Genomic DNA, 63074 nt, shown 5'->3' on the forward strand with positions numbered 1-63074 from the left:
AGACTGGCTAGGCCACTCCAGGACCTTGAAATGCTTCTTACGAAGCCACTCCTTCGTTGCCCGGGCGGTGTGTTTGGGATCATTGTCATGCTGAAAGACCCAGCCACGTTTCATCTTCAATGCCCTTGCTGATGGAAGGAGGTTTTCACTCAAAATCTCACGATACATGGCCCCATTCATTCTTTCCTTTACACAGATCAGTCGTCCTGGTCCCATTGCAGAAAAACAGCCCCAAAGCATGATGTTTCCACCCCCATGCTTCACAGTAGGTATGGTGTTCTTTGGATGCAACTCAGCATTCTTTGTCCTCCAAACACGACGAGTTGAGTTTTTACCAAAAAGTTCTATTTTGGTTTCATCTGACCATATGACATTCTCCCAATCCTCTTCTGGATCATACAAATGCACTCTAGCAAACTTCAGACGGGCCTGGACATGTACTGGCTTAAGCAGGGGGACACGTCTAGCACTGCAGGATTTGAGTCCCTGGCGGCGTAGTGTTTTACTGATGGTAGGCTTTGTTACTTTGGTCCCAGCTCTCTGCAGGTCATTCACTAGGTTCCCCCGTGTGGTTCTGGGATTTTTGCTCACCGTTCTTGTGATCATTTTGACCCCACGGGGTGAGATCTTGCGTGGAGCCCCGGATCGAGGGAGATTATCAGTGGTCTTGTATGTCTTCCATTTCCTAATAATTGCTCCCTCAGTTGATTTCTTCAAACCAAGCTGCTTACCTATTGCAGAATCAGTCTTCCCAGCCTAGTGCAGGTCTACAATTTTGTTTCTGGTGTCCTTTGACAGCTCTTTGGTCTTGGCCATAGTGGAGTTTGGAGTGTGACTGTTTGAGGTTGTGGACAGGTGTCTTTTATACTGATAACAAGTTCAAACAGGTGCCATTAATACAGGTAACGAGTGGAGGACAGAGGAGCCTCTTAAAGAAGAAGTTACAGGTCTGTGAGAGCCAGAAATCTTGCTTGTTTGTAGGTGACCAAATACTTATTTTCCACCATAATTTGCAAATAAATTCATAAAAAATCCTACAATGTGATTTTCTGGAGAAAAAAATGCTCAATTTGTCTGTCATAGTTGACGTGTACCTATGATGAAAATTACAGGCCTCTCTCATCTTTTTAAGTGGGAGAACTTGCACAATTGGTGGCTGACTAAATACTTTTTTCCCCCACTGTATACAGTGGGGAGAACAAGTATTTGATACACTGCCGATTTTGCCGATTTTCCTACTTACAAAGCATGTAGTCTGTAATGTTTATCATAGGTACACCTTAACTCTGAGAGACGGAATCTAAAACAAAAATCCAGAAAATCACATTGTATGATTTTTAAGTAATTAATTTGCATTTTATTGCATGACATAAGTATTTGATACATCAGAAAAGCAGAACTTAATATTTGGTACAGAAACCTTTATTTGCAATTACAGAGATCATACGTTTCCTGTAGGTCTTGACCAGGTTTGCACACACTGCAGCAGGGATTTTGGCCCACTCCTCCATACATACCTTCTCCAGATCCTTCAGGTTTCGGGGCTGTCGCTGGGCAATACGGACTTTCAGCTCCCTCCAAAAATGTTCTATTGGGTTCAGGTCTGGAGACTGGCTAGGCCACTCCAGGACCTTGAGATGCTTCTTACGGAGCCACTCCTTAGTTGCCCTGGCTGTGTGTTTGGGGTCGTTGTCATGCTGGAAGACCCAGCCACGACCCATCTTCAATGCTCTTACTGAGGGAAGGAGATTGTTGGCCAAGATCTCGCAATACATGGCCCCATCCATCCTCCCCTCAATACGATGCAGTCGTCCTGTCCCCTTTGCAGAAAAGCATCCCCAAAGAATGATGTTTCCACCTCCATGCTTCACGGTTGGGATGGTGTTCTTGGGGTTGTACTCATCCTTCTTCTTCCTCCAAACACAGCGAGTGGAGTTTAGACCAAAAAGCTAAATTTTTGTCTCATCAGAACACATGACCTTCTCCCATTCCTCCTCTGGATCATCCAGATGGTCATTGGCAAACTTCAGACGGGCCTGGACATGCGCTGGCTTGAGCAGGGGAACCTTGCGTGCGCTGCAGGATTTTAACCCATGACGGCGTAGTGTGTTACTAATGGTTTTCCGGGTCCTGCCGTGTAGTTCTGGGCTGATCCCTCACCTTCCTCATGATCATTGATGCCCCACGAGGTGAGATCTTGCATGGAGCCCCAGACCGAGGGTGATTGACCGTCATCTTGAACTTCTTCCATTTTCTAATAATTGCGCCAACAGTTGTTGCCATCTCACCAAGCTGCTTGCCTATTGTCCTGTAGCCCATCCCAGCCTTGTGCAGGTCTACAATTTTATCCCTGATGTCCTTACACAGCTCTCTGGTCTTGGCCATTGTGGAGAGGTTGGAGTCTGTTTGATTGAGTGTGTGGACAGGTGTCTTTTATACAGGTAACGAGTTCGAACAGGTGCAGTTAATACAGGTAATGAGTGGAGAACAGGAGGGCTTCTTAAAGAAAACGAACAGGTCTGTGAGAGCCGGAATTCTGACTGGTTGGTAGGTGATCAAATACTTATGTCATGCAATAAAATCCAAATTAATTACTTAAAAATCATACAATGTGATTTTCTGGATTTTTGTTTTAGATTCCGTCTCTCACAGTTGAAGTGTACCTATGATAAAAATTACAGACCTCTACATGCTTTGTAAGTAGGAAAACCTGCAAAATCGGCAGTGCATCAAATACTTGTTCTCCCCACTGTATGATGCATGGCTCTATGTAGAACCCTTCTTGCCTTCCAAAGAACCCTGCTTGCCTTCCAAAGAATCATCAAACCAACGTTTTAAACTTTCATTCATAGGCTAGGTTGTAGCAACCTCATGATGGGAACAGGGAAAATTAGAGTATCATGTAGTAGCCTAAACCTATCGAACTTACATTGAGCTAGGTGAATGGAATATGAATGACAGTCATCCAATATGCTGTAATAGAAATATGGCCATGCTCATAAAATAAAGAATCATCCTCAAACGGCACCGACCGCCACTGGGCTCTATGTAGAACCCTTCTGGCCTTCCAAAGAAACCTTCTTGCCTTCCAAAGAATCATCAAAAAACCTTACTTCCAAAAATTGTTCTTAGGATGTTAAAAGTTCTAGGTAGAACCATTTGCCTTACAAAGAACCCTTCTCTTCCAAAAAGGGTTCTTCAGATCAAAACGGTTCTTGGTAGAACCCTATCCCTCCACGTAGAACCCTTTTGGAACCCATTTTTCTAAGAGTGCAGAGAATCAACATTTGGCTAGCCTGATCCCAGATCTGTTTATGCTGTTTTGTCAAGTCCTACTGTATAAATGTTGACATGTCATGTTACCATAGGAGTTGGCTATACATAAGGAAGACTTCATATGCTCAAAATATCTCTATCTTCATTAGAATGTTGTGTAATTTGCAGTTGTTGTGGGGAAAAGCAGCGATTTTCATATAAGATACATATTTTCACAGGTGTTTTTTCTTGACTGATTACAATTTGATTGATGGGATGCTATTGTATGCCATATCATTTGAAAGAGCTCATTCTCAGCTTTCAAAATATGTATCATGTTTTCATATATAGTTTGACACCATCAAATTATACTCAGTAATGCACGCAGAGGTCATGATCCAGCCAAAAATTTAACATTCTGCTCAGACAGAAAAGGGTTGGAGACTACATTCTATAGAGTGCAAGAACCATTAGTAGGAACTGTGCTTTTCATTTGGTCACACACCAATCAAATGCAATTGACCAATCATATTTGTACAGTAATTTACAGGGCCAATCAGATTTCTACACCAATTTACCTCCAGCACATAAAGGAGAGAGTGCGAGAGATCATGAGCAGATGGGCTCCCGCATTTTTCAGCATGTTTTTACACAAAATTTTTGGACCTGATTTTGGACCTGATTTTGGACAAAATAACCTGGAAGGATTCCTACTACAAAATATTCTTATTTCCAAGGTCTATACAGCAAATGTTCTGGCAAACCAACGACCAGCAAAAGAAGCACAAGAAACCTGAAAACACCATCCAACCAGGAACTGAGTGAGTAATGTTAGTCTGAAGCTACTTTTAAAGCCAAGAAGAAAAATAAATTACAATTATATATTTTACTTTATAAGGACTGAATGCTAAGTTAAGACTACCAAGCTTGTGAGGACAGCACAGATCCAGCTGCTACTTCAATTAGCACTGAGGTGTGAAGTGAGCGGCGTCAAAGCCCTTGAGCCCAACAATGCAGAGGCCTTTGAAGCCGCCTCCATCTGTACAATAAGAAACAATATTGTTGCAATGATCACATCAGAAGATATCCTCCTCGCAATCTCCAAAATACAACAGCCACAGGACAACTTTGTTTGGACGTCGTAAAAGACCATTTGTCGAAACTGAAGAGTTATAACTAGCTAACAACCTCCTTTTCCACGTGGAAAAAAACGGTGGACAGAGGCTTGCTCGCTACATTAGCAAGCTAGCTGTGATTTTCTACAAGGAATCTGCCTCCCGAAAAAATCTTCTCCCAAGTGGGTGTGACACCTACTCCCGTTGCCTGCTGCACCGCTGCTTGGATTCCACCTGGCGATCTGTTCACCATCTACCCTGGCCTGTCTCCCCATGTCTGGTACAGGTACCCCCGCCACACTCCCCCCTCTCCCAAGCTTTCGCTCACCTCCAGCACACGCACTGTTGGGGCGAGTGACTCTGAACTTACAATGGCTAGCCCCAAGTCATTACATATTTTTCTTGTGCTTTATGCTATTTGCCTCATGACTCATGCGTGCTTTGTTGACTATGAACTTGTTTGTTCCCACACTCGGGACTCTGACTCTCTGTTAGTTACACGGACTCTTGGCCTCCCATCCTATTCTAACCACCTCTCGCCGGCCTTGTATTCATGTTACATTATGAAATTGATATACATTATGATCTAGTTGCCATTTGATGCACATTCAAATGTCATAAAAAATCAACACTGCAGAGCTCTCCCTGTCCTCTGCCGTGCCCTGATTGTATTACTGCTGAAGATATCTGGAAATGTGCATGTACACCCTGGCCCATCTACTGTTGCTAGCCCCAATTCTGACTTGTGCTCTGATATCTGCTTCACTGATTTCTGCTCTCGTAAAAGCCAGGGTTTTCTGCACGTTAACACTAGAAGCTTATTACCTAACATTTATCAACTGAAAGTGTGCGTTCACAGCTCTAATCCAGATGTGTTGGTCATTACTAAGACATGGTTAAGAACGACTGTGTCACAACTTCCTCCGAAGCTGCATCATCTACTTGTTCGGGCAGGCTTTGGTGTTCGTCGTCACCGGCCTTCTAGCCACTGCCGCATCACATCTCATCATTCCATTTGTTTTGTCTTGTCTATTACACAGACCTGGTTCATATCCCCTCATTAGTACATGTATAAGTGGTCCCTCTTCCCCCTTGTCCTTGTGGGTGATTGTTTAATGTGAGAAGAGAGTAGCTCGGTTGAGCTACGTGTATTTTTTATTTTTATTTTTATATTTTCCCCGTGTGCCTGTTTTGTTCCAGTGCGCCTGTTTTGCGCGCTGGACTGTTTGATGCTATCCTACGCAACTCTGTATTCCGGAATAAACTCTGTATTCTGTGCTTTACCCTCCTGCGCCTGACTCCTTCAAATCACCCATCACAGAATAACCCACCAACTATGGAGTCAGCGGGAGGGTGACCGGATCCAGCCACCTACACCCCAGCACCCAGAGGGATCCATGCATCCCGACCAAGGGATTTCGACGGGACAGCTGCTCTCTGCCAAGGACTCCTCCTCCAACTGGAGCTCTATTATTCCAGCATCAGCCCGGCCCCATCGGAGCGGGAGAAGGTGGCCGCCCTCGTCTCCTGCCTCTCGGGGAAAGCCCTGGAGTGGGCCAACGCGGTCTGGAATGAAGGAGGAACCGCGTTGGACAACTACGGGGAGTTTGCTCGCCTCTTTTGGGCTGTCTTCGATCACCCGCCCAAGGGTCGCGAGGCGGGCGAGCGGCTGGTCCACCTGAGGCAGGGGATGAGGACCGCGCAGGACTTCGCCCTAGAGTTTGGGTGGAATGAGTGGGCCCTCATCGACCACTTCCGGTGCCATCTGCGGGAGGACGTCCGAAGGGAGCTAGCCTGCCGGGACACCATGATGTTCTTCACTCAACTGGTGGACATGGCCATCCGCTTGGACAACCTGCTGGCGGCCAGAGGACGTCCTGGAGGAGGTCTGAACATTTCAACCCCGCCCGACTCGGATCACGAGCTTATGGAGCTGGGTGGAGTGGCGATCCGAGAGAGCGGAGAACGACAGCGCCAGTGTCACTCTGGTGGCACGAGAGGACATTTCACAGCACGATGTCGTCAGCGTTCTTTTGGGTCTGGAGGTGGCAGGCAGGGCACTCTTGCGTCACCCCAGGTATCGAACACCCACAGTCATTCAGAGCCCTCTGCTGCGCACTGTACCCTACCCATTCACTTTCCTGATCACATTGAGGGTAATGCGTACGGCCCAGTACATCACTGGGGCCAAGCTTCCTGCCATCCAGGACTTCTATACCAGGCGGTGTCAGAGGAAGGCCCTCAAAATTGTAAAAGACTCCAGCCACCCTAGTCATAGACTGTTCTCTCTGCTACCGCACGGCCAGCGGTACCGGAGTGCCAAGTCTAGGTCCAAAACACTTCTCAACAGCTTCTACCCCCAAGCCATAAGACTCCTGAACAGCTAATCATGGCTACCCAGACTATTTGCACTGCCCCCCCACCCCATCTTTTTACGCTGCTGCTACTCTGTTAATTATTTATGCATAGTCACTTTAACTCTACCCACATGTACATATTACTTCAACTACCTCAACTAGCCGGTGCCCCCGCACATTGACTCTGCACCGGTACCCCCCTGTATATATAGCCTCCCTACTGTTATTTTATTTTACTTCTGCTCTTTTTTTCTCAACACTTTTTTGTTGTTGTTTTATTTTACTTTTTTATAAAAAATAAATGAACTGTTGGTTAAGGGCTGTAAGTAAGCATTTCACTGTAATGTCTGCACCTGTTGTATTCGGCGCATGTGGCCAATAAAATTTGATTTGATTTGATTTGATTTGATTGTAGTTCGCCAGTGTAAGGCGCTAGTCGATTCAGGCGCAGCTGGGAACTTTATGGACAGGTCATTCTCACACAGTCTAGGCATTTCATTGGTTCCCCTATCCATTCCACTCCCCATCAGAGCACTTGACAGTCGACCATTAGGGTCCGGGTTTGTTAGGGAAGTTACAGCACCAGTCACTATGGTTACCCACGAGACTCATCGCAAGCAAGTCACTTTTTTTTATTATTGAGTCTTCTGCTTTCCCTGTTGTATTAGGTATTCCTTGGTTAGCACTCCACAACCCCACCTTCTCATGGCCGCAGAGGGTTCTCACGGGGTGGTCGCGAGAGTGTCAGGGTAGGTGTCTCTGTGTTTCCATTGGTGCAACCACGGTGGAAAGTCCAGACAGTACCTCCACCGTGCGCATTCCCCCCGAATACCTTGTTTTGGCGCACACATTTTCCAAAACGCAGGCGACCAAGTTACATCCTCATCGGGCGGGGGATTGCGCGATAAACCTCCGGGTAGACACTGTGCCTCCCAGGAGTCATCTGTATCCCCTGTCACAGGCTGAAACAGAGGCTATGGAGACATACGTCACCGAGTCCCTGCGCCAGGGGTTTATAAGTCCCTCCACTTCGCCCGCCTCCTCAAGTTTCTTTTTTGTGAAGAAGAAAGACGGTGGTCTTCGCCCATATATTGATTACGATTTAGTTATCCTCTCCCCCTCATTCCTTCGGTGATCGAGTCAATGCATGGGGCGCGCTTCTTTACCAAATTAGATCTCCGGAGTGCGTACAAACTGGTGCTTGTCCGAGAGGGGGACAAGTGGAAGACAGCATTCAGCACAACCACGGGGCATTATGAATACCTGGTGATGCCTTACGGTTTGATGAATGCTCCATCCATCTTCCAGTCCTTTGTGAACGAGGTGTTTCGGGACATGCTTGGTCGCGGTGTAGTGGTCTACTTCGATTACATTCTGGTGTATTCCGCTACGCGCGCCGAGCATGTGTCCCTGGTTCGCAAAGTGATGGCCCGACTGTTGGAAAATGACCTTTCTGCCAAGGCAGAAAAGTGTCTGTTTTTATCCAACAGTCCTGCTCCTTCCTCAGATACCACATTACCACCTCAGGTGTGGAGATGGGGGGAGATCACATTTCAGCCGTGCGTAATTGGCCGACTTCAACCACGGTAAAGGAGGTGCAGCGCTTTATTGGCTTTGCCAACTGCTATTGGAGGTTTATCCGGGGCTTTGGCAAGGTCGCAGCTCCCATCACATCTCTGTTGAAGGGTGGGCCGTCCCGGCTCCGCTGGTCTGCTGAGGCTGACAGGGCCTTTAGTAACCTGAGGGGTCTATTCACCTCAGCCCCGGTACAGGCCCACCCCGATCCATCACTACCGTTCGTAGTGGAGGTGGATGCGTCCGAGGTAGGGATAGGCGCTGTCCTATCTCAACGCTCGGGCACGCCACCCAAGCTTCTCCAAGAAGCTCAGCCCGGCGGAGCAGAACTACGACGTTGGTGATCGGGAGCTGTTGTCTGTTGTCCGAGCCCTAACCGTGTGGAGGCACTGGCTCGAAGTGGCGAAACACCCTTTCCTCGTCTGGACGGACCAACGTAGCCTGGAGTACATCTGGGCAGTGAGGAGGCTGAACCCTCGCCTGGCCAGGTGGGCCCTATTCTTCACCCGGTTTGATTTCACTCTATCATGCATCCCGGGTACGAAGAACGTTAAGACATACGCAATGTCACGGCTGTACGACACAGAGGAGAGGCCCATTGACAACACCCCCATATTCCTGGCCTCCTTTATTGTGGCGCCGGTAGTATGGGCGATGGACGCAGATATAGAGCAGGCATTACGCACAGAGCCATCTCCACCTCAGTGTCCAGCTGGGCTGCAGTACGTGCCTGCTCTTGTCCGTGACCGTCTGATCTACTGGGCACACATGTCCCCCTCCTCTGGTCACCCAGGTATCTGTCGTACAGTGCGTTGCCTGACCGGAAAGTACTGGTGGCCTACCTTGGCTAAGGACGTGAGGGTGTATGTTTCCTCCTGCTCGGTGTTCGCCCAGAGTAAGGCACCTAGGCATCTCCCAGCGGGTAAGTTACAGCCTTTACCAGTTCCACAACGGCCATGGTCTCACCTAAGTATTGATTTCCTGACTGATCTTCACTCCTCCACTAACCTAACGCCATTCCAATGTGTTTTAGGTTATATGGATAACTTTCCAGTACATATGTTATGAAGTGATAAGGGTAAATCAGAATAAATATGATTGATACTTTGTAATCCAGATGCATGCCTGGATTGTGAATATAGTCAATACAGTGTGTAACTGTTCTTTAACGTATGTATGTATATAATTTTTTTAGAAAATGTCTGAGTCACGCCACCAATATAATGAGATAAGAGACAGAGCCCCCACCCAGAGAAACGCACGTAGCCCTCGTAAGTAAACACCATGTGGCACTTGGACTTTGAAAGATAATGGTGGCATGGCACTGAAAGATGCTAATCATTTACATATAGGGGAGTAACTATGTATGCTGTATAAGCATGACTATGCATTTGTGTCTGTATAAAAGGAGAGCTCTGAGTCAGGGCAAACAGTTGCTCCATGGACCAGCTCGGCTTTGTTGCATTATAATAAAGTATATTCTGAATTCACAAGCTCCATTTTTTGAGAGATACTTTTGAGTTAAATATTTCTACCACAGTTACCAACTGGTTCTCCTGCGGTGGATGACTGGTTTCGGCGCGCAGAGGAGACGTGGAACGCTGCTCACATCCACCTCCAACACGCCGTGCGTCGTCAGAAGGCCAACGCTGACCGCCACCGCAGTGAGGCCCCGGTCTGGCTCTCGACCCGGAATCTGCCCCTGCGCCTGCCCTGCCGGAAGCTGAGCCCGCGGTTTGTGGGGCCGTTCAAAGTCCTGAGGAGGATCTACAAGGTTACTTATAGGTTATTACTTCCCCATGATTATCGTATTAACCCCTCATTTCATGTGTCTCTCCTCAGGCCGGTGGTGGCTGGTCCGCTCCAGGAGTCTGAGGTGCGGGAGGTCCCTACGCCTCCTCTGGACAGCGAGGGGGCCCTGGCGTACTCCGTCCGTTCCATCCTGGATTCGAGGCGTCGGGTGGGGGGGCCTTCAGTACCTCGTGGAGTGGGAGGGGTACGGTCCGGAGGAACGGTGCTGGGTCCCGGTGAGTGATATCCTCGATCTCTCCCTGTTGCGGGATTTCCACCTTCACCATTCGGCTCGCCCTACTCCGTGTCCTCCTGGCCGTCCCCGAGGCCAGTGTCGGCGTGCTGCTGGAGTGTGCGTTCACAGCTCTAATCCAGATGTGTTGGTCATTACTAAGACGTGGTTAAGAAAGAGTGTGTCACGACTTCCTCCGAAGCTGCCTCCTCTCCTTGTTCGGGCAGGCTTCGGCGTTCGTCGTCACCGGCCTTCTAGCCACTGCCGCATCACATCTCATCATTCCATTTGTTTTGTCTTGTCTATTACACACACCTGGTTCATATCCCCTCATTAGTATGTGTATAAGTGTTCCCTCTGCCCCATTGTCCTTGTGGGTGATTGTTTAATGTGAGGAGAGAGTAGCTCGTTTGAGCTATGTGTATTTTGTATTGCCGGGGTATATTTTCCCCGTGTGCCTGACGCTATCCTGCGTAACTCTGTATTCCGGAATAAACTCTGTATTCTGTGATTTACCCTCCTGCGCCTGACTTTTGAACACTGACGTTAACCTTTCTGGTTATAACCTTTTTCGGCAAGACATATCTTCCAAAGGTGGTGGAGTGGCAATCTTTACCAAGGAACACCTTCAATGCTCAGTTATCTCCACCAAGTCTGTCCCCAAACAATTTGATTTGCTGGTTTTAAGCATTAAACTTTCAAATAGCTCTTTGTTGACTGTTGCTGGGTGTTATCGTCCACCATCAGCACCGGCCTGTACCCTAAATGCCCTAAGCTCTCTCCTGGCCCCTTACACTAAGTCTGAATTTGTCCTGCTAGGTGACCTAAACTGTGACATGCTTAAACCACCTGACCAAGTTCTAAAGCAATGGGACTCCCTAAATATTACTCAGATTATTACCAATCCCACAGGGTATGACTCCAAACACCCAGAAAAGGTTACTCTCCTTGATGTTATCTTCACAAATAATCCTGATAGGTATCAGTCTGGTGTTTTCTGTAATGACCTTAGTGATCACTGTTTTACAGCCTGTGTTCGTAATGGCTGCTCAGTGAAACGACCTGTCCTGATTTGTCATAGACGCTTGCTAAAATACTTTAATGAGCAAGCCTTCGTTCATGACCTGGCCTCTCTAAATTGGTATAGAATCAACCTGATCCCCTCTGTCAAAGACGCTTGGACCTTCTTTTTTTATATTTTTTGTGGTATTGTTAACAAACACGCCCCCATAAAGAAAATGAGAATTAAAAACAGGTTCAGCCCCTGGTTCCACCGTGATCTGCCAGAGTTACTCCACCTCAAGAATTCCATTTGGCGAAATGCCAATGAGAAATAAGTGCATTCAGGCTATCCGTAAGGCCAAAGTTAGTTACTTTAAGGAGCAGTTCTCTCTCTGTGGGTCTAACCCCAAGAAGTTCTGGACAACGGTTAAAGACCTGGAGAATAAACCCTCCTCCTCACAGCTACCCATGTCCCTTAATGTTGATGATGTGGTTGTTACTGACAAGCAGCACATGGCTGAGCTCTTTAATCACCACTTCATTAAGTCAGGATTCCTATTTGACTCAGCCATGCCTCCTTGCCCGTCCAACATTTCCCCATCTCCCACCCCTTCTAATGCAACTAGCCCTGATGCTCCTCCCTCTTTTCCCCCTACCCCGCTACAAAGTTTCTCCCTGCAGGCGGTCACTGAGTCCGAGGGGCTAAAGGAGCTCCTTAAACTTGACCCCCCAAAAACATCTGGGTCAGATAGTTTAGACCCTTTCTTCTTTAAGGCCCCTATTATCGCCTAGCCTTTCTCTGACATTTTTAACCTGTCTCTCCTCTCTGGGGAGGTTCCCATTGCTTGGAAGGCAGCCACGGTGCATCCTTTATTTAAAGGGGGAAATCAAGCTGATCCTAACTGTTATAGGCCAATTTCTATTTTGCCCTGTTTATCAAAAGTTTTGGAAAAACTTGACTGGCTTTGTTGATGTCTATATTATTCTCTCTGGTATGGAATCTGGTTTCCACTCAGGTTATGGATGTGTAACTGCAACCTTAAAGGTCCTAAATGATGTCACCATTGCCCTTGATTCTAAGCAATGTTGTGCTGCTATTTTTATTGACTTTGCCAAAGCTTTTGATACAGTAGACCATTCCATTCTTGTGGGCTGGCTAAGGAGTATTGGTGTCTCTGAGGGGTCTTTGGCCTGGTTTGCAGTGTATAAAGTCAGAACATCTGCTGTCCCAGCCACTGCCTGTCACCAAGAGAGTACCCCAAGGCTCGATCCTAGGTCCCACGCTCTTCTCAATTTACATCAACAACATAGCTCAGGTAGTAGGAAACTCTCTCATCTATTTATATGTAGATGATACAGTCTTATACTCAACTGGCCCCTCCCTGGATTTTGTGTTAAACGCAGAACGAGGAAGACCTCGGATTTGTTGTTTTGAAAAGTTTGCTGTTTTGAAAGTGTATTGGGAAGTTCTTTGTAGCTAGCTAACTTTTTAGTTTGGATCCCGTGACACAGTTGGCATCAGTTGCTGGGATTACTAGTCTCTGTCCAGTGATCCTGCCGACCAAGGACGGGTATGAGGAGCTATTTGGCGTTGCAGCTAGCCTAGCTGCTAGCTAGCAGCATATCAAGCTAACAGGGTTTTCTTGAGGGCTTGAACACAGCCCACGACGCGGTTAGCCATTGTGGCTGGGACCGCGGATTGTCCTGGGTTTGTGGATGTCTAGATCCCTGCTGTTTGTTGTTTTCAATCTTCCCTGTGACCTGCCCTGTCTGGAACTGCGAGGAGTAACAGAGTAACCTACATTGCTAGCTACCATGACAAAGAGACAAGCCGGCGGGAGTACCGTTGTCGAGGACAGTGGTGTCTCTCTATCACACGTGAAGGATCTTTTAAACTAACAAAAATTGTTCTACAAGTAGTTGTTACAACAACAAGAAAATAGCTTCAAGTGCTTTGTCCAAATACTGGTGGATTCGACTAATAAAATAATGGACGACCTGACCAGAGAGGTCCAGGACCTAAAGAACAGTTTGAAGTTCTCCCAGGGTCAGCTCGATGAGTTGAAACAGGAGAACGGCAAGATTACAGCAATCTGTAAGTCATTGAGAGAGGACATCAGTTCTGTATGTGAATCCATGATAACAATGACGGATAAACCAGACTCGAGGGACAATCAAGGCGCAACAACATGGTTGTGGACAGAATTGCAGAATCTCCACATGAGACTTGGATGGAGTCTGAGGACAAAGTGATGGAAAGGATCTCTGAGAAATTGAAGATGGACCACAGGAAGATTGAGGTGGAGCACGCCCACAGGACTGGAAAACCCACCACCGGCCCAGGTGACAGGCCCAGGCCGATAGTGGTCAAGTTCCTGAGGTTCAAGGACAAGGTAGCTGTTCTGGAAAGAGCCAAGAACTTGAGAGGAACGTATATCTATCTAACGAGGACTATCCTGAAGCTGTGCGCAAGAAGAGGAAAGAACTTATCCCAGCCATGAAAGCGGCCAGAGCGTGTGGGGACATTGCTTACATCCGCTATGACAGGCTCATTGTCCACCCTCCCTCGCAGAAGCCTGGAAGGGATGAGAGAGCCAAGCCTATGGGTTCGTAGCTTCAACCCTGCAGCACACACACACACACACCAATTGATTAATGGACTGCTGAATGTATATATTTTTCTCTTGCTTTGTTTGCTCTTTCCAGTATTATGTATATCTCTGATAAGCTACCCAGGAAAGGGCTGAAAATAGCCCATATTAATATATGTAGCCTTAGAAATAAGGTTCATGAAATCAATAACTTGCTAACATCAGATAACATTCATATACAGTGGGGAAAAAAAGTATTTAGTCAGCCACCAATTGTGCAAGTTCTCCCACTTAAAAAAATGAGAGAGGCCTGTAATTTTCATCATAGGTACACGTCAACTATGACAGACAAATTGAGAAAAAAAAATCCAGAAAATCACATTGTAGGATTTTTTATGAATTGATTTGCAAATTATGGTGGAAAATACACTTTCCTTCTCCCTTATAGCCTCCTGTAGCGCCTCCCTCTGACCGAATAACTGCTGCTCCCTCTGAACCAATAGCCCCCGTAACATGGTGGCCTCCTCTAACCTGCAGATCCGCCCTTTAACGGCCTCCTGCTGCGTCGTCGTCCACACCGTGTGCCCCCGCCCAAAATTTTCTTGGGGTTGCCTCTCGGGTCTCCGTCGTCGGCACTGTTGGCGCCGTTTCTCCTCTCCTACCTGGGCATCCTCCTTCATCGCCTTCCGGTAACGGACAGCCTCCTCCTCCGTAATCCTCCCCCAACCGAGGAGGACATCTACTAATGTAACCTCCTGTTGAATTCCCGGCGTTTGCTCCTGAACACGCTGCTTGGTCCTCGTTTGGTGGGATCTTCTGTCACGTTCGCTTACAGACAGGACAGACCAAGGCGCAGCGTGATATTCGTACATGTTTATTAAATATCAAACACAACGACAAAATAACAAACAAAACGAAACGTGAAGTCCAAGGCAGCACAACACAACATACCTCAACACGGAACAAGATCTCAAAACCCACTAGTGCCAATAGGCTACCTAAGTATGGTCCCCAATCAGAGACAACGAGCGACAGCTGCCTCTGATTGGGAACCAAACCGGCCAACATAGATCTAGACGATCTAGATCCAAACCTAGAAAATACAACATAGGAACATACCACAGAAAATACACACCCTGATCAACAAATACGAGTCCCCAGAGTCAGGGCGTGACACTTTCTTAGTGTCCATCAAGCTTTCTCTGCCCTTAACCTTGTTCTGAACACCTCCAAAACAAAGGTAATGTGGTTTGGCAAGAAGAATGCCCCTCTCCCCACCGGTGTGATTACTACCTCTGAGGGTTTAGAGCTTGAGGTAGTCACCTCATACAAGTACTTGGGAGTATGGCTAGACAGTACACTGTCCTTCTCTCAACACATATCAAAGCTGCAGGCTAAGGTTAAATCTAGACTTGGTTTCCTCTATCGTAATCGCTCCTCTTTCACCCCAGCTGCCAAACTAACCATGATTCAGATGACCATCCTACCCATGCTAGATTACGGAGCCGTAATTTATAGATCGGCAGGTAAAGGTGCTCTCGAGCGGCTAGATGTTCTTTACCATTCGGCCATCAGATTTGCCACCAATGTTCCTTATAGGACATATCACTGCACTCTATATTCCTCTGTAAACTGGTCATCTCTGTTTACCCGTCGCAAGACCCACTGGTTGAAGCTTATTTATAAAACCCTCTTAGGCCTCACTCCCCCCTATCTGTGATACCAACTGCAGCCCTCATCCTCCACATACAACACCCGTTCTGCCAGCCACATTCTGTTAAAGGATCCAAAGCACACGCATTCATGGGTCGCTCCTCTTTTCAGTTCGCGGCAGCTAGCGACTGGAACAAGATGCAAAAAACACTCAAACTGGACAGTTTTATCTTCATCTCTTCATTCAAAGACTCAATCATGGACACACTTACTGACAGTTGTGGCTGCTTCGCGTGATGTATTGTTGTCTCTACCTTCTTGCCCTTTGTGCTGTTGTATGTGCCCAATAATGTTTGTACCATGTTTTGTGCTGCTACCATGTTGTGCTGCTGCCATGTTGTGTTGCTACCATGTTGTTGTCATGTTGTGTTGCTGCCGTGTTATGTGGTTGTCTTAGGTCTCTCTCTATGTAGTGTTGTGGTGTCTCTCTTGTCGTGATGTGTGTTTTGTCCTATATTTTATTTATTTATGTATTTATTTTTAATCCCAGCCCCCGTCCCCGCAGGAGGCCTTTTGCCTTTTGGTAGGCCGTCATTGTAAATAAGATTTATTTCTTAACTGACTTGCCTAGTTAAATAAATGTTAAATAAACAAAAAAATTAAATAAAATGTCCAGCAAGAAGCATAGCAAGAAGCATAGCTGATAGATTAATTTGTATTTTAAGAATAATGACTAAAGGATTTCACCCCAAATACAATATACATTTGTGAACGGTGTTAGAGTTATAATGTAGTGTCAACCAACTAACAGAGGGGGGGAAGTTAGAAACTGTTGAGAAAGCATTCCAGGGTAAAGGGGACTAATAAACTGTTTAAAGGTGGGCGGAGCAAAGTGCCTTTGTGTGTCAAGGGATATAAAAGCTGTATGTTTTTTGGCGCCAGAGCTCTCCATGATTAAAACATACAGATCATTCTTGTTGGTTGCGGACCTTCGTTTAATTCATGATTAAACCAGAGCCTTACACCCTCTGGGAATTATTCAAAGCATTAAGTTTGATTAATTAGAGATAGAAATTCTCGTGACAATAGCCTTCATTCTTACCAAGTCCTTTACATCTCCAAGGCCATGAGTCATGAATCAAACATGCAGGCAGGCTGGCATGCAGGATGCATGGGATAAGAAGGGGAAAACATACACATACAGTGGGGAGAACAAGTATTTGATACACTGCAGATTTTGCAGGTTTTCCTACTTACAAAGCATGTAGAGGTCTGTAATTTTTATCATAGGTACACTTCAACTGTGAGAGACGGAATCTAAAACAAAAATCCAGAAAATCACATTGTATGATTTTTAAGTAATTAATTTGGATTTTATTGCATGACATAAGTATTTGATCACCTACCAACCAGTCAGAATTCCGGCTCTCACAGACCTGTTCGTTTTTCTTTAAGAAGCCCTCCTGTTCTCCACTCATTACCTGTATTAACTGCACCTGTTCGAACTCGTTACCTGTATAAAAGACACCTGTCCACACACTCAATCAAACAGACTCCAACCTCTCCACAATGGCCAAGACCAGAGAGCTGTGTAAGGACATCAGGGATAAAATTGTAGACCTGCACAAGGCTGGGATGGGCTACAGGACAATAGGCAAGCAGCTTGGTGAGATGGCAACAACTGTTGGCGCAATTATTAGAAAATGGAAGAAGTTCAAGATGACGGTCAATCACCCTCGGTCTGGGGCTCCATGCAAGATCTCACCTCGTGGGGCATCAATGATCATGAGGAAGGTGAGGGATCAGCCCAGAACTACACGGCAGGACCTGGTCAATGACCTGAAGAGAGCTGGGACCACAGTATCAAAGAAAACCATTAGTAACACACTACGCCGTCATGGATTAAAATCCTGCAGCGCACGCAAGGTCCCCCTGCTCAAGCCAGCGCATGTCCAGGCCCGTCTGAAGTTTGCCAATGACCATCTGGATGATCCAGAGGAGGAATGGGAGAAGGTCATGTGGTCTGATGAGACAAAAATATAACTTTTTGGTCTAAACTCCACTCGCCCTGTTTGGAGGAAGAAGAAGGATAAGTACAACCCCAAGAACACCATCCCAACCGTGAAGCATGGAGGTGGACACATCATTCTTTGGGGATGCTTTTTTGCAAAGGGGACAGGACGACTGCACCGTATTGAGGGGAGGATGGATGGGGCCATGTATCGCGAGATCTTGGCCAACAACCTCCTTCCCTCAGTAAGAGCATTGAAGATGGGTCGTGGCTGGGTCTTCCAGCATGACAACGACACGAAACACACAGCCAGGGCAACTAAGGAGTGGCTCCGTATGAAGCATCTCAAGGTCCTGGAGTTGCCTAGCCAGTCTCCAGACCTGAACCCAATAGAAAATCTTTGGAGGGAGCTGAAAGTCCGTATTGCCCAGCGACAGCCCCGAAACCTGAAAGATCTGGGGAAGGTCTGTATGGAGGAGTGGGCCAAAATCCCTGCTGCAGTGTGTGCAAACCTGGTCAAGACCTACAGGAAACGTATGATCTCTGTAATTGCAAACAAAGGTTTCTGTACCAAATATTAAGTTATGCTTTTCTGATGTATCAAATACTTATGTCATGCAATAAAATGCAAATTAATTACTTAAAAATCAGACAATGTGATTTTCTGGATTTTTGTTTTAGATTCCGTCTCTTACAGTTGAAGTGTACCTATGATAAAAATTACAGACCTCTACATGCTTTGTAAGTAGGAAAACCTGCAAAATCGGCAGTGTATCAAATACTTGTTCTCCCCACTGTATTTCCCATCATGCTCTATTACAGGGTGATTTTCAGTATTGTTTGTTTTAATATCTGTATTTTTACATGTATATTGATTGGTTGATTAATGTTATGCTACAAAAAGATAAATAACACATTTTTCTAAACTAACCCAATTTGTTAGTAGTTGGACTTATTGCACTGGTTACTGGGATGGTTGTTCCGGTTTATATGACTGATGTAGTCTCAGTATTCAATCTTCCCTAACCTGGCAGTAATTCTGAATGCAGGTTGCAGGTGATAAACCAGGATGAAACCAGAAGTTTACATACACCTTAGCCAAATACATTTAAACTCAGTTTTTCACAATTCCTGACATTTAATCCAAGTAAAAATTCCCTGTCTAAGGTCAGTTAGGATCACCACTTTATTTTAAGAATGTGAAATGTCAGAATAATAGTAGAGATAATTATTTATTTCAGCTTTTATTTATTTCATCACATTCCCAGTGGGTCAGAAGTTTACATACACTCAATTAGTATTTGGTAGCATTGCCATTAAATTGTTTAACTTGTGTCAAACGTTTTGGGTAGCCTTCCACAAGCTTCCCACAATAAGTTGGGTGAATTTTGGCCCATTCCTCCTGACAGAGCTGGTGTAACTGAATCAGGTTTTTCAGTTCTGCCCACACATTTTCTATAGGTATGAGGTCATGGCTTTGTGATGGCCACTCCAATACCTTGACTTTGTTGTCCTTAAGCCATTTTGGCACAACTTTGGAAGTATGCTTGGGGTCATTGTCCATTTGGAAGACCCATTTGCGACCAAGCTTTAACTTCCTGACTGATGTCTTGAGATGTTGCTTCAATGTATCCACATAATATTCCTTCCTCATGATGCCATCTATTTTGTGAAGTGCACCAGTCCCTCCTGCAGCAAAGCACCCCCACAGCATGATATGGCCACACCTGTGCTTTACGGTTGGGATGGTGTTCTTCGGCTTGCAAGCCACCCCCTTTTTCCTCCAAACATAATGATGGTCATTATGGCCAAACAGTTCTATTTTTGTTTCATCAGACCAGAGGAAATTTCTCCAAAAAGTATGATCTTTGTCCCCATGTGCAGTTGCAAACCGTAGTCTGGCTTTTTTATGCCGGTTTAGCCGGGTTGGACAACTACGGGGAGTTCGCTCGCCTCTTTCGGCTGGCTTCAATCACCCGCCCGAGGGTCGAGAGGCGGGCGAGCGGCTGGTCCACCAGAGGGTTCTCACGGGGTGGTTGCGAGAGTGTCAGGGTAGGTGTCTCGGTGTTTCCGTTGGTGCAACCACGGTGGACAGTACCTCCACCGTGCGCATTCCCCCCGAATACCTCGACCAAGTCACCACCTCATCGGGCGGGGGATTGCGCAATAAACCTCCGGGTAGACGCTGTGCCTCCCAGGAGTCATGTGTATCGCCTGTCACAGGCTGAAACGGAGGCTATGGAGACATACGTCACCAAGACCCTGAGCCAGGGGTTTATAAGTCCCTCCACTTCGCCCGCCTCCTCAAGTTTATTTTTAGTGAAGAAGAAAGACGGCGGTCTGCGCCCTTGCATTGATTATCGATCACTGAACAAAGAGACAATACGATTTAGTTATCCTCTCCCCCTCATTCCTTCGGTGATCGAGTCAATGCATGGGGCGCACTTCTTTACCAAATTAGTTCTCCGGAGTGCGTACAACCTGGTGCGTGTCCGAGAGGGGGACGAGTGGAAGACAGCATTCAGCACAACCACGGGGCATTATGAATACCTGGTGATGCCTTACGGTGTGATGAATGCTCCATCTGTCTTCCAGTCCTTTGTGAACGAGGTGTTTTGGGACATGCTTAGTCGCGGTGTAGTGGTGTACTTCGATTACATTCTGGTGTATTCCGCTATTCGCGCCGAGCATGTGTCCCTGGTTCGCAAAATGCTGGCCCGACTGTTGGAAAATGACCTTTCTGCCAAGGCAGAAAAGTGTCTGTTTTTCCAACAGTCCGTCTCCTTCCTCGGATATCACATTACCACCTCAGGTGTGGAGTTGGAGGGAGATCGCATTTCAGCCGTGCGTAATTGGCCGACTCCAACCACGGTAAAGGAGGTGCAGCGCTTTATTGGCTTTGCCAACTACTATTGGAGGTTTATCCAGGGCTTTGGCAAGGTCGCAGCTCCCATTACATCTCTGTTGAAGGGTGGGCCGTCCCGGCTCCGCTGGTCTGCTGAGGCTGACAGGGCCTTCAGTAACCTGAGGGGTCTTTTCACCTCAGCCCCGGTACTGGCCCACCCTGATCCATCACTACCATTCGTAGTGGAGGTGGATGCGTCCGAGGTAGGGATAGGCGCTGTCCTATCTCAATGCTCGGGCACGCCACCCAAGCTCTGCCCCTGTACCTTCTTCTCCAAGAAGCTCAGCCCGGCGGAGCAGAACTACGACGTTGGTGATCGGGAACTGTTGGCTGTTGTCCGAGCCCTGACTGTGTGGAGGCACTGGCTCGAAGGGGAGAAATACCCTTTCCTTGTCTGGACGGACCACCGTAACCTGGAGTACATCCGGGCAGCGAGGAGGCTGAACCCTCGCCAGGCCATGTGGGCCCTATTCTTTACCCGGTTTGATTTCACTCTATCATACATCCCGGGTATGAAGAACGTGTAGGCAGACATACTTTCATGGCTGTACGACACAGAGGAGAGGCCCAGAGACAACACCCCCATACTCCTGGCCTCCTGCATTGTGGCGCCGGTAGTATGAGCGATGGACATGGATATAGAGCAGGCATTACGCACAGAGCCATCTCCACCTCAGTGTCCAGCTGGGCTGCAGTACGTGCCTGCTCTTGTCCGTGACTGTCTGATCTACTGGGCACACACGTCCCCCTCCTCTGGTCACCCAGGTATCGGTCGTACAGTGTGCTGCCTGACCAGGTGATCAGGTCTGGCTCTGGCGCTGCTGCCGCATCACATCTCATCATTCCATTTGTTTTGTCTATTACACACACCTGGTTCATATCCCCTCATTAGTACGTGTATAAGTGTTCCCTCTGCCCCCTTGTCCTTGTGGGTGATTGTTTAATGTGAGGAGAGAGTAGCTCGGTTGAGCTACATGTATTTTGTATTGCCGGGGTATATTTTCCTTGTGTGCCTGTTTTGTTCCAGTGCACCTGTTTTGCGCACTGGACTGTTTGACACTATCCTGCGTAACTCTGTATTCCGGAATAAACTCTGTATTCTGTGATTTACCCTCCTGCGCCTGACTCCTTCAAATCACCCATCACAACACCAATGGTTACCTTCCAGGTAATATGATCCACATCTCATCAGCTGTCAGTGACTTCCTCCTCTTTAATCAATCAACCACACACACACACACACACACGCACACACATGACTCAAATCATAAGTACAGTAATCTTTCTGTGTTTGTCTCTTTCTATCATGTTGAAGTGTAGGTTTCCATCCTCCTTGAAACCACCTGTTCTTATGGTGTCATCCTCACATCAGATCACAGCATACATATCTGTTGCTACACAACACAGATACAGACACAATACATTACATATACAATTAGTCACAATTTCACTGGAAAGATGGAAATCAAGGTTTGTACAGAATAAGATCAGATGAGATCAGTCGATGCAGGTACAACCACCATTCCGTAAGGTGGTAATTTCTGTTAATGATAATGTAATAATAATGTCCCAGTGATATGTATACCTGTCTGTTTAGGCTGGCTAAGTCCAGAGGACGGTGGTCACTAGATTGGGATGGGGAAGACACTGGGCTGCCGCCTCACTAGGAGTGAAGGAGAAAGAGAAAGATTCTTATCTGTTACAGGTGTGTATGTATTATATGATGCAGATCTTCTTTTTTTTTAGCTTGTGTGTGTAAACTTGTGTGTGACCTGACAAAAGCTAAAGATGGGTTCCCCTGGAAGTCTGATAGGAATATGTCCTGTCCAGCTGGTCTAGAATCATCTCAGGAATCTGCCACTATAACGATATAACACAGAGACAGACACACAACTGATAACTTAGCTTAGCTATACCTCATAAGAATGTCATGATGTGTCACCATGCATAAATTACAGTATTGTGATAATCAGATTCCATGTGAGGCAAAGTTATTCACCAGATTCATTCGATCGCTCCCTCTCATACTAGCTAGCTACTCCTCTCTCTCTCACAAACATACACACACACACACACACACACACGGATGGCTTCAACGTAACAGCTTATGAAACATCATTCAATGTGTTAACATTAGCCCTTTTGTTTGCTATATAGTTAACTAGCTACCTACATTAGCTAAAAAGCGATGTAGTCTGGTCAGCATCTAAAACAGATAGCTAGCTAGTCAAGCTAACTCAACTCCATGATTTACGATAGACTTGAGTTTAGCTTGTCTAGCTAGCTGACGCTATGAGAAAGAGCTAGCTAGCCACAATGGAGCCAAATTTCATGTAATCTAGCTAGCTAGTTTAGTTAGCTGCTGTTAGCATATAGCTATCTACAGTTAGCTTGTTGGCTAGCTATCTAGCAATACCAACGAATTACAATACTGAACCAACCAACCAAAACAATTCAGCAATTTTAGCAGCATGCCATCACAACATCTGACCTCTACCTGCCATTCCATTCCGTCCACTGGACTACACTAGCTAGTCATTCCACATAAGCTTCCACTCAACCTTCCATAGCAGTCTGCGCTGTAGCTATACATTGTGTCTCCTCTCCCTCCCTCCCCCCCTCCACGTCTCAAAAACAGTCTTTCAAAGAAGTTTGCACTGATGTTTCCACTTACAATCGTTCACTCTCCTCCCCTAGCAGTCTGCGCTTCCGGTTCTCGTTACATGAGCAGTTTGATTCTCCCAACAATCACTCTATGACAACATTGCCTTATGAGTTGTTCATTGAATATTACATGTTACAATTGACAATATGGCACGTACAACGCCTCATACAGTATATAACGCCTCTTACACCAGTTTCAAACAGCTGAAAATACAATGTTTTTGCTTATGGAGAAAATATTTCACAGCGGTTTAGATTAGGTGTTTTAATATGCCTAAATAGATGTTGGCAAAATACCTCCTTGCACGTTCTCACTGCAAAAAAGTTGCAGATTAGGAGCACCGCGTGGAGGGGTGGGTGTGTGTGTCTGTGTCTTCAACTTGCAGTGGGCAGCCAAGTTTGCTGTCACTCAGTCAGAATGCATTAGCGTTTCATCTTTTTTCCTTACCCTTGCCCCACTTGTTAGATATTATGCACATTTAGCTTGATAGCAAGCTTCCTCGCCATGCGATTTATCATAGTAGAAGGGAGCAGCAATCTAAGACCAAAAACATTTGAGGAAAAGTGATCGGATTAAGTTATGAAGCGAGTGGACAGAGAAATACAGCTTCACTCTATCCAATCAGAGCAGCAGGATCAACGTACAGCCCCAAACTAACCAGTTGAGTTATTTAGTCCATGCACATGACTGACTGAAAGACAGTACAGTATGGTTTAGAAACTCTGTGACTGACTGACATGAGAAAGATTCTTGCTGGCACCTGAACATCTCGGATCATAATCCTATCCAGAAAATTGCTGATATCCGTTACGATACTCGTTTTGTCCGACTACTCGGCACATCCGTAGTTTAGGTGGTACAATGAAAATGAAATGGGCGAACTATTAGAATTTTAGCAACCAGGAAAATGGAGGAGCGATTTCTGCATATTGCACCTTTAATGCAATTCAAACTGCTAGCCTATTCTTGTGATCAAGAAGTTTTGATTTATTTCATATCATTATAAGTTTTGTCAATTTTTTCATTGTCTTTTGTTCGCATGTGAGCACGTGTCTGGTTTCTCTGTCCTGTCAATGTTGAGTGATCAGACATCCTCAGCACGCATTTAGAAGTAGGCTAATTTGCCTGCACGCAAATGTATGCCAGGCCTATAAAAGTTTGATAGTCGAGTATTTCCTATTGTCTTAACACACCACCACGAATGAGCAAATCCTTTAGCCTACCTCTTAATTATAATAATACAAAAAACTAAATATATTTTAAGTGAAATATTAGCTTTTGTCTGAAGAAATTTCGAAAGACCTATGCACTATCAAGGCTTTTCAGCATAAGCAGCTTGACTACTGCTAGAGTACTGTAGCTTTATTGATCTACTGTACTTCAACAACAGATGTACTCACATTGGATGGGTTGATTAGGATTCAAACCTTCTCTCAAACAGCCTAATACATACTCTTAGAGTAGGTTTACCCCATTAATGTACTTGGTATTGTAAACCTGTTTTGGAAAAGCCTTGTTTGTCACGCCCTGACTCAGAGGACGCTTGTATGTTGAGTCAGGGTGTGTATTTTCCTTGCTGTGTTTGTCCATGTTGTACATTCTAGTATGTATAGATCTATGTTGGCCTGTGTGGTTCCCAATCAGAGGCAGCTGTCGCTCGTTGTCTCTGATTGGGGACAATACTTAGGCAGCCTATTGGCACTAGTGGGTTGTGGGATCTTGTTCCAGTTAAGGTATGTTGTGTTGCCTTGGACGTCACGTTTCGGTTTGTTTGTCTTTGTGTTTAATATTTAATAAACATGTACGCATATCACGCTGCTTCTTGGTCCGCCCCGTCTATAAACGAATGTGACATTGTTAGTGCATAGGTCAAATTAGGTTTAGAATTTACTGTCTTTTTCAGCTTCAGACAAAAACTAATATTTCACTTAAAACATATTTTTTTTAAATTAATTTCCAGGGTTTTCTGTCCTGCCACCAAGTCCTGCCACCAAACATTTTTACAGCGCATTATAACTATTTGAAATGGCATAAAACAACATGGCTGTCAATGGCATTTCTTCGGTTGCATGTAATTTTCTATTTAGACCTTTTTTGGAAGTACATACCGGCCGTGATGGCAGTAATGACAATAATTGCTCAGCCAAACGCCATTCTTTGGTAAGTACCGAACATACTTTTAAATTATTAAGCTTGAAAAGCTGGTGAATGGCAAGTTGAATGGATGCTTCCTAGATTTAAAGGAGAATCACCATATTCAACGTCTCTGGTTCAGGTAGGCCTAAGTAATGTTCATGCACACTTCTTTTCACATTTACGTTAGCTGCATAGCTAAGCGTAACGTTTTCTACAGATAATTCATGCTAACACTGCCACTTAAATGTCTTGACATCGATTAACTAGCAGACCATTCATTCAAATAAAACGTACCTCCAAAGTACAGCCCTGTGTCTTCTGGAATGAAACCAATGCGCCATTTTCTAGTGCTGAACTCAAGAGCGCCCACTAGCTTATGGCGAGGTATTACACTACTACCCCTACTTCCCGCGGCTATGGTTTCTAAACAACGGCAAATTGTTGTGGACCTGTCAGCAGAACGTTTGAATTCAACAATGTTTAATATAGACTTTTCCCCCCAACCTAAATGTGATGGACTGTCCATGAATTCTGAAACATTGTAGGGCAGGCTACTCCAAAAAATGCAATTACAGTACTGTGTTTTTGTTCTACTTGACTTTTTGTATTTATTTTTTTAGTACTACTGATATTCACTACTGCATTGTTGGGAAAGAGCAAGCAAAACAGGCATTTCACTGTACTTGTGCACATGACAATAAAAACTTGAAACATAGGCCTACTTCAATGTAAAAGATCAGCTGTTAAATTCAACTTTATACCGGTATTATAAACTTGAACTAGCCTATCTATTTACTAGACTACTAGGTCCAATTAAATGAGAGATGTGCATGGTCATTTATTGTAGGCTGTGGCTCATTCGGGAATATGAACCCATCACGGCCAGAAAAGGTGGTTATGAAGGCGCCTGGCCTGCCACAAGAAGTTGCTAGAGCGCAATGAGCCAAGTAAAGCCCCCCCGGCCAAACCCTTCCCTAACCCAGACGACGCTGGGCCAATTGTGCGCCGCCCTATGGGACTCCCAATCACAGCCAGTTGTGACACAGCCTGGGATCGAACCCAGGTCTGTAGTAACGCCTCTAGTACTGCGATGCAGTGCCTTAGACTGCTGCGCCACTCGGGAGGCCCTATGAGTTCTATGTCTCCAGGAACTGGGTTGGAGAGCCCTGCACTAGACACTGTCTAGTAGTATAATACCTCACCATACATACCCTTGTCAGTGGGGCACTCTTGAGCACTGGCGATCGACTTGACGATCATCAACCAGAAAATGAGCCTCGTCTTACTGCAGAAATGTATGAGCCTTTTGGGTAAACAACTGGGGTAAATCTCAGATAAAAACGTGCCCTGGTCAAAAGTAGTCCACTGTGTAGGGAATAGGGTGCCATTTGGGACACAAGAAGGGCTTTAGTGAGTAGTCATCAGGGATCATTAGAACAGTTCCTGGAGTTACAGTAGTACATCAGAGGCCTGTTCAGGTTGGTGCCATGTTATAGAACATTCAGATAGAAATCTGTTCAGATAAAAATGTTTCTAATACAGCTGACACAATCTCTTCTACATAATTTATATGTTCTAAACATTTCAACTTTCTGAATATTGGCCAGGGTTCTTTTCTGTAACATCCTTAATTTCTAAGGTAGGTCTATTTAACACCAGGAAGAGATATCTTCGTTCAAAGAGGTTATAAACTTGCTTCCTGGACTGAGCAGAAGTATTAGTACACTGTTGTCATTTATAAATAATAACTACCCACAAGATGGCGGTATTATTCCATTTTTCGTCGTTAATACTGCCATCATGCGGCCAGTTGGGCTATGAAATATGGAGACAAATTGAATATGGAACAATATATGTGTCTGTATTGTTGATAACAGATGTCCCCATTTTGAGATTGTTTCTATACCATATGAAGTCAATTTTTTGCATTGCCTTCATTTTAACTTCCAGTGAACTAAAATAACTCCCACAGTGACTAAAGCAAAGGGTAGATTTGCCTTGTTGTGGATTCAGGCAATATCATAAGGTGAATGTCAATGGTTTGTAAACAGTACATGATGGAAAATAAAAGCAAATAATATGATTCAGAACAAAACTTTTTAATCTAGGTCCTCTCTGTCACTATTCCTGATTTTCCTGTAGCCTTCTTCCCCCACATATCACGCCATCTCTCCCCCCTCTGGCTTTCAGTGAAGCTATATATATATATATATACACACACACACGGTCAGCCATGCTTTCATACAGCGACCCTCACACACATACACACACTCACATAGCTGACGCATTGGGGGTCTACTTCAGGGGTAGTGTTATCACACACACCCCCACGTGCGCTCTCTCACCCACACACACACAAGTTGAGACAGTTCATGATGGTCATCCGCAGTAATAACAGAACCTTGAGGAGAAACACGAGCAACACATACTCTTCATTGTTCACATGCTCACATACAACAAAGGCATGGACAGAATTTAAAATGTACACACATGGTTACATGCATGCAGTGCACACATACACACACACACACAGTGCACATAACTATGGCACAGCAAACAAACGGAAATAAAGTTATACTTTGTATGAATTCAAGCTATTACAATTTAGTTGCCAATGTTTAGTTCTAGAGAGCAACATAGGAAAGGCAGATGGTTAAATGTGGCAAAGGAAATGGTAATAAGTTACCAAGCATACAGATAGTGTAATGTACGTACACAAACAACAAATTGACAAGGCAGGGTGTTACATGTAAGGCAAAAGTGGAGAGAACACATTCTCCAGAGTGCTGTGGTAGCATCTCAGCATCGAGTAGTGTGTGATATTGAGACCATGGGTGCAATGCATCCAAACACATCCAAAATTGGGGGCAGGGCACACACACACACTAAACCAGGTGTTATTGGTCACCCCTGTGTCTGACCCTCACTTTTGTTAAGTACAATAGGTTAACTGCACAGTACACTCCCCCTGTCCACAACTCTATACTTCTATCCTATTGTCCCACTCCCATCTCTCCTTTTCCTCACACAGAAAGGCAATCAAGGTGAATAAAAATAAGACTTCCATTACATGATAACCTAAAACAAAACCACAAGTGGTCATAACCGAGAAAAACTATCAACACAACAATGTCAAATAAATCTTAAATGGCAACAAATACAAAATCTAATTTGAAAATCCATTTAAAAGAATATCAAATAAAAGAAGCAGCAATGGAAATAGCATAGGCGCAAAAATCAAGGTAATGGCGAAAAAAAAAAAAAAATAGTCAGCTGGAATGGCCTCCAAACATGCTCCCTGGTCCCCTTCCCCCCACTCCAGAACAATCCGCTGGCATCCCCACCCTGACAGGGGGCACCTCTCTCACTCTGTATGTCGGGACACTTTTGGCACAGATGGACTTGGGCACATGCAGCTGCAGTTTCTATAATGTAAACTCAAACCATGCCCTCATGTACAAGAGGGTTGCGTTTATTAGGGCACACCATTTCTCATTGGACGAGTTCAGATGGAACCTCTTCGTTTCAGACCACTTTCTTCCATTTCGTGCCTATTGAACATGACCCAGGGATTAAGGCCCCGTTTTCGATCACTTTCAAAGGACTGCCCGATTTTGACAGCTAATGCATTCCGTGTCTGTTATGGGGCTAACTTCAAGCCTACGAAGCCTATTCTGTAGAGGACTTTGATCAAATCGATATGCATGCGTGCCGGTGGATACCCAATGTGCATCTGGTCTACTGTGTAAAATGTCCAGTATTCTATTAATATTTAGATCAAGTTTAATGACAAAGGGGCCTTATTTCTCACTCTATACAAGGCAAAGCTTACTGAATGCAAACATCAAGTCAAGAAAAATCTCATGTGAAAAATTATTATTTGAAATAATTTCATCAACCCCCCAAAAAACATGAAATAAAATCAACAAAAAAAGTATATACTTTGATGGAATTCATGGATGCACAGGTGCCATGCAGGTAGCCATTGCGACTGAGCTCCACCCCATTCTGGTGCACGGCTGCCTTGATTGGTGAGTGAGGAAAGAGGCAGGGTGAAGTGGTGATGAGCTCCTGCTACTCCAGTTTCACACCAGTCTTCTCTGTGTTGAGTAGATGGAGACTGTCGTCTATCAAGAAACTGTGGAGGAAAAAAGAGACTAAGTTGGTTAGGGAATAGAGGTGCAAAACGAAAACAAGCCTAGATGTTGGATGATGGTTGTGTAAAGGTTGAGGGGAAGCTGTTGAAAGGTTTCAAGTGCTGTCCTTTTCTTATGGATTATCTATGAGGACTACTTTTGGAGTAGAAGAACTTGAGTGAGCACTCTGTTTATAGCTTTCAAAAACGTGAAAAAGTGCTCTGTAGAGTAAGTGGGAGCAAGTATTTACAATCAGCCTGTCCTCCCCATTTCTCTATCCACCAGCCTCCACTGGTGTAGGTCGATAGACAAGAGGTCTACGTGCCTGTAAAAGAGGAAGTGCACCGGCACAGTGCTGAGGTGCCAGACTGCATGGGCATCCAGGACCCAAAACAGTGGCGGGAAGTCAAGCAGCTCCAGCAGGGCCAGGCCATGGAGCAGCACCACCACCAAGCCACACTTCCACCAGTAGGGCAGTGTACGCCGGTTCTGCCAGCACCAGCACAGCCACCACAGCAGGTTCACTATGCCTGTGGAAGGGGAGGAATAGGGAACAGGAGGTGGTGGAGAGAGGCGGGAATGAGGAGAGAGAGGGTGGAGGGGGTAGGGGATAGTGTGGTAGGGAAAACGAGAGAGATTGAGACTGACTGCAAGCAGGGAAATGCTAAAGTGAATGTTACCATGGGAACAATTGACTAGCATTAAATATTTGTGTTCTTTGCTTGTTATGGACTAAGGTACGGTTAACTGTACCTATGGTGGCGTTGGCAGCCATGTTGTAACCGTAGTCGAAGCTAACGAAGGTCAGGTAAGACACGTGGGAGGTGAAGGCCAGGATGAGCAGGACCCCTACCATGCTGGACACCCCCGGCTTCTTCAGCCCCAACGTCCTGGGGAGATATAAGGGTCAATGTCATATCATACATTGTCCTAAAATGTAACCATACAGAGGTTAATAATCACCCTTCATATGTTCCTTGTATTTATGAGGCATCTATTAACAAACCCAGGAATAAAGTACTTTATGGAAGGAAATATTTGTTGCCAACCGCAAGAGTTATGTATGTGATATAAACATAGATGAACATAAATATTATCACTCATGGCTTATTGAGGTCTGTGTTCTATACTGATGCAGTTTGTCTTTGTCAATTATCCTTCAGTGTCTTTACTGTATGCCACAGGGGTTAAATCAACAATATTATTGAGGAAGAGTATGAGAAAAAAGCCTGTTTTTAAGCTTACCTCACACAGCATAGGTAGATAGAGTAGAGGATGACAGCAGATGCGCAGAAGTAGTCCATTTTCTTGAAGAAAGGTAAATAAACAGATTGGCAAATATTTTGTTTATAAAACGGTTAGTTCTGACCAACAAAAAAATAACTGTGAAGAAGAGATCACCCTCAACCTCGAGGGATTGCTGATGAGGTGTTAGTTATTGACAATAATCCATGGCAAATGCCTGTTAACAGTTCCATCTGAATTATTATTCTGCATCCTAATTCATGAATTGAAAAATGTTCATAGAAAATAAATAGGTAGTTTTCAATTCATGAATTGAACACCACAAAGAGTGGTGACTGGTGAGTGGCAGAGAGCAGTCTAACTGAATCGGACTGATGTAATCTGAGGATCATACAGTTATCTAAATTTTACTCAAATGAGAAAACAAATTGCATTTCTATGGAGAAATTCTATGTCCAATTCAACAGGAATTGAAGTGGAATTGACTTCTACCCTGGTTTCTCAACGTATGCTATGCATCACAGACTGCTATACCCTAATTGTAACACATGCTGTATTAACCACTTGCTGTATGAAATGATAGGATGACATAGGCTTTGACCATTACCTCAGTGAGATAGGTGTCCCGAGTGTGGAACACTGTGGACCAGAACCAAGCATTGAGAGAAACCTGAATAAAGAGAAAGAGATCTTATTAAAAACTAGTTTACATAAGTATATTTTAATATGAATAAGCAAAAAGTTTAAGTTACGTTTCTGAAAACTTAAATTCATTAAACTTCTGGACACTCAAATGCACACATTACAATGTACAGGAAAATGCTACAATGGTGTAAGACTTGATGGACCTCTGTCTTACTCACACACACACGACACACTCACTAAACAAACACATTCAAACACACCAGAGAGAAGGCGGTGATGGTGTAGTACATGGGGCTCTGGCGTGGGACAGAGCTGCGGTAGCGCAGCAGCATCAGAAGGCAGGCCAGGCCGTTGAGCAGAGAGGCCAGAGCAGACGCCGGCTCCTCGAAGCACAGGAACCGAGCAAATGGCCACTGTAGAAGACAGCAGGACAAAGAAGGAAAGAGTGAGACTAAATAAAGTGAATCCTAGTATTTCATTATCCCCATAAATAGCCTAGTGGTTAATTTCCAAACCTCTCCTTGAGTACCCCCAAACTGTTCCACAGCCGTAGAGGTTGATTGATTTTATTTTACACACACACACACACACACACACACACACACACACACATTTTTAAAACGTGACAGGAATATCACAAAAGAGTCAGAGACTTACAGTGCCTTCAATGTATTCACACCCTTTGACTTTTTCCACATTGTTGTGTTACAATGTGGGATTAAAATGTATTTGTCATTTGTAGTCAACGATCTACACACAACTCTGATGTAAAATTGGATGAAAAATTCTAACATTTATTTTAATTAATGGAAAATAAAACAAAATATATTTTGATTAAATAAGTATTCAACCCCTTGAGTCAATACACGTTAAAATCACCTTTGGCTGTGATTACAGCTGTGAGTCTTTCTGGGTATGTCTCTAAGAGCTTTGCAAACCTGGATTTTACAATATTTGCACATTATCCAGCATGCTTGAAAATATGAAGAGTGGTACTCAGTGAATACTTTGTATTCAGGAAAAAAAATTGCACACTTTTTTGTAGTACTACTTTAGTGCCTTATTGCAAACCGGATGCATGTTTTGTATCCTGGCTTCCTTCTTTTCACTCTCATTTAGGTTAGTATTGTGGAGTAACTACAATGTTGTTGATCCATCCTCAGTTCTTTGGTTTAAAATCACCATTGGCCTCATGGTGAAATCCCTGAGCAGTTTCCTTAGGAAGGAAGTCTATCTTTGTAGTGACTGGGTGTATTGATTCCACAGGAGGTTGGTGGCACCTTCATTGGGGAGAACGGGTTTGTGGTAATAATGACTGGAGCGGAATTGGTGGAATGGTATCAAATACATCAAACACATGGTTTCCAGGTGTTTGATGCCATTCCATTTGCTAGATTCCGGTCATTATTATGAGCCGTTCTCCCTCAGCAGCCTCCTGTGATTGATCCACTATCCAAAGTGTAATTAATAACTTCACCATGCTCAAAGGGATATTCAATGTCTGCTTTTTAAAAATTGTTTACCCATCTACCAATAGGTGCCCTTCTTTGCGAGGCATTGGAAAACCTCCCTGGTCTTTGTCGTTGAATCTGTGCTTGAAATTCAATGCTCAACTGAGGGACGTTACAGATAATTGTATGTGTGGGGTACAGAGATGGGGTAGTCATTCAAAAATCATGTTAAACACCATTATTGCACACATAGTTTGTCCATGCAACTTATTGACTTGTTAAGCAAATTTTTACTCCTGAAGTTATTTAGGCTTGCCATAACAAATAGGTTGAATACTTAGACTCAAGACACATCAGCTTTTCATTTTTTACTAATTTGTAATCATTTCTAAAAACATAATTCCACTTTGACATTATGGGGTATTGTGTGTAGATCAGTGACACAAAATCTAAATGTAATCCATTTTAAATGAAGGCTGTAATAACAAAATGTTGAAAAAGACAGGGTGTGAATACTTTCTGAAGGCACTGCATTTCAATTGTGGTCCCTAAATTCCATGGTGCAAAAACACTACAACATTACATAAATACTGATACAGTACATAGATACAGACACATTCCATAGATACAGACATGAAACAATTGTTATATTGCTCGATCATTAGCCAGCTTTTTACATTATTTTTCAATGTTATGGTCGGCATGGATTTGAGTTGCTGTGGTAGTTTGTTCCACTCAACAGTGCTGGTATATAAAATGGTGTTCTTACCAGTTAGGTTCTTAAATATAAAACAGGCAACAGAGTCTCTGGCTCTGGTGTTGTATTGGTAGAAATCTCTAATATAAGTAAAATAATTAGATAAGTACCTGGGGGCTGAGTCAGTAATAATTATATGGACCAGTTGAATTAATATTACCCTTTTCTCTACATATAGCCAGCCTAGCTGCATAAAACCCTTAAGTTTAAGTATAATTCTCACCAGCTTGTTTTGATTGGTCTGTAGCTTATTCTTTAGATGTTTGGGTCTGCTGGTGAACCATGATGTGCACGCATAATCAAAGAGACACTGAACTAGCACACCTGCCAGAGTCCTTAGTGTGACACTATCAAGATATTTTGAGGTCCCGAGCTAGGAATTTAAATGTTTGGTTTATCTTTGTTAAAACCTTCAGGACCAGTCTCACCAGTCAGGTACCTATTCAATTCACACCCAAGGTAGCTGACTGAGGTTTTTGGTGTAACCACAGAGTTGCCCACTGACACTAAAACCAAGGGATTCTGTTTTTCCAAGATGCAGAGAAAGTTTGTTATCTGAAAGCCATTTATTGATATTGGATAACTCTGCACTAAGGATCTCATGGTAAGGTTGACCATAGAATGCAAGGCACATACCTTTCCATGGAACTGTGGGATGCTGTAGCCTTCAGCCTGGTACAGTCCCACCGTTTGCCACATGCACTGGTACCGGCAGTCATCACGACACGTCCAGCCTGGACAAGGGACAGAAAGCTGGAGTTAGACAGTTAGTGGTCGTTCCTGACAATCTACAGCAGTAAGCCAACTTATCTGATGGAACAACACCATAGTGGTCATTGACTGTCTGTAGCTAATTGATTTGACAGAAGCCATGGGGCTAAGGCTTGTTGCATCACAAATAATTCATTAGCAGCACCAATTCAAATGCTCAACTGGCTTCAAAACATCATGCAGTGATCACCCAAAAAAAACACTGTCTGAGTATACGAACAGCTAAACAATGCAGAACAGCCAAACACGCATTTAATGACAGCAATATGTTTTTTAAGCATTTCTAATTTCCACTCTGATTACTAAATTGGTTAACTAGCTACCATATCAGTGGACGCTGCTCTAGTAGTAGCTGGCTGGCGACTGGTTCCCCAGCGCGAGCTAGCAGGCTTTTAAACTTCACAGAACGTGGCGGCGGCAGAAAACTCTCACCTGTCAGCGCCATGTAAGGCGGCTGTGTAGACTGAAAACCTCTGAGCCGAGCTCCGGTGCAGTTGGTCCGAACACATTGCGTGACACAGCCTTGGTAAACTGGCTCCTTGTCGCCTTGGGAGGCCTTCACAGCAGTCGCCGAGAGCAGGAGAAGAGCGACGATTGCCAGGGCAGAGTATCTGACAGCTGTGCAGGGGGGCAGTGGCGAGGCCATGGTCGTAGAGTCGGCACGGGGTAGCGACAGTAGCCGCATTTCATGTCACCCAGAGCCGACGACAAAGGCCCAGCTTTTCATACCCAGATCACTAGAACATCTTTCCACCAAAAGTAGTTGGGTAGGTCCCGAAGAGTCTTTGCGATTCACTGTCCTATGGGTCCACTGTGCACTGTTGTACTTTTCCCCCGCTCCTGCCGTGCAGTTTTCCAAATTCCGGAACAGGAAGTGTGAATAAACATGCGCACTGCGCATGCCGGTGCTTGATAAAGAAAAACAGACCAGAGTCAAATATTTTTTTATAACTAAACCAAGATAGACCACAGCCTATCGTTTTCGATGGGAACAAATGAGTCATAGTGGGCAGAACAAGCAAGAAGGTGGGCAGAGCCAAGCACGAGCTATGAGATCCTATTGGAGTAACATCTGCATATTTCCGTTAGGGATCGCCTATTCTGTGAAGTGCGCGTGTGCAATAACTAAATTCGCCTTTGCGCACCTTCTAAACAACGCGATTTTTAAAAACGTTTGCAAAGGGCAAAATCTAGAAAACGTTTTCCACTCTGTTTATAACAGACTCTAGTTTTGGGAACAGAAAACTGTATTGAGATCAAATGTTTCATCGATGAGAACATTTGCAGAATGTCGGCCAAAATCCATCTCGATCCATCTTCTGCCACTGCTCGCCAGTGGGCTTCCTCTCACTACCATATTTGGTAGTAAGTTGAAACACCAAGCGGATGCTTCACATTTATACATCCTGTGAAATATTGGCGTCTTTTTCTATCTGTGCTGAGTACCACAGTATGAGTCATAATACCCATAAAACCTAGCGGTCAAACAGGGAAATGGTTCCAATCGTTTTTCACTGTGGTAAAATTGGTTTGAGTTTCGATATTCGCCAGACATTCGGACCTTCAAACTTCAATAGCTCATGAACTATTTGATCTTTATGAAGGAAAAAAGGTGTACAGCATTGCACAGGTCTTGTTTTCCCGATTCTAACCCGAGTTTCATAATCAAATCAAATCTTATTGGCCACATGCGCCGAATACAACAGGTGCAGACATTACAGTGAAATGCTTACTTACAGCCCTTAACCAACAGTGCATTTATTTTTAATAAAAAAGTACAATAAAACAACAACAAAAAAGTGTTGAGAAAAAAAATAGCAGAAGTTAAATAAAATAACAGTAGGGAGGCTATATATACAGGGGGGTACCGGTGCAGAGTAAATGTGCGGGGGCACCGGCTAGTTGAGGTAGTTGAAGTATTTTTTAATATGTACATGTGGGTAGAGTTAAAGTGACTATGCATAAATAATTAACAGAGTAGCAGCAGCGTAAAAAGATGGGGTGGGGGGGCAGTGCAAATAGTCCGGGTAGCCATGATTAGCTGTTCAGGAGTCTTATGGCTTGGGGGTAAAAGCTGTTGAGAAGTCTTTTGGACCTAGACTTGGCACTCCGGTACCGCTTGCCGTGCGGTAGCAGAGAGAACAGTCTATGACTAGGGTGGCTGGAGTCTTTGACAATTTTGAGGGCCTTCCTCTGACACCGCCTGGTATAGAGGTCCTGGATGGCAGGAAGCTTGGCCCCAGTGATGTACTGGGCCGTACGCACTACCCTCTGTAGTGCCTTGCGGTCGGAGGCCAAGCAGTTGCCATACCAGGCGGTGATGCAACCAGTCAGGATGCTCTCGATGGTGCAGCTGTAGAATTTTTTGAGGATCTGAGGACCCATGCCGAATCTTTTCAGTCTCCTGAGGGGGAATAGGCTTTGTCGTGCCCTCTTCACGACTGTCTTGGTGTGTTTGGACCATGATAGTTCGTTGGTGACACAGTCAATGCAACAATACTGAACAAAAATATAAACGCAACATGCAACAATTTCAAAGATTTTACTGAGTTACAGTTCATAGAAGGAAATCAGACAATTGAAATAAATTCATTAGGACCTAATCTATGGATTTCACATGACTGGGCAGGGGCGCAGCCATGGGTGGGCCTGGGAGGGCATAGGCCCACCCACGTGGGAGCCAGGCCCACCCACTGGGGAGCCAGACCCAGCCAATCAGAATGAGTTTATCCCCACAAATGGGCTTTATTACAGACAGAAATACTCCTCAGCAGCACCCCCTCCTCAGAGGATACCACAGGTGAAGAAGCTGCATGTGGAGGTCCTCCTCTGGTCCTGTCTGCGGTTGGAGGCCAGTTGGACGTACTGCAAAATTCTCTAAAACTAAATTAACATTCAATTCTCTGGCAACAGCTCTGTTGGACGTTCCTGTAGTCAGTTTGCCAATTGCACGCTCCCTCAAAACTTGAGACATTGGCATTGTGTTGTGTGACAAAACTGCACATTTTAGAGTGGCCTTTTATTGTCCCCAGCACAAGGTGCACCTGTGTAATGATCATGCTGTTTAATCAGATTCTTGAGATGCCACACCTGTCAGGTGGATTGACTATCTTGACAAAGGAGAAATGCTCACTTACCGTACCGGCAAAACATGAGCTTATCACATTAATGAAACAACATTTACACCTATTACACCATTATTTATCATTACTGCATGTCAGAGGCATGAAGAATGGACTTGAAAACAGGTTGTATATCCTACGCTCCAAAATGCGATGTGGTTAGAGGAGAACACTGACATTTTGCCAAGGCAGAGATGAGTGGCCGAAACCGAGATGCGCGCAGATAGCAGGGGAGGCATTCATTCTGGCCTAATGACAATCGCCAAATGTCATTAGGCTACACTTTTTGGTGTTTTGTGTAACCAATGTCTCTTTCCATTCACCACTTTGTTTGGAGGCTTGAAATATGTTGCGAGTGGATGAACGTGCGCAGGTAGCCTAGTAAAGGAGCCCTTTGAAGTGATTGACAATCAGATGAAAACATAATGACTGGTCACTTTTCATGCCACAATAAAAGTCAAATGACACATTTTTATGACTAGGCCTACAGAGATGCTATTGAATTAATAGGGATTCTAAATATAATTCAAGGATTAGATCCATGGCCGGCCCGCCCATTAGGTAGGATTAGGCAGCCGCATAGAGCAGCAGTTTGATGAGGGCAGCATTTTCTGAGCTAAACTGATCAAGACACACCTCCAACAACACATACCTCAAATTATTCTGTCCCAAAACAATGATAACTTCTCTCACCCAGTGGCATTAAAGCTATATAGGTGAGCGCTGATGCCGCCCCATGATAACCAGTGCCCACTTTGCCAAAGAGGGTGAAAAATATGTAGCTTATCTATGCCCAGCGCACCTCTCCAGGGTGCTGTTGGAGAGACGCAGCGCTGCGGCGCTCTACCAACGCTCCATCAAATTCATTTAAAATAAATTATGTAGCCTACGGTAGAAAGAGTTTTTTCTGTAGCCCATACACTGGAGACCAAATGTATTACAATGTCATCAGACAGACACTTTTGAAATCGTTAACTTATTAATGAAGAGAGAGAGTGCAGGAGAAAATCTCAACTAAAAACGGGCAGACATCAGCTTTGGAGCAGCTACGGCATAATCAAACAGAGGTGGACAACAAACGGTGCTGAAAGTAATTCATTTAAACAATTGTTTTCATTTTAATTCGACTTCACTAACAACAAGAGGGCATTGTTGGAGCCTATTTCTTCCTATAAAAAAAAAAAGAAGAGGTAGGCCTACCTGTTTGACAGACGCAATTATGCTATCCATAGATTTATCAGTATAGCCAAATCATCCAATACTGTCACCACATGTATAGTCTGCGAGGGGCTTGGTGTGTTTGGTTAAAACCAGGGCTCAAATTGAGTGAGGGTATACCATAACCTTCCTTAAAGAAAAGGGCAAAAGGATACCTATTGCTATCTTTATTTTTTGAAATAAATACATAAATTAAAAGTATCCAGATAATATAAAGTGTTCTATAACAATACTTAACTCCGTGATGCCTTATCTAGCATAAGCTTTAAAATGGCCACAAAGGATGTGACTGATGCATATGGGGATATATTGATTAGTCTCTATAACATACCGAAGCTGAGCTGCGGCCTTCAAAATTCGAGGACACAAAACATTTACTATTCTGTCCCTATTAATTGAGCTTTTCACTTTCTGAAAAGAGAAGATGTTTAAACCCAGGTAGCTTTTAGGGAAGCACTTCTGTTGTTGGGTTAAGCAACGGACGAATAGCCAGCAGTTGAAACTTTAAATGTTCTGCGTCGTTCGAGCCTCTGTCTGGGTGGAAAGGTAACTTTTGAAAGTGCCATGCTTTGATTCCAACACAACACAACATAGATTCATAATGATGTTTAATATTTAATTATTTGCAAACAGCAACGATTCGTTGCAAACAAGACACTGGTTTGGCATTGGAGAAATATAGTAAGAATGCCTATTTCTCTGTCCATTCTTCCCTGAAACGTCTATTTTCATTATTCATCTTTCTTTTGAGACTTTTTCAGAGCTACATTTTCTCTTTATTGCAAGCTGTTTTCTCCAATCAAAGCACAAAGAAATATAAAAAACGAATTTAATAGAGACATTGGTGATTGTATCAGTGTAATCAGATTGAAAATATTAGGATATGTTATTGACATTGAACTGATTACATAGCCTACTAACCAGATGTGTAATTTTGTTGTTGTTTAATTTGTAGAATAGGCATATGAATTGGGCTGCTATTATGTTCTGTTCCACAACTATTAGCTGAGCGTTTTTATTGCCCAAGGCCAAACCTATTGTCGACCCAGCTGTACACTATTCTATACTGAAGAAAAATATAAAACGCAACATGAAACAATTTCATTGATTTTACTAAATTACAGTTCATATAAGGAAATCAGTCAATTTAAATGCATAAATTAGGCCTTAATCTATGGATTTCACATGACTGGGAATCTGTTGGTCAAAGACCTTTAAAAAGAAATATGCCTCACAATGTGCCTCAGGATCTAGTCACTGTATTTTTGTGCATTCAAATTGCCATCAATAAAATGCAGTTGTGTTCCTTGTCTGTAGCTTATTCCTGCCACTACCATAACCCCACTGCCACCATGGGGCACCAGTCAGCATGCTAATAGCACGCTCCCTGAAAACATAAGACATCTGTGGCATTGTGTTGTGTGACAAAACTGCACATTTTAGAGTGGCCTTTTATTGTCCCCAGCACAAGGTGCACCTGTGTAATGATCATGCTGTTTCATCAGATTCTTGATATGCCACACCTGTCAGGTGGATTGAATATCTTGACAAAGGAGAAATGGGATTGCAGCAGCGATTCAGTTCACATACCAAGTAGGCTACTGGGAAAGCAGACAGGACTTTAACCCCCTAAAGTCGATTGATGCTCCACAGCATCAAATGGTGAGGTCAGTTTGAATCTAAAATAGCTCCCTGTGTGTCTATGCTAGAGACTTACCATATCTTGTAGAGCCTGCAACTCAATCCCCTCTTTCCGCCGTTATAAAGTTTGAGAAGATCCGGACAAGATAATCGTCATTAAATTGTCTGTAAAACCGGAACCGTGTGAGCTACAACTATTATGCCAGCAATAACGAAAGGGGAGACTCACACGAACACGAAGGTGTCGGTTGATCTGCTCTAGGACGCACACAAGCTTCAGGGAGTCACTTTAAGTAGATGGACCTAGACAACAACAGATTAATACAAAAAGTATACGTATCACTCCTGGGGATACAGTATCAGGAGTCCTCTAGCTATAGCTGAAGATTGAAACTATATTTAAAAGCTGGAGGTAGACATGGTAATGGATGATCATCAGCATAGTGTCTGGAAACATGGACGAAAATTAAAAAATAAAGACGCATAACAAATTGGTAATAAACATGTGATAAACATGTAATAAGCAATGGCTTCTATTAAAGAGTTATACACCATTCACATAAGACACAAAAAATACATCAATATGAAACATTACAAATCACTGTGTGGAGAAAACAAAGGAGGTCCTCTTTGACTTCAGAAAGAAGGCTTATTTCGTTTCCTCAGCTGACCCTCAATTGAGAACAAGTAGAGAGGTTCAGCTATATTTAAAGAGTGTATAATTAGGGACTAAGTACATTTTACACTTACCTGCTACAGAGACTGAGGCACCTCAACCTAGTTCCCACAATCCTGTGGAGATACACTACATGTGGACAACTGCTCGTCGAACATCTCATTCCAAAATCATGGGCATTAACATGGAGTTGGTCCTCCCTTTACTGCTATAACAGCCTCCACTCTTCTGAGAAGGCTATCTCCTAGATGTTGGAACATTGCTGCGGGGACTTGCTTCCATTCAGTCACAAGAGCATTAGTGAGGTCGGACAACTGATGTTGGGCGATTAGGCCTGGCTCTTAGTCGGGGTTCCAATTCATCCCAAAGGTGTTCGATGGGGTTGAGGTCAGGGCTTTGTGTAGGCCAGTCAAGTTCTTCCACACCGGTCTCGACAAAACATTTCTGTATGGACCTCGCTTTGTGCATGGGGGCATTGTCATGCTGAAACAGGAAAGGGCCTTCACCAAACTGTTGCCACAAAGTTGGAAGCACAGAATCGTCTAGAAATTCATTGTATGCTGTAGCGTTAAGATTTCCCTTCACTGGAACTCAGGGGCCTAGCCCGAACCATGAAAAACTGCCCCAGTCTATTATTCTTCCTCCACCAAACTTTACAGTTGGCACTATTCATTCGGGCAGGTAGTGTTCTCCTGGCATCCGCCAAACCCAGATTCGTCGTACTGCCAGACGGTGAAACGTGATTCATCACTCCAGAGAACGCGTTTCCACTGCTCCAGAGTCCATTAGTGGCAAGCTTTACACCACTCCAGCCAACGCTTGGCATTACGCATGGTGATCTTAGGCTTATGCTCGGCCATGGAAACCCATTTCATGAAGCTCCAGACGAATAGATATTGTGAAGACGTTGCTTCCAGAGGCAGTTTGGAACTCGGTAGTGAGTGTTGCACCCGAGGACAGACGATTTTTACGCGCTTCAGCACTCGGCGGTCCGTTTCTGTGAACTTGTGTGGCCTACCACTTCGCGTCTGAGCTGTTGTTGCTCCTAGACGTTTCCACTTAACAATAACAGCACTTACAGTTGACTGGGGCAGCTCTAGCAGGGCAGAAATTTGACAAACTGACTTGTTGGAAAGTTGGCATCCTATGATGGTGCCACGTTGAAAGTCACTGAGCTCTTCAGTAAGGCCATTCTACTGCCAATGTTTGTCTGTGGAGATTGCATGGCGGTGTGCTCGATTTTATACACATGTCAACAACGGGTGTGGCTGAAATAGCCAAATCCACTAATTTGAAGGGGTGTCCACATACATTTGTATATACAGTGCATTCGGAAATTATTCAGACCTCTTGACTTTTTCCACATTTTGTTACTTTGCAACCTTATTCTAAAATTGATCAAATTACTTTTTTTCTTCATCAATCTACACACAATACCCCATATAATAACAAAGTGAAAACAGGTTTTTAGACATCTATGCAAATAAAATAACAAACCCTTTGCTATGAGACTCGAAATTGAGCTCAGGTTCATCCTGTTTACGTTGATCATCCTTGAGATGTTTCTACAACTTGATTGGAGTCCACCTGTGGTAAATTCAATTGATTGGACATGATTTGGAAAGGTACACACCTGTCTATATAAGGCCCCACAGTTGACAGTTGTAGTGACGTGACTTACTTTAATGTATGACTGTTATTTATCGAATCACCTAACTATGTTTAATTGTCACTCTATTAAATTAATAATGTAACAATTAACTCATTAGGAATTTGGGGCACCACAGAATAAGTTGTTTAACAAGTTACCATCTCCCGAATTAAACTCTTAGAAGATATACAGTGAGGGAAAAAAGTATTTGATCCGCTGCTGATTTTGTACGTTTTCCTACTGACAAAGAAATGATCAGTCTATAATTTTAATGGTAGGTTTATTTGAACGGTGAGAGACAGAATAACAACAAAGACATCCAGAAAAATGCATGTAAAAAATGTTATAAATTGATTTTCATTTTAATGAGGGAAATAAGTATTTGACCCCCTCTCAATCAGAAAGACACCTGTCCACAGAAGAAATCAATCAATCAGATTCCAAACTCTCCACCATGGCCAAGACCAAAGAGCTCTCCAAGGATGTCAGGGACAAGATTGTAGACCTACACAAGGCTGGAATGGGCTACAAGACCATCGCCAAGCAGCTTTGTGAGAAGGTGACAACAGTTGGTGCGATTATTCGCAAATGGAAGAAACACAAAAGAACTGTCAATCTTCCTCGGCCTGGGGCTCCATGCAAGATCTCACCTCGTGGAGTTGCAATGATCATGAGAACGGTGAGGAATCAGCCCAGAACTACACAGGAGTATCTTGTCAATGATCTCAAGGCAGCTGGGAACATAGTCACCAAGAAAACAATTGGTAACACACTACGCCGTGAAGGACTGAAATCCTGCAGCGCCCGCAAGGTCCCCCTGCTCAAGAAAGCACATATACAGGCCCGTCTGAAGTTTGCCAATGAACATCTGAATGATTCAGAGGAGAACTGGGTGAAAGTGTTGTGGTCAGATGAGACCAAAATCGAGCTCTTTGGCATCAACTCAACTCGCCGTGTTTGGAGGAGGAGGAATGCTGCCTATGACCCCAAGAACACCATCCCCACCGTCAAACATGGAGGTGGAAACATTATGCTTTGGGGGTGCTTTTTGCTTTGGGGGTGTTTTTCTGCTAAGGGGACAGAACAACTTCACTGCATCAAAGGGACGATGGACGGTGCCATTTACCGTCAAATCTTGGGTGAGATCCTCCTTCCCTCAGCCAGGGCATTGAAAATGGATCGTGGATGGGTATTCCAGCATGACAATGACCCAAAACACACGGCCAAGGCAACAAAGGAGTGGCAAAAGAAGAAGCACATTAAAGTCCTGGAGTGGCCTAGCCAGTCTCCAGACCTTAATCCCATAGAAAATCTGTGGAGGGAGCTGAAGGTTCGAGTTGCCAAACGTCAGGCTCGAAACCTTAATGACTTGGAGAAGATCTGCAAAGAGGAGTGGGACAAAATCCCTCCTAAGATGTGTGCAAACCTGGTGGCCAACTACAAGAAACGTCTGACCTCTGTGATTGCCAACAAGGGGTTTTGCCACCAAGTACTAAGTCATGTTTTGCAGAGGGGTCAAATACTTATTTCCCTCATTAAAATGCAAATCAATTTATAACATTTTTGACATGCGTTTTTCTGGATTTTTTTGTTGTTATTCTGTCTCTCACTGTTCAAATAAACTTACCATTAAAATTATAGACTGATCATGTCTTTGTCAGTGGGCAAACATACAAAATCAGCAGGGGATCAAATACTTTTTTCCCTCACTGTATTTATGTGTGTATGTACTGTACATACACATATAAATAATAATAATAATATAAATACATACATATACATACATACACATACATACACATATAAATACAAACATATACACATACACTACTGTTCAAAAGTTTGGGGTCACTTAGAAATGTCCTTGTTTTCGTATATATATATATATGTATGTATTTATATGTATATACAGTTGAAGTCGGAAGTTTACATACACCTTAGCCAAATACATTTTCACAATTCCTGACATTAAACCTAGTACAGATTCCCTGTCTTCGGTCAGTTAGGATCACCACTTTATTTTAAGAATGTGAAATGTCAGAATAATAGTAGAGAGAATGATTTATTTCAGCTTGTACTTCTTTCATCACATTCCCAGTGGGTCAGAAGTTTACATACACTCAATTAGTATTTGGTAGCATTGCCTTTAAATTGTTTAACTTGGGTCAAACATTTCAGGTAGCCTTCCACAAGCTTCCCACAGTAAGTTGGGTGAATGTTGGCCCATTCCTCCTGACAGAGCTGGTGTAACTGAGTCAGGTTTGTAAGCCTCCTTACTCGCACACACTTTTTCAGGTCTGCCAACAAATTTTCTATAGGATTGAGGTCAGGGCTTTGTGATGGCCACTCCAATACCTTGACTTTGTTGTCCTTAAGCCATTTTGCCACAACTTTGGAAGTATGCTTGGGGTCATTGTCCATATGGAAGACCCATTTGCGACCAAGCTTTAACTTCCTAACTGATGTCTTGAGATGTTGCTTCAATATATCCACATAATTTTCCTTCCTCATGATACCATCTATTTTGTGACGTGCACCAGTCCCTCCTGCAGCAAAACACCCCCACAGCATGATGCTGCCACCCCGTGCTTCACGGTTGGGATGGTGTTCTTCGGCTTGCAAGACTCCCCTTTTTCCTCCAAATATAACGATGGTCATTATGGCCAAACAGTTCTATTTTTGTTTCATCAGACCAGAGGACATTTCTCCAGAAAGTACGATCTTTGTCCCCATGTGCAGTTGCAAACCGTAATCTGCCTTTTTTATGGCGGTTTTGGAGCAGTGGCTTCTTCCTTGCTGAGCGGCCTTTCAGGTTATGTCGATATAGGACTTGTTTTTCTGTGGATATAGATACTTTTGTACCTGTTGCCTCTAGCATCTTCACAAGGTCCTTTGCTGTTGTTCTGGGATTGATTTGCACATTTCGCACCAAAGTACGTTCATCTCTAGGAGACAGAACGCGTCTCCTTCCTGAGCGGTATGACGGCTGCGTGGTCCCATGGTGTTTATACTTGCATACTATTGTTTGTACAGATGAACGTGGTACCTTCAGGCGTTCGGAAATTGCTCCCAAGGATGAACCAGAGTTGTGGAGGTCTACAATTTTTTTTCTGAGGTCTTGGCTGATTTCTTTTGATTTTCCCATGATGTCAAGCAAAGAGGCACTGAGTTTGAAGGTAGGCCTTGAAATACATCCACAGGTACACCTCCAATTGACTCAAATTATGTCAATTAGCCTATCAGAAGCTTCTAAAGCCATGACATAATTTTCTGGAATTTTCCAAGCTGTTTAAAGGCACAGTCAACTTAGTGTATGTAAACTTCTGACCTACTGGAATTGTGATACAGTGAATTATAAGTGAAATAATCTATTTGTAAACAATTGTTGGAAAAATTACTTGTGTCATGCACAAAGTAGATGTCCTAACCAACTTGCCAAAACTATAGTTTGTTAACAAGAAATTTGTGGAGCGGTTGAAAAACTAGTTTTAATGACTCCAACCTAAGTGTATGTAAACTTCTTACTTCAACTGTATATATATATATATATATATACAAATATATATATATATATATATATATATATATATATATATATATATATATATATGCGGGGAAAAATATATGGGGGATTGGAAGTGATGCAGACAATTACATTGATGGAAGTTACAATCTATCTGCAATATTAAAGCTGATCTATCCCTACGCTGACATCTGATGAAGTTTTCCAGTTGTCTGAATGTCTTGATGTGGTAGCAGAGCTAGACCCAGCTAAGTTAAACCAGTCTGATGAGGAAGGTTGTTTTGACTGTGTGTAAATTAATGTGCTGTGAGACCCTGCTTGAGCTAGAGGATAGAGGTATGGCTCAGCTACTGTTTATAAAGGATGCTATTGGCAAGGTTATCTAAGGGCGTGAAGCGAGTCCAATGACTACTCAAGTTAGCACAGAGGTTGAGGTCCCAGCACAGCCACCAGATTTATCCGCTAAGGTAGCTACAGTGGGGGAAAAAAGTATTTAGTCAGCCACCAATTGTGCAAGTTCTCCCACTTAAAAAGATGAGAGAGGCCTGTAATTTTCATCATAGGTACACGTCAACTATGACAGACAAATTGAGAGAAAAAAAATCCAGAAAATCACATTGTAGGATTTTTTATGAATTTATTTGCAAATTATGGTGGAAAATAAGTATTTGGTCACCTACAAACAAGCAAGATTTCTGGCTCTCACAGACCTGTAACTTCTTCTTTAAGAGGCTCCTCTGTCCTCCACTCGTTACCCGTATTAATGGCACCTGTTTGAACTTGTTATCAGTATAAAAGACACCTGTCCACAACCTCAAACAGTCACACTCCAAACTCCACTATGGCCAAGACCAAAGAGCTGTCAAAGGACACCAGAAACAAAATTGTAGACCTGCACCAGGCTGGGAAGACTGAATCTGCAATAGGTAAGCAGCTTGGTTTGAAGAAATCAACTGTGGGAGCAATTATTAGGAAATGGAAGACATACAAGACCCCTGATAATCTCCCTCGATCTGGGGCTCCACGCAAGATCTCACCCCGTGGGGTCAAAATGATCACAAGAACGGTGAGCAAAAATCCCAGAACCACACGGGGGGACCTAGTGAATTACCTGCAGAGAGCTGGGACCAAAGTAACAAAGCCTACCATCAGTAACACACTACGCCGCCAGGGACTCAAATCCTGCAGTCCCAGACGTGTCCCCCTGCTTAAGCCAGTACATGTCCAGGCCCGTCTGAAGTTTGCTAGAGTGCATTTGGATGATCCAGAAGAGGATTGGGAGAATGTCATATGGTCAGATGAAACCAAAATATAACTTTTTGGTAAAAACTCAACTCGTCGTGTTTGGAGGACAAAGAATGCTGAGTTGCATCCAAAGAACACCATACCTACTGTGAAGCATGGGGGTGGAAACATCATGCTTTGGGGCTGTTTTTCTGCAAAGGGACCAGGACGACTGATCCGTGTAAAGGAAAGAATGAATGGGGCCATGTATCGTGAGATTTTGAGTGAAAACCTCCTTCCATCAGCAAGGGCATTGAAGATGAAACGTGGCTGGGTCTTTCAGCATGACAATGATCCCAAACACACCGCCCGGGCAACGAAGGAGTGGCTTCGTAAGAAGCATTTCAAGGTCCTGGGGTGGCCTAGCCAGTCTCCAGATCTCAACCCCATAGAAAATCTTTGGAGGGAGTTGAAAGTCCGTGTTGCCCAGCGACAGCCCCAAAACATCACTGCTCTAGAGGAGATCTGCATGGAGGAATGGGCCAAAATACCAGCAACAGTGTGTGAAAACCTTGTGAAGACTTACAGAAAACGTTTGACCTGTGTCATTGCCAACAAAGGGTATATAACAAAGTATTGAGAAACTTTTGTTATTGACCAAATACTTATTTTCCACCATAATTTGCAAATAAATTCATTAAAAATCCTACAATGTGATTTTCTGGATTTTTTTTCCTCATTTTGTCTGTCATAGTTGACGTGTACCTATGATGAAAATTACAGGCCTCTCTCATCTTTTTAAGTGGGAGAACTTGCACAATGGGTGGCTGACTAAATACTTTTTTTCCCCACTGTACTGCTGATACTGAAACACAGGAGTTTTTGACCAGTTATGAGGAGCTAGGCAGAAAACTCCTTCAGTGTAAAGTAATACCTGCCACACCAGACAAATCATCTCCTGTAAAGGAGTAGCTCAGCTAGTTGGGGGGGAAAATGCATGCTCAAGTGTTACATGAATGGCTATTCTGTAAACGTTCTACTAGAGTACTTCCACAAATGGAAGGAAAAATACTTACCTGATCAAAAAAACTGACCGCTGACCGAACTCATGGGAACAAAGCCCCTTGATGTCATAGCTGTCAACGGAGATGCTATTCCTTTCGATGGTTGGGTCAAGGTGAGGATGGACCTACCGGGAAATGGTGATCCAGATCTGTCAATACAGGTACCGTTTCTGGTTAGTCACATGACACTAGAGAGACCACTCCTAAGGTTAAATGTCATCCAATAGCTGATAAAGGGACAACATAGTGGAGCACAGGTGCTGCTTACAATAGCCAGCCTGCTCGGTGCAGCTCTGGAGATCCAGGGAGAACAAGCTAATGCAATAGTAAGTTTCATACAGACCCAGAACACTGACGATGAACATGCTGAGGTGAAAGTAGGGTTCCAGGATGTTACCATCCGCCCAGGCCAAGTCACTCATGTCAAGTGTAAGGTGCCAGTCAGTTTTGATTTATCTAACCAAGTGGTTCTGTTTGAACCAAACAAAGTGAGCACACAGCTGGAGCAGCTGGATGTTGGAGAGGGGCTGATTAAGATCTACAAAACCGAGAACCCTTACGTTGAAGTTCCTATCGGAAATCACACCAAGCATGAAGTTACCATGCCTCGGAAAACTGCCATCGGCATCATCCATCCCATTGCAAAAATAGTTGAAACAGACCAAGCAGACCACCAGAGAAAACCAGGCGTGGGAGTCAACAGTGTGGACTCTGCAGGAAACCCAAAAAGTATCGGAGGTGACGCAGCTTCTTTGTGGCACCCCCAAGTTGATGGCAGTTACCTCGAGGAGGAACAACAGAAGATGGTGAGACAGATGCTCTATGAAGAATGTGCTTCATTCGCCCGTGATGATGACGACATTGGATGTATCCCGAGCCTACAGATGACCATCAACCTTAAGGATGACATCCCTGTCTAGAGAACCTACACCTCTGTCCTGAAGCCGCTCTACAAGGAGGTGAAAGAATACGTCCAAGACCTGCTGGCTAGACGGTGGTTCGTCAAGTCCAAGTTGCCTTACTCTGCACCAGTCGTATGCGTCCGCAAGAAAGATGGGACACTCAGACTATGCATCGATTACAGGTTGCTGAACCAGAAGACTGTCCCAGATAGGCACCCACTGCCTCGGATTCAGGACCTCACGGACACTCTAGGCGGTTATAGCTGGTTCTCAATCCTGGACCAAGGCAAAGCTTACCACCAAGGGTTCGTGGCTGAAGGATCACGACACTTGACCACGTTCATCACTCCTTGGGGACTGTATGAATGAGAATCCTGTTTGGTTTATCAAATGCCCCTGCAGCATTCCAGAGGAGCATGGAGGAGATACTAGATACCCTGCAAGACGAATGTTGCATTCCTTACCTGGACGATGTCCTCTGTTATGCCAAGTTGTTCGAAAAGCATGTGGAAGGACTCCGAAGAGTACTGAAAGCCCTTCAACGCCACGAAGTGAAGCTGAGACCAACTTGGTGTGAACTGTTCTGGAGAAAAGTCAGGTACGTTGGACGTCTGGTCTCTGCAGATGGAGTTCAGATCGACCTTAAGGACCTGGAAGCAGTCTTTGCCTTGAGAGACAAAAAGCCTGGTACTGTTGGAAACGTTCGCAAACTACTCGGATTCTTAAGTTACTACCGCACTTATATACAGGACTTCTCAAGAATCGCGAAGTCAATCTACGAACTACTCCAAATGAAAAAATAAATACCTTTAAAAAAAAAAGTAGAGGCGTGGATCAGAAAACCAGTCAATATCTGATGTGACCACCATATGCCTCATGCAGCGCGACACATCTCCTTCACATAAAGTTGATCAGGCTGTTGATTGTGGCTTGTGGAATGTTGTCCCACTCCTCTTCAATGGCTGTGCGAAGTTGCTGGATATTGGCGAGAACTGGAATACGCTGTCGTACACGTCGATCCAGAGCATCCCAAACATGCTCAATGGGTGGCAAATCTGGTGAGTATGCAGGCCAAGGAAGAACTGGGACATTTTCAGCTTCCAGGAATTGTGTACAGATCCTTGCGACATCGGGCCGTGTATTATCATGCTGAAACATGAAGTGATGGCGGCGGATGAATGGCACGACAATGGGCCTCAGGATCTCTTCACGGTGTCTCTGTGCATTCAAATTGCCATTGATAAAATGCAATTGTGTTCCTTGTCCATAGCTTATGCCTGCCCATACCATAACCCCACCGCCACCATGGGGCAACCTGTTCACTAAGTTGACATCAGTAAACCGCTCGCCCACACAATGCCATCTTCCCGGTACAGTTGAAACCGGGATTCAACCATGAAGAGCACACTTCTCCAGCTTGCCAGTAGCCATTGAAGTTGAGCATTTGCCCACTGAAGTCGGTTAAGACGCCAAACTGCAGTCTGGTCAAGACCCTGGTGAGGACGTCGAGCATACAGATGAGCTTCCCTGAGATGGCGTCTGACAGTTTGTGCAGAAATTCTTCAGTTGTGCAAACCCACAGTTTCATCAGCTGTCCGGGTGGCTGGTTTTAGACAATCCCGCTGGTGAAGAAGCCGGATGTGGAGCTCCTGGGCTGGCGTGGTTACACGTGGTCTGCGGTTGTGAGGCCGGTTAGACGTACTGCCAAATTCTCTAAAACAATGTTGAGGCGGCTTATGGTAGAGAAGTTAACATTAAATTCTCTGGCAACAGCTCTGGTGGACATTCCTGCAGTCAGCATGCCAATTGCACAGTCCCTCAACTTGAGAAATCTGTGGCATTGTGTTGCGTGACAAAACTTTAGTGGCCTTTTATTGTCCCCAGCACAAGGTGCACCTTTGTAATGATCATGCTGTTTAATCAGCTTCTTGATATGCCACAGCTGTCAGGTGGATGGATTATCTTGGCAAATGAGAAATGCTCACTAACAGCGATGTAAACAAATTTGTGCACACAATTTGAGAGAAATAAGCTTTTTTGTGCATATGGAACATTTCAGGGATCTTTTATTTCAGCTCATGAAACATGGGACCAACACTTTACATGTTGCGTTTATATTTTTGTTCAGTATAAATATATTCTAATACACTGCCTATTCAAGGTATGTAAATGTCTTCTTGTAAAACCAAATGCTCTACCAAATGCTATTTGAAAGAAACTTTTTTTAAATACTTTTTTTCTCTCCAAAATACATTTTCTAAATACACTTAAATACCCTGCCCTAAAAGTTGTGCAAAGAAGTAAGTGTGTTGGATAGATATGGCTGCCTAAACAGCACAGTACTCATGGTCAAGTGACATTTCATAAGCCTCGTTCTGGCAAATACAGATCTTTACTATGAGGAGGATTTCACTAGGCGTAATATATGGCTGGCCCTAGATAAAGCCCCATAGTCTGCCTGATTGTTACAGGACAAAGGTAGGCCATATCTTCACATTGTTTGAGAATGTGTTGATGACCTTGGTCTGAGGTACAAAATATTGGACATTCTCTAACAAGTATGATGTGTATTTTTCCTAAAGTTTTGTGTAGGTGATAGTCATGTCAACATTTTAGTGTCATTAACAATGATTAGAGTTGAAGTTGAATTGGTCAGTGTGAGCTTTTGGACCACAATGCCCATTGCCCAACATAATGTCCAAAGCTTTGCTATTTTGCCTTATTACCCAATTCTGAAATTGTCTTATATCCCATGTGGTGGCCAGTCTGGTTGTTTAACTTCTGCCCCCAGAGGTGTCAGTGTCACATCATATGCATCAGTGTTGAGTTGAGTATAGCGTCCTCTGCTGTCCACTACTCCAGAAGCATTGAGAAGGAGTATGGGCGGAAAGGAGTGGGTGTGTTGAAAGGATTGGGTTGAGCAGTGTTTTTTTTCTTCAGTTTCTTGCCATGCAACTACCATACTGCAAGAGTTTGGACTTCTGTTTTGAAGCCAGAGGAGGAGTCTGAGTCGTATTTCACTGTTAGTATTACAAAAATAATTGTACATTTTCAGTTAGCCTATCAAACTGACGATTGTTTCTTTTTGATGAAAGTACTGATGATGGGTGTACTGTTGCTTGTATTCGTTGTATGCACGTGTTTACTGTGACGGTCACCCTGATATTGGCTACTAGGTAGCTACTTCCCACGCCTTGCGGGACAGTAGTGCTTGGCGAAGGACACTGTGTCCCGGTGTTGTTGCCGTTCATGCCCTCCCCATTGAGTAGACTGTATGTATCAAGGTGTCATCTAGGTTATCAGTATTTGTTATTTATTGTGTAGGCTGCTATCCTCCTTGAAATAAAATCATGGGAGGGGGAAAAAATGGCCACGTTAGTTACCGCCGGCGACATCATGATACAGCTGTCCAGTGGGAAGTGCCTCAGGTTGGCAGGCACCGCGATACATCACCGTGCACTGGTCGCCGGCTTATCGACTCGTAGTGCAGCCCAATCAGCTACGCGAAACGGTCTTGAGTGGCAACAAATCTGGCCAATTAGCTGATTCGCTTTCCATACACTGACTCCTTTCGACACACCCGCTTGCCCATACTCCAGTCGCCATATTGGGCTGCAGCTACCCATACTTGGAAGCATTGCCAAGGGCTGTGCAGTAAGCAATAGAAAGGAGACCAGTGAGGGCTATGGCTTTTAACCCATGCTCACTTAAACATTTTTACATTTTAGTCATTTAGCAGACGCTCTTATCCAGAGCGACTTACAGTTAGTGCATACATTATTTTTTCATACTGGCCCCCCGTGGGAATCGAACCCACAACCCTGGCGTTGCAAACGCCATGCTATACCAACTGAGCTACATCCCTCAGACAGGGGGATGTAGATAAACCAACAGACAGGGTTGTACGAAAGACATCGGTTTTTATTTATAAGTCATTGCTTGTTTTATTTGTTACAGAGATTTGACAGAGATTTTATTTTGTCAACTTTTCTCCTTCCTCCCTCTCACAATCTTTCGCCATCTCTCTCTTACAATGCACCTACTGCTAAATCATGCTTTACTCTTATTCAATCGGCCTTCCTTTTATCCCTATCGCTGAGAAAGAGAGAGAAATTAAGACAGAGGAGTAGGCAAGCTATTTTAGTACAGTACTCATCCCTTTTAAGCTGTCCTTCTTTCCAGTACATGAACAGGGACAAGTCCATTGATTACTTCACAGCAAGTCAAGACAAAACATCAACAATCAATCGCCTACTTGTTTCAAATAAACAATTGAGCATACACCACAGCACCCAAGAGTAAAAGTGTTTGTCTGTAGACACTGAACTCTATATGCATAGATGATGTAGGTATGATGCATGCACTGTTCGATTCGACAGGGAGAGATAGAAGTGAGGGATGGGGAAGAAGAGAAAGAATCGGAGGCAGGGAGGGAGGGAGTTAGAGAGGAATAGTTTCGATGGTACAAGATTATTTTATTATAAAATAATCCCACTGTCGATACTCACACACAGCACACCCCCATAGACTTCAATCCTCTCAACTCAAAGTATCTCGATAAAGGATAGTGAGAGGGGTGGAGATGGAGAGAAGAGCGAGGGGAGCGAGAGCACGTAAGCGGGCCACAGAGTTGTAGAAGGGGGGAGTGAGGGGGATGACGGAGAGAGGTAGAGGGATTGAAAAGGTGGATTTACTCATCCTCCTTCTCCTCTCCGTGTGTGATGACGTAGCAGATCTGTTTATAGTCTACGTTGCCAGCCACATCTGGGGGAAAGGCAGCCCACAGGTTGGTCATCTGAGGGAGAGGAAGACAGAAGGAGAAGGAGAGGCTTACAACTGGGAACCATTGCAGGAAAATGGACAAAGTTCAGTGTCAGACAGCACACATAAACATAATGTAATTCATTATTACTGTAAATAACCATATCATGAAAGCTCAAACACCATGTTGCTCTTAGGGCAAAATATTCGTAGAGCAAAAGCACTGTGCAAAGAGCAAGAAATAATGTTAATCTCATTATAATCTCAATGTGGTTTAATTTCGAAAATGTCTTTAACAATGTGCATTATAAAGGTGATTGTTTATGTATTGCTCAGTTTACGTAATGTACTAATTGTACACCCCCTTTTGAACCATATTGTTGAAGAAAAGTTTCAAATTAAATCCCTGCGAGATTCTAATGAGGTTTATGGTATTTTTTGCTATTTGCACAGTGCTTTGGCACTAAGAAAATGTCGCTCTAAATGACTGAATGACTGATAGAATGATAGATCTCTCACCTCCTCAGCAGTGAACCTGTCACACTGGGTGGTCAGGAGCTCCTCAATGCTGGAGAGGAAAGGAAAGAGGTAGGAAAAGAGAGAGAGAGAGAATTATCAACCAGGGCACACATAAAGACTACCTAAAGATGTTGTGAGTGAATTTATAGAAGAGTAATGGAAGGAAAGGGTACAGGGTGAAAACACGTACAATTCCTTCTTGATGAAGCCGGTAGCCTCGGGGTCCAGGACCTTGAAAGCGCTCACGATAACATCCTCGGGATCAGCACCTAAGAGGAAGGGAAGAAGAGGATCCTCAGTTAAATTCTATATTACCTCAAACTCACAGTGATGGACACAGAAGTGATGGACTAAGAAAAGTGATCGACTAAAACTGATGGACTAAGAAAAGCAGTAGAAGTATAAACAAACAAAACTTTATGTGTATAATATATGTACATTTTATAGTAACTTATACTGAACAAAAATATAAACGCAACATGTAAAGTGTTGGTCCAATGTTTGAAGCTGAAATAAAAGACCCCAGAAATGTTCCATACGCACAAAAAGCATATTTCTCTCAAATGTTGTGCACAAATTTGTTTAGATCCCTTTTAGTGAACATTTCTCCTTTGCCAAGATAATCCATCCACCTGCCAGGTGTGGCATATCAAGAAGCTGATTAAACAGCATTATCATTACACAGGTGCACCTTGTGCTGGGGACAATTTAAGGCCACTCTAAAATGTGCAGTTTTGTCACACAACACAATGCCATAGATGTCTCAAGTTTTGAGGAAGCGTGCAATTGGCATGCTGAGAAGTGTGCTCTTCACGGATGAATCCCGATTTCAACTGTAGAGGACAGATGGCAGATAGTGTGTATGGCGTCGTGTGGGCGAGTGGTTTGCTGATGTCAACATTGTGAACAGAGTGCCCCATGGTGGTGGTGGGGTTATGGTATGGGCAGGCATAAGCTATGGACAAGGAACACAATTGCATTTTATTGATGGCAGTTTGAATGCACAGATATACCGTGAAGAGATCCTGAAGCTCATTGTCGTGCCATTCATCCGCCGCCATCAGTATGATAATGCACGGCCTCATGTCGCAAGGATCTGTACACAATTTCTGGAAGCTGAAAATGTCCCAGTTCTTCCATGGCCTGCATACTCACCAGACATGTCGCCCATTGAGCATGTTTGGGATGCTCTGGATGGACGTGTACGACAGTGGGTTTCAGTTCCTGCCAATGTCCAGCAACTTCACACAGCCATTGAAGAGGAGTGGGACAACATTCCAAAGGCCACAATTAACAGCCTGATCAACTCTATGCACAGGAGATGTGTCGCACTGCATGAGGCAAAATGGTGGTCACACCAGCTACTGATTGGTTTTCTGATCCACGCCCCTACTTTTTTTTTTAAGGTATCTGTGACCAAAAGATGCATAGCTGTATTCCCAGTCATGTGAAATCCATAGATTAGGGCCCAATTAATTTATTTCAACTCAGTAAAATCTTAGAAATTGTTGCATGTTGAGTTTATATTTTTGTTCAGTGTAGATATGTAACTATGCAACTAGTTCATATTCACTATACAGAAAGTATAGAAAGTATAGAAATAGGGACTCAAATATCTGACTGCTCACTCTCATTAAGAAAAGCTATCAAGAATGGTCCACCACCTAAAGGACATCCAGCCAACTGTGGGAAGCATTGGCGTCAACATGGGCCAGCATCCCTGTGGAACGCTTTCGACACCTCGTAGAGTCCATGCCCCAGAAACAAATTGAAGCTGTTCTGAGGGCAAAAGGTGTGTGTTGGGGGGTGCAACTCAATATTAGGAAGGTGTTCTTAATGTTTGGTATACTCAGTGTATGATGGATGAATAACCAGGCCAGTACAGCTCGGCTTGGTTCAGCTGAGTAATGTGAAAAAGCTATAAATCGCTCCTAGCAGTTGACCTACCCTTCAGCTTCTCGCCAAACATGGTGAGGAAGACGGTGAAGTTGATGGGACCGCTGGCCTCCTTGATCATGGCTTCCAACTCCTCATTCTTCACGTTCAGTTGACCCATAGTGGCCAGCACGTCCCTAAGATCATCCTTGCTGATGATGCCATCTCTGTTCTGGTCAATGATTGTGAAAGCCTGGCAGGAAGCGAAGCAGATGAGAGATTTGATACCATATAATTCACTGTGGGGCAATCCAAATGACATCGATCATGTTAACATGACAGTATTATGTAAATGTAATATTTATATTGCTTAGAAGCATATGAAAATAAGCTAATGTTATCACACTACCCGGTACCCTATTGAAATGCATTTCCATGACCTCAGTCACCTAATTTCAAAATTCATTAGACTAGTCGATGATAATAGACAGTGTGTAAGTGACAAAACTAGGGTGCACTGCATTGTGAAACTTGAGTGGCGGGAATATTTATATCACAATTCACAAGATTTTCCCAAGATAGTCCGTCAAGATAAATGTGAAAAGGTCTCTCTCCTCTCTCCCCACATAGCTGCATGTGTCACTCAGGTGAAACCCAAGAAGGCTTTAGAGCACACAGGGGACTTGGCAGCTGGCCCGCCACTTGTCTTTTTAAGGTGGTAAAATGGTCTCGGGACGTCAGGCAAGCCTCTTGCGACATTTAGGATCCGGTATTGATTACACCCCTAACACCCCTCCCCTTACACCCCTCACCCCCTTCCCTGACTAATCCCTCTGCCCCCAACCCCTGTTCCTTTTTTTACCCCCTCATGTCTCCAATTGGCCAAATCAATCACCCAAAGACAGGGATATACCCAAAGACTCTGACACACTTCACATTTTTCCCCTTTTTAAATCGTACAAATTGTTATCAGTTTCCCAAATTATTGTAATTTCTCTACCTCTCTGATTAGGTTGTGCTCTCCTAAATGTTGGGAGAACTTCCACTGTGAACATTTCTACATGGTTTTAACAACTAGTAGGCTATTTCACACCAGCTCAAAGAGCAAAGCCTAGGTGTCACAAAAGCTATTCTGGCTGAGCAGAGGCACATTGATTGGTTGGTTGATTGCCTTTTCCGTAAATAGAGGCCTTCAACGTCTTCAAGTCTAGGGGTCTCTCGTAAATTCTGGCTCCCTTTCTCGTCTTCACCCACCCACTAGCGCTAGCATTAGCATCTACCAGCTGTTGGGCAACACATTCCAGGGGGTCACAGGGAAGGGTTCTGAGAGGGGGTGCTGGGGAAGACTACCCAGCAAACCAAAATTTGTTCTGTGAAAGTTCCCAGAACATTCCTTAGGTTGCAGCAAATGTTCTCATAACACAAAAACTGTCCAGTTGTGCTGATGATTATACAATGTCTGTATAAAACCTTTGCCTGATGTTGCAAGAACGTTCCCAGAACACATGTAGTTCTTTACAAGTAGATTGTGTTATTGAATTACCTGGAAACCTAAAGGTGAACATTTGGGGAATGTTCTGTGGTGGTTGTTACAGATGTTGTGCACAACATTTTAGTGACTGTTAGGAGAACATTCCAAGGATATTTTATTTTAAACATTTTCTGAAAAACAGGATGTTATCATCCTAATGTTAGATAAAACCCTAACTAGAACTTAATGGGTCTCTAAGCTAATGTTCTGGGAAATGTTCCCGGTTTGCTGGGTAGTGACCTATCCCAGGTGACCGCTGTCATCAGCAACTGAGTAATTTACGGTTGTCTCCTGCTGGTGACGATTTGTTTTTGGGGGGGTGAACTGGAGCCCAAAAACGTAATCGAATCAAGTCTATGTCTGTCCAGCTCTATGACGGCTATCACTTCCATCACGCCCACAGTGATAGAGACAGTAAAATGTGAACGCCACCAATGAGGACGCCACCTACCTTAGGATGTCCTGTCTTACCTATTACCAAGTCAATGGGTTGTTTGTCTATTTTGGCTTTTGCAAACCTCTTTCAATGGGATCCCCATGTGATGCGTGGAGATGTTACAATATCATGTATCCCAATAACTATGTCGGCTGACTTATTACAACTACTTGACCAAGCATTGATATCTAGTGAAAATAGTGAAAATCCCCCCAAAAACGTACCTCCTTGTACTCCTGGATCTGGCTTTGCTCAAACATGGAGAACACATTAGAGGATCCACCCTCTCCCTGCTGCTGCTTCCTCTTGGCCTTCTTGGGTGCCTGGGGGTCAACGATGAACAGGACATGTCATTTAACTCACAGTAAACACAGCCAACACAACCAACAATTTACTGTAACAGCCTGTTTGGGCCATCCATGCCACTCTGGGTCATTCTGGGCCAAAACGTCTTGGACCTCCACAGTAGCAAGAGGTAGAGGAACTCCCTAAGGTAATTCAACAATATTTTGAGAATGATTCCTCTGTCATTGACTTGTCATTGTCAGATTTCTATGCCTGGGTGCTTTTAGCTTTTGTTTGAATAAGTTGTACCAATTCAAGTCACACTTTATCAGCATAAGGCTTTCGAAGAAAGGTGAGTTGTATAAAAGGCACTTGGCCTGTTCGGTTGTAGCGTCCAAATTGGCTAAGATTCTGTAATATCTTAGAGGCCTCTAGAGCAGTGGTCCCCAAACATCCTTTAAGTATTTCCCTTTGATGCACCAATTGAACAAAATCAGAGTATTAAGCCACAAGACTTGGTCTTGGGTCTTTAGCCCAGGGAGGAAACAGCTTCCACCAATGGGTCCCAACCATAGTTTGGGAAACTGTTCTAGAAGCCTTTAAAATGTAATTCAGTCCATTGTATTGCCATTATCCAGTTTGCATTGGTATCCTACAATCAATGATGCTTTAAGTTGTTAGTTTATTGAAGACAATCCTAGACCCTAGAAACTATTCTCAATTGAGAGGAATGCAAACACACTCACCATCTCTTTAGAGTTTGTGGGGGATTTGGTTGGTCAAGAAGAGAAGCTTATGCCAAGCCGATGTGACTGACATGTTTGTGTTGGCCCCTTGAGGCCTTATATACTAGCTCAAGGGGGCTAACTTTAGCTGCACCATCAAGTTTGGCAAGAAAAGAGGGAGCTGAGGAAAGTAAGAGAGAGAGGGAGGAGCAAGGAGGTGCTCAGGGTATCGCCTTTCCGGCACTCCAAAATAGGCACAGGGAGTCTTGGAATTAGGTGAATTTCAAGCACAACATTCAGACCTTACTTTGGTGTCAGTGTCACACTTGGACTAATATGGACAAACCTCTATTGCAGCCTTGGGGACTATTGAACCCTCCTTCTCTTCCACTTCCTCCTTCTTTCTCAGCATGCCCAGGGTCTTTGTTGTGGCTATGTTTATTGTGTTTAATTCCATCCACCCCAAGAGGGCAAACAACAACACAATGGGCTATTGTGAGATATCCATTCCCTGAGTGTATACATGTCATGCCTGTTACCAGTTGCAGGTCCTTCCTGTTACAACACTTTACACTGCCCATAAACAACAGATAAGTATGTGTTTCAAGTGTTGGCTTGTGCCTCCGGTAAACATATTTTAAAGTCACCACTTGTCTAATTGACCTGTTGAGATCTGTGTATACAGTATGTACCCCCTTTAGTGTGGAAGAAGCCAATTCAATGGATTACAGTAATTACATGTGGAAACTGTTGGCTGAGGGGGATTGGTTACATTCCAGTAATGACAAGGTCACACGTATTCCAGACACAGAACAGAATATAGCAACAATAGCTAAATAATTATATCATATTTCAGTACATGATCTTAGAGCAGTGTTTCCCAATTCCAGTCCTTGAGTACCCCCAACAGCACACATTTGGTTGTTTGATTTGATGACTGGACTAAACAGAAACGGTTTTCCAACATGGAGGCTCTAATTTGGGTTGCTCCTGGTCCCTGGAGACACCCAGGACAGTGCTTGACTGAGCGGGCCACCAGACCACCCACTCAACTCCATATTGGGGCTTCATGGTTGGCCATCTATCATGGAAGTGTACAGTGGAGCTACGTATTGAGATACAGAGTTTCAGGGAGCCGTGAGAACTGATACCTCTCTCCCCTCAAATTACCGCCCAATTTTTCTCTCTTCGACATTCAAGGGCCTTCCCTCTGCCTTAGAGCAAAATATAGTCCCCAAACTGACCTAATTTGATTCTCCCAAAAATCTGTCCACCCTCAGTTGATGTATTTTCTTCTCAGTCTCTGCTTTTCTCCCTCATACACTTTGCTTAACTTGTGAGAAGAACCAGTGGAGAAGTTTCAGTTGGAAGTAACGTCATGGGCTTAGTTGACAAGTGAGGAAAAAGAGGAGAGCTTTGAAAGTGTGTAAAAAACAACAGCTGTGGATAGACCAAAAATAGCCCTGCCTTTGCCTCCCCCTGTTCTCATTCTGAGAATTGTTTTAAGATGGTCATACCAAGGGTCATTTAAGCTATTTGATTGAGAATTTTAGGACCCCTGTAGGTATAAAAAAAAAGATTTACTAATAATTTTATTAAACATTGAAATTGGCCTTTCTGCTATAAGCCCATAGAAATGCATTGAATAACATATACATTAATGGCAAAGCAGATCAAAAGAAAGTATGTTTTGAAGTGTCTGTCCTACAGTGCATTCGGAAAGTATTCAGACCCCTTGACTATTTCCACATTTTATTACGTTACAGCCTTATTCTAAAATGGATTATCAATCTACACCCAATACCCCATAATGTTTTTAGACATTTTAGCAAATTTATTAAAAATAAAAAAACGGAAATATCACATTTACATAAGTATTCAGACCCTTTACTCAGTACTTTGTTGAAGCACCTTTGGCAGCGATTACAGCCTCAAGTCTTCTTAGGTATGACGCTACAAGCTTGGCACCCCTGTATTTGGGGAGTTTCTCCCATTCTTCTCTGCAGATCCTCTCAAGCTCTGTCAGGTTGGATGGGGAGCGTTAATGCACAGCTATTTTCAGGTCTCTCCAGAGATGTTCGATCAGGTTCAAGTCCAGGTTCTGGCTGGGCCACTCAAGGACATTCAGAGACTTGTCCCGAAGCCACTCCTGCATTGTCTTGGCTGTGTGCTTAGGGTCGATGTCCTGTTGAAAGGTGAACCTTCGCCCCAGTCTGAGGTCGTGAGCGCTCTGGAGCAGGTTTTCATCAAGGATCTCTCTTTACTTTGCTCCGTTCATCTATCCCTCAATCCTGTCTCCCAGTCCCTGCCACTGAAAAACACCCCCACAGCATGATGCTGCCACCACCTACATACACATAAACATACATACACATACATATATATATATATATATACACATACATACATACATACATACATACACACACATATACATATATATATATATATAATTTTTTTTAAATATATTTTCCTTTCTTACTTTCCAACCCCACTACCCCTTCCCTAATTGGTGTAAACTAGTGAACAACAATGCTTAGGCCTCTACTTCCAGCTTATACATACTATATACATTTTACGGACACAGTCAATTTTACAATAATTCTATTTTGTTTGTTTTTACTCCTGAACTTCCTCTACCCTTAAACTCTCCCATCATTTTCATGATGTCCATCCGGTTTGCTTCTATATGCTACAGTGAGGGAAAAAAGTATTTGATCCCCTGCTGATTTTGTACGTTTGCCCACTGACAAAGAAATGATCAGTCTATAATGTTAATGGTAGGTTTATTTGAACAGTGAGAGACAGAATAACAACAACAAAATCCAGAAAAACGCATGTCAAAAATGTTATAAATTGATTAGCATTTTAATGAGGGAAATAAGTATTTGACCCCCTCTCAATCAGAAAGATTTCTGGCTCCCAGGTGTCTTTTATACAGGTAACGAGCTGAGATTAGGAGCACACTCATAAAGGGAGTGCTCCTAATCTCAGCTTGTTACCTGTATAAAAGACACCAGTCCACAGAAGCAATCAATCAGATTCCAAACTCTCCACCATGGCCAAGACCAAAGAGCTCTCCAAGGATGTCAGGGACAAGATTGTAGACCTACACAAGGCTGGAATGGGCTACAAGACCATTGCCAAGCAGCTTGGTGAGAAGGTGACAACAGTTGGTGCGATTATTCGCAAAATGGAAGAAACACAAAAGAACTGTCAATCTCCCTCGGCCTGGGACTCCATGCAAGATCTCATCGTGGTCCCCCTGCTCAAGAAAGCACATAAACAGGCCCGTCTGAAGTTTGCCAATGAACATCTGAATGATTCAGAGGAGAACTGGGTGAAAGTGTTGTGGTCAGATGAGACCAAAATCGAGCTCTTTGGCATCAACTCAACTCGCCGTGTTTGGAGGAGGAGGAATGCTGCCTATGACTCAAGAACACCATTCCCACCGTCAAACATGGAGGTGGAAACATTATGCTTTGGGGGTGTTTTTCTGCTAAAGGGACAGGACAACTTCACTGCATCAAAGGGACGATGGACGGGGCCATGTACCGTCAAATCTTGGGTGAGAACCTCCTTCCCTCAGCCAGGGCATTAAAAATGGGTCGTGGATGGGTATTCCAAC

The 63074-nt window shown here is 43.9% G+C and overlaps 2 protein-coding genes across 2 annotated transcripts; both read right to left on the reverse strand.

Moving 5' to 3' along the window:
• Positions 1-27368: 27368 nt before the first annotated feature.
• On the reverse strand, positions 27369-35183 carry pgap3 (post-GPI attachment to proteins phospholipase 3). Its single transcript, XM_041883987.2, has 8 exons — positions 34726-35183; positions 34159-34256; positions 31575-31727; positions 31277-31339; positions 30670-30731; positions 30178-30314; positions 29750-29954; positions 27369-29426 (listed from the first exon to the last, which is right to left on the reverse strand). Exons 1-8 carry the CDS (start codon positions 34976-34978, stop codon positions 29363-29365), a joined length of 1035 nt encoding a protein of 344 aa, XP_041739921.1. The 5' UTR covers positions 34979-35183; the 3' UTR covers positions 27369-29362.
• An 18031-nt stretch (positions 35184-53214) lies between these two features.
• On the reverse strand, positions 53215-59574 carry mylpfb (myosin light chain, phosphorylatable, fast skeletal muscle b). Its single transcript, XM_041884001.2, has 6 exons — positions 59468-59574; positions 58661-58759; positions 56542-56722; positions 54785-54863; positions 54595-54643; positions 53215-54109 (listed from the first exon to the last, which is right to left on the reverse strand). The coding sequence occupies exons 1-6, from the start codon at positions 59468-59470 to the stop codon at positions 54005-54007; spliced, it is 516 nt and encodes a 171-aa protein (XP_041739935.1). The 5' UTR covers positions 59471-59574; the 3' UTR covers positions 53215-54004.
• Between the last annotated feature and the right edge of the window lie 3500 nt (positions 59575-63074).

The sequence above is a fragment of the Coregonus clupeaformis genome, chromosome 1 (assembly GCF_020615455.1).
Source record: "Coregonus clupeaformis isolate EN_2021a chromosome 1, ASM2061545v1, whole genome shotgun sequence".
Lineage (NCBI taxonomy): Eukaryota > Metazoa > Chordata > Actinopteri > Salmoniformes > Salmonidae > Coregonus > Coregonus clupeaformis.

Excerpts from the sequence above, each read along its gene's own strand:
- pgap3 (XM_041883987.2), bottom strand. The coding sequence starts at position 34,978 with ATGCGGCTACTGTCGCTACCCCGTGCCGACTCTACGACCATGGCCTCG. Across the intron at positions 31,340-31,574 it reads CCATCACCGCCTTCTCTCTG|GTTTCTCTCAATGCTTGGTT; the intron begins GTGTGTTTGAAT and ends CTCTTTATTCAG. Across the intron at positions 30,315-30,669 it reads ATCTACCTATGCTGTGTGAG|GACGTTGGGGCTGAAGAAGC; the intron begins GTAAGCTTAAAA and ends ATATCTCCCCAG.
- mylpfb (XM_041884001.2), bottom strand. Across the intron at positions 56,723-58,660 it reads AGATCCAGGAGTACAAGGAG|GCTTTCACAATCATTGACCA; the intron begins GTACGTTTTTGG and ends GCTTCCTGCCAG. Across the intron at positions 54,110-54,594 it reads ACAGGTTCACTGCTGAGGAG|ATGACCAACCTGTGGGCTGC; the intron begins GTGAGAGATCTA and ends CCTCTCCCTCAG.